A 60,063-nucleotide genomic window follows, 5' to 3' on the forward strand; every position below is an offset into this window, starting at 1 on the left:
GGCAGGGGGGTACATATGTCCCCGGGCGCCGACCGATATAAAAATACATGGGGGGGGGGCGCCAAATTAAAAGTTTTCCCCGGGCGCCGGGAGGGGTCGCTACGCCTCTGACCCCACCTCTCCATTGCACTCGGTTCTGGGCGATTCCTCCAAGCTGGGTCAATCCGGCTGCCTCTGCTTCTTCTACAGCTGACATATTCCAAGTTTTTGGCCTACCTACTTTCATTTTTTCATTGGATATCCCAATCTAGCGCCTGTCTGGTGATGTCGCTAGTTAGTTTTATACAAGGTGTGGCCAATCCATACCATTTGCACTTTTGTATTTCTTTGCAAATAGGGTCTTGCCCAGCTTTTCTCTACAGTTTGGCATTGGTAATTTTTTCAGATCACCCGATATTCAATATGCGACGCAGGCATTCGTTAATGAAAGTCTGGAGTTTGTTGTTATTAGTTTGTGTTACTCTCCATCTCTCAGATACAAAGAGGAGCACGGGTTTCATGTTGCTGTTAAGCAGTCGTGTTTTGTAAAATTTAATAATACCAAATTGTGGGACGTACTCTCGAGGTGGGGGGTGGGGAATCACAAACAATGACAGTATGTCACGCCGTTTGGTATTACAAAAAAAAAACAACTCTTTCCTGTCCTCATGAGAAATGTGAAAGACCAATGCTGAAAAGCATAACATTTCTTCAGGAAACGCATTACCCTCCGTTCCCCTCCCCATCATACACACGGTAAACTTGTAAATTTTGCAGTATAACAAATACATTAGGAGAGACAACTCCGGCAATAATAGAAAGTAATTTGTTATTTGTAAACTGTGTAAAGGTGTTGTTTGGATACCAAGCAGGGCGAAAGTGAATAAAATATTATTTTTTGTTCAAATCTTTGCTGCGTTGTTTTATCATCCTAAAATAAACACCGCAAAGATTACAATGTCGACTAGGATTGGATCACAAGAATCAAAGTATTTTCCTCTCCTCCCATAAACTCTATTTATCTATAGTTCGTTAGTGCGTGCAGTTAGATGAAAAAAAAACGGCTGTCACGCGTTCAAAACATATAAGTGGTCATCCATTTATGACTTCCACAATGGGGGGGGGGGGGGGGGTGTCGAAACTAGACGCGTGTGGACGAGGGGAGGGGGTGCTAAAAAAATTCCAAATTTTTGTGGACGTCATAAATGGATGACCCCTAAATCTCAACACAGCCTGTGACATCATGAGAGACGAACGCCACAAAGATGTAGGCCCTACTTTAGCTTACGCTTGGAAAGAACTGAGACACCTTCACAACCTGTCATCCTGTAATGTCTGGTGACGATGTGTGACGCCACCACCGCCAACTTTACTAACCCCCAGTCAGTCACTAAAGTGAAAGGGATTTAAGCACCCTTCAGTTGGCTCCAAGCCAAACTCATAAGCCATAAGATTAACCAAATTCAGTCGAGAGAACCCCACTCTCTGCAAAGACAGCTCTTAATGCAGAAATTGTAGAGATAACTGGTCTAATATTTTGTAATTTTTTTGCGGCATAAGGGGGTCATCCATAAATGACGTCACGCTTTTTTGACGCTTTCTACCCCCCCCCCCACCTCCACTCCGTTACACATCGTCACAAAAAGCTAGACCCCCCCCCCCCTTAAAAAAACGCCACACCTCAGCATACAACTCCCTCAAAATTGCAGTTGAGTTTTTCTTAATTAAAACATCTATATTTTTCCAAAATCTTGTCTGGACTCTGTCAACATAGAGTATTTTAAACAATTTCCATTGCAATGTATTAAAACAGTTTTCTAAAACTGTTTCTAAATAACGGCTAAAACTCGTTTTCTGATATTGCTTTTAAAGGACACCCACCCCACCTCCACATTAATGTGACGTCATTTATGGAAGAACCCTAATTACTCATTTCAAGCGATGAACCTCTACCAACGACCAAGCTTCTAAAGCAGACCAAATGCCCGCCACATGATATTTAAAAACCGTACGCCGTCAACACGCTAGTCAGGAATTGGGAAAGCTTCATACGCCTGTACAGTACGCAGTGACACCAACGCTCAAGTATCCCCTGATAAAACAAAAATGTTCATAAAATCCCCAACATCAGCTGTGGATACCCTGACGAAGAAAGTGGTAACGAATCCAAGCGAACCGTGTTCACTTCAGGCTGGTATCTCCCTCAGCCAATCAGACATCGCGAAACCCTAAACTGTCAACATCGCTTGACAGTCTGAAAGTTGGCCAGTATAATATTATCTCAGTGGCGTCGCTAGGTAGGGTGTCACCCGGTGCGGCACTTCATGGTGTCACCTCCCCCCCTTGAACGAAACATAATTTATATAGAAAATATATACTTTTACCAGTGTCCGACCCCCCCCCCCCCCCCCCCCCCGAAATTTTAATCCTGTCCCCTCTGAGAAAAAGTCTGGAAGAAACACTGCACTGAATTAGCCTTATTTGCGAAAATTAATTCAATTGAATGTATGACTGCAAGGAGAACTAATAATTTCATAAATAAAATCAAAGGCACAAGGCCACTTGTGTTGGGTACTGTTTCAATTTTTTCAATTTTTCTCTCCCACCCCCTCCGCCCATGATAACTTTTTTAAAGTGGCCCTTATTAGAAGAGCCCACTAAGAAGCTAAACCGCTGCCCAAACATACACATTGAGTGATAGACGAACAAAATTTGTGAAAGATTTAATTTTTATTTGAAACAACAAAAATTAACATCACTATCAGTACATTACAATTATACATAACAAAAATCAATGGTAGTAAGTAAAATAATACTTATCGGATTCAATAAAAATTACCTATTGAATTTTTGCAATCAATCAAGCCAGTTTAGATATTTCATTTTGCCTGCATATATTCTGCTATAACTTGCAGTAAAAAAGGTTCACATTTATATAGCATTTTAATAATTTTTTTCACCAACTTGGTCAGTAACCTACTAGTTACTTTGTGACTAATTATTTTATAAGCATCATATTAGACCAGAACTAACACATGAAATATTTTCTAAGAAACAACTATTGTAAATTGGTAATATTTAAAACAAACTACAATTAGTCGTAAAATGACATCAGGTACATGAATCCTATTTCTGTTTATAGGTGTCACTTCTCTACTGCAGGTATGTAGACTATGATAATAAAAAAGATAGAGTAAGCGATTTTTTTTAAAAAAATACGAGCATTGCCATTTAAACTAAAAAAATCTAAATCCACAGCCAACAGAATCAAATCCTAATTATCTTTCTTTTTTAAACCATAAAATCAACCAGGTATCAAGACTTATGAGTGTGAAATCTTGGGCGGATGGCGCTGACAAAATCTGCGATGCAGTCTACCACCAGGCTCTGGTCTATGGAAGTTTGGTCAGCACCAGGGGTTCTCAGAAGATAAGCTCCCATCCCCACATCCTGAGCACCAATAAAATCTTTTTTCAAACTGTCCCCAAAGTGTACAGACTCCTCAGGCAAACAATTTGCAGCCTGTTGAAAAAAAAACACATTAAAAAACTTTCAACTTTACTCCCAAATATAATCTATATTCACACTTAATCCTGCCTATCTATGAAATGTGTTAAAATTTAACTTGCTGTAGTAAAAAATTGTTAAAAGGTAAACTCTGACCTTTAACGCTTGTTGGAAAATGTAGCTGTCCGGTTTCTCAACACCAACAACATACGATGGTAAAACAAAGTCAAAGTAATGCCGCATGTTCATGGTCAATAGCACTTTATAAAGTCGATGATCCCAGTTGGAAATCACACCAAGTTTTACTTTATATTGCCGAAGATCCTGATGATGAGACGGAAAAATATTAATGTGACTTTAAATAAAAATAGATATAATACCTCCATTAATTTTAACTATTGTAAAATAATGTATACATTTTACAGAGTTTAAAAAAAAAATATAGGCCTATTTACTTTAGACTTTAAAAATTATTCAGTTCTTTAACTATTTCTAATTGTCAATTCCACATTTCTTTACTTTGATTGCTTCAAGAGCACCTGGCAAAAATTCCCATGCTTTAGGAGTAGTAAAATGATAGTATAAATCATTGGCCACTTTGTCTAATATGTCATCTGTTAGCCTGCTGTCAACACTTTGAAAACAATCTTTAACAAGCAAGGCCCACCAAACTTTTGACGGCATCGCATTTTGTGCCCCAAAGTTTGGATACTTGCTTGAGTAATGCTTGTAGTATTTCAAAAAGAGACCTACAAAGCAAATTATTTGAAATATTATCAAAACTTTTTTTAACATTCAATGAAAAATAATAATGGCAAAAAAATGCAAACATTTGTTTTGTAATTTTTCAAGTTCATTTTGAAATACTTCATTCATGTCAACTAAAAACCCAATCTTAAATAATATACATATTAAAATTAATTTATGGCGAACAGTAACAGGGTATAAAAATAGGTTTTTATGAATACATATCTATGTATTGAGTGATGTCTACAGTCAAGTCAGAAATGCTAAAAAAAATAAGAGTGAATGATTAGGTTAGGGGTAGGATTATTGTAAAGATATTATAACAACAATATATGACTTTAATAGAAATGAATGAGTTTTTAAAAGTACATAGAATTACCTGTTAGTACGTCCTCCTCTATGTGTATTCCATGCTTGCGACCAATACTTGCATAATGAAGCCCAGGAGAGCCAGCCACTTTGATTAGAGTATTTGTAACATCTAAAGTCACTAGTTTCAGTAGCGCTGTTCCAATGTTTCTGGTCATATTTTCTTCAAATAATTATTAATTAAAGAATTATTTTTCTAATTGAACACATCTGATGAATAATAAATAGTTTTAGTTTTAAGAAATTAATAGAAATTGCTAGATCGGGTGTCACACCCCGCCCTCCCCCTCAACAAAAAAGTATCAGTTTATTTATATGGAGGGGGCGACACAATTGCAACAATATGTGTGCACACACATTAATCTGCCTATTAATTCAAGTTGAATCAAGCATCGTTTTCTTGTAAATTATTAGATATGTCACCCCCACCTCAGTAGTTGATTGCTATATCAGTATTGAAAATTCTCTAGTCTGTTACAGTGTTACTACTAATACAGCTGTATGACTATTATGCGCAACATTGTTTTCACTAATAGTAATAGTAGGCCTAATTATTAGTAGCCTAAAATAATGGACACCAGCGAGAAAAGTCTCAAAGGTATTTGAGAGGTGTATAAATTCATTTAAAAATCATGCACAGCGTAGTTACAATTAATATGGTTATAAAATCCTGCCTGTCTGGTTTTTTTCGGACTTTACTAAAGATTGGATGTATTTGATGTTTATAATATTTTCGGTAACTAAATAAAAATTAAAAAAAAAGCAAAAACAATTTGGTTTTCACGTGTAATGGCGACATAAACAATGGCATCCTGGATAGGCCGTCATAGATTTATTGTACACATTGTAAGCTAAAAATAGAAAACTAGGTCATGGGGTTTTAAATTTGCATTGTTATTTAAAAACTTGATCTGCAAAGTTTTGTAAACAAATAGTTATCGATCACTAAGTTACTGTACAGCCAATCAATATTTGTCTTACGAAAGTGAAACATCCGGTTATAACTTAGGCTTGATGAAAATAAATAGAAATGTAGCCTTAAACTCAACAAATTATTTTCAAGTTCTCTAGATTTGTAACTTTTATAGCATTAATTCTAAGAATATAGGCCTAAAATTTCTAAATTAATTTTAGGCTTAAGTTTTTATTTTTTATTTTTTTTTACGTTCTAAATCTAAAAAGCACGTTTTTATTCCATGTCAACAATATTATGGATTATGGAAGGAATCTCGTCAACGTCAACTCGCTCGCCTCCATTTAGCAGATTTATGTCCAAAATGGTGTCACCCGGTGCGGTCCACACCTCCGCCTCGCGACGTCTATGCTTTGCATAATTCAACAAAATTTAAATAAGTTTACTTTCTTTACTTATACTTATAATACTAGGCATCGACTCCTTAGGCCTTAAAGTCTTAAAGGCGCCACAAGACACACTTACCCTACCTACTCTCTAGCAGCATCCCCAGGACCAAAAATTCATTAAAAATGGCTAGGCCTAGAATCTAGCAGTAAAAAAACAAACATTTTGCTGGTTTCCCCAAGAAGAAGATTTAATACTGTAGAACTAAACAGCTGATAGAAATAAGTGCAAATAACAATATTATTATTAGATTAGATTTAGATCTAATCTAGATCTAGTATATAAGTATAAGGATTACACAGCATTTTCAGCCAAACAAATCAGGGCCCAAATGATGCGTATTTTAGTTAGAATATAGATCTAGTTATAAACGAAAATTCATCGAGTTTTCAAATATTTCCTGAATGGCAAAAGAAAGTACTGATTACAGAATTTTTGGATCATACACACGGTAAAATTACTAGATCTAGATCTAGATTTAAATTAGTTAGGCCTAGTAGTTACTATAGATTTATAGATCTACTATTAGACTAAATTCAAGTAGGCTAAACACACACAATCATGAGACAATGCCAACACTTAAACTACAGTGATTTTCAGGCCTACTACTAGAAATCTAGTAACTAGTTCATATGTGTTATGTGTACTAGATTCTAGTAACAGTATGAGTATGTATTAATGTAACTATTCAACAGTTGACAGATAAACAAAACATACTTTATAAAATTAAATAGATACTATATACATATACGTATAGGCTACATATATTTTAAGTACCAATTAGGCCTAAGTACTAAATTAAAACAACTAGGCCTACCTCTATTCTATTTTTTTTCTCGAAATCTTTAAGACTTTAAATAGCACATTTTTAAAAGATTGTTGTTGTTTCCTCTTATAGGCAGCTCTACAATATTTTCAAAAAATATGATGACAATGACAGAATACAGAAATGCAACTTACGAAAGGCTTTTAATGATTTGCAGCTGTATCCCTCTCACTCTCAAAGTAAGTCTTTATATAATACTAACAATTCACTATAGCTCAAATTACTGTGTGGAGTGGCCTAGCGGTAGAGAACTGGACTGCTAACCTGTAAGTCTTGAATATGAATCCGGGTTCAAGTCAGTAGAATGTCCCTGTGTCCACGCAGCTCTGATGGGTACCTAACTCACTTTAGGGTAAGTAAATGTTGATGGGCATAGTGCTGACCACATTCTCCTTTCATATGCCGAGGTCACAGAAACAAGTCAACTCTACTTCACTTGCCCTGTAGACTGTCAGGTTTGAAAGGGAACTTTTACAAATCACTGTGCTCCTAACAGTTATATTGTTAAAATTGACAGTACTTTGAGAGTAACTGACAAACATTTCAACATTTCATCAGACCCATATGGAAATGATGTATCATCATCTAGACAAGATATATGATTGTGAGGATATCAGAACAATACTAAAATTCCAAATCATACATAAAATAATACTCAAGAGCTTAAAGATAAGAAAAAAAATCAATCTGTTTCATGTTCAAAACTTAACTGGACATTCAGAAGAACTCTTCAAAATCTTTTACTTGGGTGTACTATTGTATAGCTTCTAAAAAGTTAAGATTTTGTTTCTCTCTTTCCTGGGCCAATAGTTGATGAAATGGTGCACTGGGCTGAAGAGTTTGGAAGTGCTTGCAGCTCAGGTTATCTTTCATTATTGACCAGTTTTGCTTCGGCTGCTAATATAGTTTAACATTCTCAACATCAGTTGTACTAATCTTGTTACTTTTATGTCATTAGTTTTTCCACAGTTGTTACTGATGTTTTCAACTTGATAATGTGGCTTGGTTTTATTTCACTAGCAATTGTTTTTTAATGAAAGGGAATGTTTATCACACTGTCAGAAAAGTGTCTCCTGTGTGCATTAAAAATTGCTTGAAAAATAACAAAAAATTTATTTAGAACAGTATTTTGTTTAAGAACTTCATTACAATTTCACAAAGACAGGATTTATTATAAGGATAGGGAGACACATTCCTCACAGTACTAATAACATTTGGCAGATGTCAATGTAAAAAAAACCAACCTAACAAATATTTTTTAATTGTTTTTAATTTTATTAGAAATCTTACACCAAACTTTGAAACTCATAGATTTGATTTCTCATGGAAACTGTATCATACTATCGGTTTCAGGGATTTCTATTTTGGATTTTTATTTATAATTGAAATGCTGACACAACAAGCTTTTGTTATAAAAAAAACTAATTGTATTACATAGCTGCAAATAATTTATGCATTAAGTGTTTTCAAATATGTATTCATAAATAATACATTTATGTAATCAATTGCTTTATTAATGTTGCAGTTAAAGATGAAGCCATTTTGTCCTTCCATATCCATTCATGTCAATTCAAAATGCAATTTATGTTTGCCAAATAGAATATGCTTTTAAGCTCTAATTAATAACATTTTAAAGTAAAATAAACATCCTTTTTGGACATTAAAATATTTAAACTTAGTACATTCATAAATATTTTTTAAACATGGACACCTGATCAAAGCAGGCCAATTATTTACAATTAACCTCTTTAACAAACTATATATCTATATAATTTAGAAATATTTTGTAATTTAGAGATTTGTCATATTTGGCGCAAGCTGTTACTATTTGTGAGTTAGAATGTTATTCCTGATCAACTATTGATAATGTAGCCTACAGGAGCCTTTTTTTCAACACCACCATCTTAAGATCCCTAGGATATTTACCTTAAAAAATTCCTGCAAACACTAACAATAAAATACATTAAGGAACATAATAACATATGCCTAAAATATAGTTAACACATATGTATTTCCTTCAAGTAAAAAAAACAAACTTGGATCTATGAGTTATTTTATGCATGAAATACAAGATTAATTTTGTGTTTGGCAGTTCAAGAAATGGTGCATTGTGCTGTAGAATACGGGAGTCCCTGTGATGCTGATTTTGTAACTTTTGGTGAATTTTGTGTTTTGGTGGATGAGCTTCAGCATCATTATGAGATAGGGTATGTATTCCAGCCTCAGATAATAAAGTATTTATTCAAGTTAAGATTATGTAGTTTTCCAACCCTAACTATACTCATTTTGTTTATGTATGTCTATATAACATATAGCATTACTAAAAAAATATTAGCGTTTTCTTGTGCATTTGTTATGTTGAAGGTTTACTCTCTATTGATAAGGTTGTTTGGGGAGAATTAAATCACCAACTTAAAAGTGGACAACTGTCTAACTTTACTATTAATAAATAGAATTGTATATACTGGATAAACATTGTTAAATGATGTAGAGGTAATTGGAAACAGTTTTTAGCATCTAATGTATAATTTGACTATTGTTTTATTACAGGGCTCCAGTGACCCTACCCAAGTCTCTAATACGCAATAAGAGTGGTGGCTTTTCTGTGCGTCGAGCAAGGAAAGGTTAGTGATAAAAGTTCATGAATTTTTATTACTGAATTATTGGTCTTTTTAGCTTGCAATTAAATACACTCATGAAATTATTTAAAATTATTTTTTATTCATTATGTAATAAGTAATAAAGTTTTATTTGCAAATAAAAAAATATTATAGATAAGTTGTCAAATCTTTGATAAAATCTAGAGAGTTTGGCCAATTTCCAAGTGTTTCTTGGTGGATCATGTGGATGTACCCACAACCCCACAACATGGCGTCATGATATAGCCATCCCATTCCTGAAGAAAGAGAACATCACATTCTATAACCCTGTAAGCATCTCTAAAACCAAGAATTTTCTCTCATCTGTTAATTTTTAGAATTGTTTAAAATATTTCCTAAAACTAGCAGTAATGTAATTTTATAAAATTTTGTCGTAAAAAGTATCTTGTAAAATATAAACTGCTCTTTTTGAAAATGTAAATGACTGTTTTTTAATGAAGTAAACACAAGTTTAAAAAAAAATACACTATGCACTATTTCCTAATTTGTTTATGGTTGAAACTTCTGTTCACAGCAAGTCAATACATGGAGACCTGAACTAGTGGAGTTGGAAGACAGAGCAAAAAATGTAAGTGGCATTTTATTTATGTTGCACCTTTTGAGGGAAATAAAATCAAAACAAATAATTATGTTTGATTGTTACATTCCATGTTATTTTTGCTTTGAAAGTAATTTCCATCTTCAAATAAAAGCTTTTTTTAAAAAATATATTTTGGAAACGTAGTATTTAATGAGTCTTTATTATTTTAAAGCTGTTGTTACAATTTTTCTGGGATTTTTTTCTGTTCCCTGATTTTGTCACTCAAAAAAGTTCTTAAAATTAATCTTAATTCATTTTTCTGTGAAACAGGTTGCAGAGTTACTTTTCTTTGTAATAGATAACAAAACAAGATCAGTCGTGTCCCTTTGTGAAATTGCTTATTTAGTAGGTCAGTAATTTATAGATTTGTACTACCTTTACCATAGTTTGAAGAGAATTTTATGTATTAAACGAGAATTTTATGTATTAAAACTGCTTACAGTTTAAACATCATTCTACTAGCATCATATTAATCTACTTTTAAATGTCTTTAAAATACTTATTCATTTAATACTTGTGCTACTTTAAAAATTTTGACTCCAAAAAAAAAACATGTTTACAGGATGTGGCCGACAAATTATTGTTGTGTTCAGTGCATTCAATTCAGAAGTGAAGGAAGTCTCACTAGAGAAGACAACTGAGCGGTAAAAATTTGTGAATCTATATTTTCACCATTCCATACGAACTAATGCCGTCTGACATAACCTTTCAAATTTCCCATATTTATCATTTGTGCATCTGACACAAGTTATTTTACATTGTGACAATATATATGTTGCGTAGCAATGTATCATTGTTTTGAATCCCTAGTATTATTTAAATTCTAAAACACCTTATTAGTCATTAACTAAAGCTAAGGAAGATGGATGGACATTATACCATAGCTAAGGCTAAATACTATGATTAATCTTTCTTTTTTTGCACCATTGATATCAGGTTAAAATAAGCAACTTGAGATGCTAAATGAGAAGAATATAGCTCTCTGTGAAACTATTTTTAAAAAATTCAGTTAACTCAATGTTTACACATAGTTACAGTATATGCTTTAAATAACGTATATGTAACTGTAATTATTTAGAACAACTTAATTAAATTTAAAATTATCAAACATTCTTGTAAAAAGAATCTTACAAAGATAATTTTACATTGACTTTCTATTTAATCTTAACAGTGAACGTGAAGATATCACTCGAGCCCGCAATGTTTTGATGGACATCATTGAACGCAATAGTATTCCAGTCTTCTCTGATATTGAACTGGCCTTGAAGTGTGCAGCACTTCACCTGAAGCAGGTAGGGCTTGTTTAGTTAAGGTGTTACAGATAGGTAGAACTTTAATGACTTGTTTTGCTATGGTATTACAAGCAGGTAAGGCTTTGGTGACTTGTTTATTCATGTTATTACAAACAGCTGACTAGAAATTAGGTAGGGCTATGTTGATTTATTTAACTATGGTTTTACAAACAGGTAAGGCTTTGGCGACTTGTTTATTCATGCTATTACAAACAGCTGACTAAAATTTATGTAGGGCTATGTTGATTTGTTTAATTATGGCTTTACAAAAAGTCAAAGTGGAGTAAATTTGTCAGGTAAATACTATAGGTCTTTTCATAATGAAGCAATATCTAAATATTGTATTTAATGATCTAGTATTTTAATGTCAGTAATTACTATAGTGTAGAGCCTCTTCAAAATGTTCTATTTGGTAATGTTTTCCCTTGTGACAGCCTGATTTTAATTGTCTCCCTTCCTTTACAGGGCATCAAAGTTCAGGACTTGACATTGCAGCATGGTGCCATGCCAGCCAAATATGGACACATCCTTGTTGGGGAAGCTTTACTGTAAGTCTTTAAACATTTAACTAGCATCATGTTTAACCATTTTCCTTCTATATTTCTGTTTTTTCTAAATATAACATCGCAGATATAATCTTTTTCAACATTATATACGAATTGTAAAAATAACCTCACCATTCATTTATTTTATTCATAATCTCATCCATGTTTTAGAAAACTTAGAGAATCTTTCAACTCTATTACTGGAACTAAAGAAGGAAATATGAATAAAGAAGATGTAAGTATACATATATTTTTTTTAAATTAACTTCACAATATAAGTAGATTGAACTATTTAACAGATAAATTGAGTGATGTAATGTTCTAAAAATTGAGAAAAAAATTATTCCTCTGAATTCCTGTTGCATTTGAAACAAAATTATAAAAGTTTAAAAATAAGCCAATTTCATAAAATACTAGGGAATTTAAGTTATTTCTGTTGCTATTAATTTTGACAAATTACCTTGAGTTAGTATTTAAAATAGAATAACCTGAGCTAATGCTTATTGTTTTCAGTTGCGTCTTGGCTACCGGTGTTACACAGGTGAGGATTTGAGTGTTTCCTGGTTGCAGAACCAACGTCCAGCCCAACATACTTTCACATTTGAGGAATTCTGTGCCATAGTCACAGAGTACAAGAGAAAGGTAAGAAATTTACTCCTTGATTTTAAACTGGGGCTTGTAACATGCAGAGCTTAAATATAAAGAATTTTGTCAAATTTTAAAAGATCTGTTTGTATTTGACAGAGGCCATCTGTGGCCACAGTCTTAGCCCACAAATTTGTGGCTCCGATATCTTGGCTCATGGGTAAGGAAATCAACATACTTTGTAATGTTTAAATAACAAGTAAACTCAATTAGTGTGTCAAATATATAATTAATATTAATCAATAATTGTAAATAGGGTAATGTTTTAATGATGAATTTTTATATTAATGGTTTTCTTATAAATTTTAGAGACTGGTTCTAGTTCTAGGTTGAATTAATAATTATTTTTTAAAATTAGCATTGTAAGAGTATAAAATTGTGTAAACACTCCTTGTCTAATGTAATGCTAAGTTTGCGTTTCATGTTTTGTATTGAAACTGCGACTAATCGTTTATTAATTTAGCAAAGTCGATAGTAATATACCACCTATTCTGCAGCTAAATTTAAGGGCAACAATGAGCCATGTGAAAACACAGAGGAAGTTTATGATGTCTATTTAGGTGGAAGTTGTGGTGAGGCCAACTGGCGTGAGGACCTGGCCATCCCATTACTTAAGTAAATATGAAGGCTTTTTTTCATCACATTGGATGTTTTTAAAAATATCTAATGAATAACTTATTTGTCTGTAAATTGATCTGGCCTATTACTATCCTATTACTAAGAAATTTAAATATAAAAGCTGTTATTTAAAAAAATATGATACATTGTATGATTACTTTTTTTTTTTTTAAATATTCTTTAAATTTAAAAAAATTTGTATTTCCAGGAGGGAGGGTATATCATATCTGAATCCTCTGGTGACAAAATGGAGTGACTATCTGATCCCCATGCAAGCTGCAGAGAGGGAAAAGTGTCGTCTGCTCTTGTTTATCATAGCAGACTGCACTAGGGCTATTGGCGCTATGGTGGAGGTTAGTTTGTAAACATTTTAATTTTATAATGTGTATAGAAATATAGGGTACAGAAATATCAGGGTAGTCATACTTTATCAAGGGCTTTTAGGTAGGTTAAAATACTGTCCTTGCTATTGAATGCTCTATGTCCTTGGTGTTATGGCATTCTATATATTTTGTGATTTTCCTATATTTCTGTTTAGCAATCTGTCCACAGTACTGGATAGGATTACCACAACAGGCTACATTTCTATTTATATTAAATAAATTTTTAAATACATAAAATATGTAAATTAATGGTCAGATAACTCCCTAGGCTGGCTACTATATTGGAAGAGGCTGTCGTGTGATATTATGCTTGGAAAAACTCAAGCCCTACACAACTATTGCTGGTGAAGAGGTTTGAAAGATTTTATTTCATTTTTTATTTATTTTAGACAACCTGTAAAAGCTTTATTTGATCCATAAATTATATTTGAATTTTTTTTACTGTTTTAGATAACAGAAAAAGCTCTCCAAGATTACAGTCGTGGGCGTATTTACCTAAGTGACATGGCCAGCCGAGAAGGGGCACCTGTGTTTGAAAACATCAGCGATAGTTTAGAATCGGCTGTTAAAACAATAAGAAAACTGAACCATGCGAGCTGTTAGGTATTAGTAGACCAGTTTTGTGGTTGCGACCCACTGACCTATTTTTTATGCACATTTGCTATTCAGCTTTACTGAATGTTTTTATCAGGTTATTTAGATTAATTAATATTATTATCTCATATCAATCAATTCCATATTTAAAGTGTGTATTAATTGTACTGTTGCATGTATTTGATAGTAAATTCAATAGCTATAACTAGTATAACTGTTTAATTCATTTTTAAAGTAATTTGGAAAAATAAATATGCTGCCAATAGTATTTTTAAAATTTAGCATTCATAATTATTATTAAAGAAAATAACTGTTATTAAGAAATATTAAGCTTTTAGTTTATTTTGGATAAACATTAAAGGTGAGCTTAGCATGTAGTTTCTATATCATTTTCTTGTTTCTATATCCTTTGAATTCCCTTAACCCCTTTTAGTTGATTTTTTTGTTTTACACTATTGCTATTTAGACACTTAAAAATAGATATATTCAAATGCTTGCACTATCCATATCATTGTGCACATTTACTGTTTAATGTTTTATATTTTGTTAGGATAAAATTGTATTATTGCTGTAGAATTGCTAAGAGGCTCAGCTTTAAATAGGCCAAATATACCTCGTTTTTAACTCGAAAACTGCACTAACAAGTGAGATGTATATTTTTGTTAATTCACTGTGCTTCAAATTGTACGTTTTCTTTTTCATAATTCACAACCTTTTGGATTTTTTAATGGCACATTTTATTGTAAATTATGCAGTACAAAATCTGGCTTATATTATTGATCACATTTTCCTCTATTTAACCCACTATGGTTTTATTTTGTTTTCTTCTTTATGGGAATTATTTCTACTGTTATAAAGTGGACATTTTTTTTTGTCAATTTATTTCCTTGATGCTCATTTTTTTTTCATTATTTTCTCACCCAAATAAATATGGGAGGTAACTTTGAAAGATTCGTTTGCTAACTTTATTATCATTGGATATTTTTAAATTATACTTTTGTTTGAAATGTGTTCTGGTGTTACTAGGCTCAGGTAGATGTTGCTTGTACATATCACATTATTGTTTAACAGATAAACCCAATATTCTGTGATCACTTTGTTTCTTTAAGATTTTGTACCAGAATTTTTTTATATTTTTATTTCTGACTATTGTACAATATGAAATTGTTTACATTTTAAGTAAGACATACTTAAGAGCATTGATTAAATATTTCTGTGTCTCTTAGTATAATGTATTTACCTCTAGTTTTTTTTACTAGTTTGTCAAATGCAAGCTTTAAAAAAAATACATTTTTTGAAAATATTTTTAAAATTGTTCCTTTTTATTTTTAAGAACTTTTATGTCAGTACACACTTGTCTAATTATGGTGGTGTTTGAACTTTGACCCATGTCTACAGATGGCAGTTATTGAAATCTGGCCACATGACATCACAATAATAAAGATACTAACAAAAAAATTAGCAAAGAACTGTACAACTTTTGGTTACACATTTTCACTATGTATTACATGTATCCATAAAATTTTTTGAAAACAAAAACTAATAATGAACACATGAGCACAGATCAGTGTAAACAAGTGTATTCAACTGGGTACAATGTCAGAATATTCAGCAAGCATAACATTCACAAATAGACATGATATGACAGAAACAAAAATATTCATTAAGTACGATGGGTGCTGTCATTTTAATTTATTTTAAATCAAGAGAATCTTCAGAAGGGTTTTACAGACATACCAAAACAAATGGCCACATCATAAGTGACCCAAAATATTCATATTTAAAATCTATCAGTCAAATCTTCCTTTGATTTTAATCACTAAATCACATGTAAACCAAATCACCTCAACATCTCAAGTCAGGTGTTCAATCACCATAGCAACTATAACATAAACTAAATTAATCTAAACTGCAAAATAAAATCATTAAATAAATGTAAAAAATAATCTTATCTACACCAGCTAATTACTGTTTGACTTTTCTGTCATGTTATAGATAATATGATATGTCAGTACTGTTTTCTGTTAAGAATGCCCAAATTATTTTATTTCACCAGATGTAACTTCATCTAGCCATCATATCAAGCCATCTTTTTTATGTCCTACTATGTAAACCTTGTAGAAGAGGCATAAATACTGATACATCATAATGTCAAAACCAGCCTAGCTTGTCAATCCTACAGTATAGTAGCAGAACAAAATAACAAAAATTTAAAACAAATGTTATCTCCCTGTAACCATTCACAAGTTCAACTGTTGAAACTTTGTATTCAGCACAAAGTTCAATTTTGATTTTAATCATTTTATTTATAATTTGCATAAGAAAATAATAAATGCTCATTGGTGCTTGTTATCGTAAGTTAAGACAACCTTGTTAAGAATAGCTTTCATTGCATTTTACTAATTAACATATTAAAAATAATAAAATCACTACACATTATCACATGGAGTCAACAAAATTTAGCCACACTATAACTATGAGGAATCCTTTCTCATTGTTCCTTTGAAGATTAGATGAATATAAATTATATGAAATTTTTTTTCTTAACACCTGGCAAGAGGGGTATCGGAATGTTCATAATCATTATACTTCAATGGTGCGAGGTCACATGTAAACTGATGAGTTGATATATATTTTACGCATTAAGCTGACGCCTCCAATAATAATTTTATATCAGGTTTCGCATCCCTGGCAATGTCCATGACAGTGTTTCCATCTGCATCTTTGAGAGATGTGTCTATTCCGTATTTGATAAGTAGCTTGATGATGTCTGGGTGTTCACAGGAGACAGCTAAAACAGAGATTTTAATATCTTTTTACAGTGTGCGTGACGGCTAAAAAATAAATTCTATATTTCTTATAGCAAATATACAGTCTTTATTAATGTGTTTCTATATTGTATTTGAATCAGCAATATCACAAATTACAATATATAAATTGGATTACACCTTTGATAAAAATCTTAATAATTTATCCAAATTTTACCATGTATCCAGATTGTATTTTTTTTAATTTGGAAGAATTAGAAATAACTTACCGTAATGTAATGCAGTCTGTTTGTCCACATCCTGAAAATTTAGTTTAAAGCATTAGTATTTTTAAAAACGTTTATCTTAAATAAAGAACATTCTTTTCTAGCAATTGTAGATAGTACCAGGCAAAAAATATACCTGAATATTTATGTCAGCGTGTAGATTCAGTAATAATTCAACCATTTGAGTATAACCTCTATCACTAGCCCAGTGCAGTAGAGCCAGCCCCTACGGATGATAAGTTATAATAAGTGAGGCTATGTGAAGTGTAATTGGGCCAAAATAATGTGTAGATATGTCATTTCATAGAGTGGTTTTCATAACAAACAAACCTCTTCGTCTAAACCATCAACAATGGAAGAATTTGAACCAAGAATTTCTCTGACTTTTTCAACGTTTCCTTCCTTGCACCAGTCAAAAACTGTTTTTTCCCCGTCACTCATATCGCTCTCAGTGCGAGCCATCACACTGACTGTCACACCCATACCACTTGTGGCAGCTTTTTTCTTCCCAGAATCATCACCTGATGCAGACTGAAAAAGTAAACCTGCTTTAGAGGTTAGTATAGTAATTCAACTAGGTACCAAAGTTCCAAACTTTCAGGATAATTTAATAGCTGCAGGGGTCAGCAACCTGCGGCTCGCGAGCCGCTCTTTTGATGTCAATGTGCGGCTCTCGAGTTCCATGCAAAAATATTAATAGTTATATTATTTTATGTGCAAATCTCATAAAAAAATATACTATAAAGAAAGACAACTTTAATCAGGGTAAATACACTCATCAGAGAACAGTAAGAATAGGTAAGGTAGAAAGTATACGGACAGCTTGCAGCCGCTTGGGCACCAGCCCCACAGCCGTGCTGTAGCCAGCACCGTGGCGACTATTCCATGTTTGCCACTGTCAGTGTCAAAGTGCCACCTTTTTCGAATATCGTTAAATGGGGAATGTTATTTTTATACAGAATGCATTCCTCTACCTGTCGGTATGCCTTAATTTGACCTGAGTGACGCTGTATTTTAGTTATTAGCTTTCTACGGTTGAGCTATAAGGTACTGGACTTGTTGTATGGTGGTAGATAAGCCATGTCAGAACCAAAAAGAAAGAAGCGACCGATACAGTAATCAAACTGATATCCAAGCCAGTTAGTCGGAGTTTGCCATGTTGAGGCCTGCCTGGCTATAAAAGACACCTAATGAACCAGTGGTGTCCGTAAAGAAAGAAACAAAAAAGTTATTGGCTTCTAAAGTGGATTGGGATAGTCCTATAGATAGTCCTATATGTGTGATTATTTATTTTATCATAGCAGATTTAGCTAAAACAGTTTTTGAGAGAAACATTGGTTTGTTTTCATATGAAACAATAAGTTCATATTTAACGCTATTTATCTCAAATCAAAAATCAAATTTATTTACCTAATCCTTATCAAAAAAAATGTTAGTCTCAAAAGAATGCAGACCCCTGGCTTAGTGTGAAAGTGAAATAGTAAATTTCATGGGGATTTTAAAAGCTTCATTGGGAGAAATAAGCTTAGTTACTAGTATCACAGTTAGGAAAATAACCCACCAGCTTATTCCTCCAGTCATGGTCTATGTTGGTTAGTTGTGTCACGTACTGCTTCATTGCTTCTAATTTATCCATAGATCCAAGCTTGTTCCAAGCATCCCTAGATAATTTTAAATTCATATTTTTTTTGTACTTTATAGCAACAATAAACAATAAATAACATTTTCAAAAATCTATTTGTTTAGCATTTAAAATTAGCTTTACAAACTATGTCTTACCATTTAGCTTTGCCTTGAAAATCAAAAAAACCTGGCTTGGGTGTATTACACTTCCCTTCAGTGGCCTGTAATAAATATGTAAATCCCATTAGGTCACACTAGTGTATTTTATTTTTAAACTCAAACTACACACAGAAAAACTATGCAACCCATGTTCAAATGGTAGCATCTTCTCTTCCTGCTTTATGTTTATTTTGCTGGTTTACAGAGGAATGCCATTCACTCAGTAACTAGCCTATGTCATTCTGGGATGTGTAATAGTTAGTCTACAGTGTGTTACAGCTATATATAAAAACATTATTAATTGAAAGAGTGATCAGGCATAAACACTGTGTACCTCTCGATTTTACCCACTTTTTTTCATAATTTCATAAAGCTAGTCAGAAGTTGAATGCAGTCCTGAAAAAAAAAATTATTGGAGAGGCAGGTGGGGCTGTAGACTAAGCTTTTTGATGCCTATTGTTGTGAGGCTGTCTAGCTATTAATAATGATATGGGTTGGAGTAAAATTTGTCTTGTTAATATGACGTCATTTATGTACGACTGCTAGGTTGTGCCTTGTATATAAATTTACTAATGTGGTTTTTTTAAAGGATTATCTCCAGCAAAGATATAGCTTTTCTGTTTTTACGGAAATCTGCTTTTTCCTTTAAAAAAACCCGCAGAAAGCTTATCTCTGTAGACTTACCGATCATGGTTTTTTTTTGTGAAAATGTTTAAAAATTAAATGTTGTGTGTGTTACCAGTGGCGTAGCCAGGATCGTCTCAAGGGGGGGTTCCAATTTTTACCCAGGGACAAACTTTCGATTTGCACCCCCCCTCAAACTTTCAATTTGCACCGCCCCCCCCCCCTCAAACTTTTGATTTGCACCCCCCCTCAAACTTTCGATTTGCATCCCCCCCCCCCCCTCAAACTTTTGATTTCTACCCCCCTATTAGGCTAAGTGTCATTCGTGATTTTAAATTAAAAAAACAACAGATTTTTTCATAATTAAACGTAATATTAGTCTACAGTACAGTCTACTTCTAGCTAGGACCTAGCTAGCGTGAATAATTAAATATTAAATATCTAGACATAATTCTAGGTAATCCCTTAGTTTAGCGTCGGTTATTATTCCGGAATCGTATAGCAGTAAAAAACAGTAAAACAATCCCAAAGTCAGTCACACACTTCCGGAATTCACCGGAAGTACTGTAAACCATACTTTATTTGATGTCATCTTTTATTTTTATACAGAATGTTTAAAATTTAGATAGATTTATTTTTGTAATCATTTTTACATTTTGTAATCATTTTTACTATTTTCGTAATCTAGATTTTTTTACTTGGCCTAGCAGCTAGATATCTAGCTAGATCTAGATCTAATTAATTAATGGTAGCAAATCCGCTGCAAGCAAAAAACATTAAATTATATTAGCCTACATTTGACTTCATTATTTATATTTATATTTATATTAATAGGGTAAAGGAGGGCGTTAAGAGCCACACTTTTTAGCACCTGTACATTTTTAAAGATTTCTACTAATCTAAGAATGTTTTAGTATTGAAAATATGGCAAAATTATTCTAACATATCTTACACAATATAAAAATAATAACAAAGTCTATTAAATATACTTTAAATGGGTTTAATTGAACATTTATTGTCATACCCCCGAAATCAGCATTTGGGGTGAAAGGAGCCGGGCAATGGGGCAATAAGTATTATCTCCTAGTTTAGACTAACTCCGCAATAAAAATAATTATTTTCTAACCCCAAAATTGTTAATGCTGTGTACACACACTTTAACTGATACTAGCTATCACTAGGCCCCAATGGGCCCAGTCTACAATTGATACAATTGCAGGTGTACATACTACATAGGGCCTACAGTCTAGAAGTTTACAGTAGGCACATTAGTATGCCTAGTGTGTAGCTAGTATACTAGTGTGTAGCTGTCCAGAGTTAACATTCTTGTATGTAAAAAGGGGTGGTACTAACTAATCTGCCTTAATGCTTTCCCCTGATAAGCCATGTGTGCTATACATTACATAACATGACATGGAGGTGAGAAATGTTGAGGGAAGAGCAGTTGTACTGGTTTCCCCTTTGTTCTCCTTGCTGGACCGGGTGGACCCTGAGGGCCATAAATTACATAATGAGATGCTATCTCTTGTTGGCTGAGATCTAAGAACTTAGTCCATGTTACCTACAAAGAGATGAAGTTTTATGGTGGGTTAGATACAGGTGGGGTCTGGGTATCATGGGGGTGAGAAATTGTGAGGGGAGAGCAGTGGTACTGGTTTCCCCTTTTTTCTCCTTGCTGGACCCTGAGGGCCATACATTACATAAGGATATGCTACCTCTTGTTGGCTGAGATCTAAGAACTTAGTCCATGTTACCTACAAAGAGATGAAGTTTTATGGTGGGTTTAGATACAGGTGGGGTCTGGCTATCATGGAGGTGAGAAATTGTGAGGGGAGAGCAGTGGTACTGATTCCTCTTTGGTCTCCACCCTGCTAGACCATGAAGGTCATATAATACATAACATGCCACCCCAGATTGTCTGAGATCTGTTACCTACAAAGAGATGAAGTTTTATGGTGGGCCAGAAACTGGTGGGGGCTGGGTAGCATGGGGGTAAGAAATTGTAAGGGGGGAGCAGTGGTATTAATGTGTCTGTTTACTTCCCTGCTGGACCATGAGGGTCATAAATTACATAACATACCACCCCAGATTGGCTGAGACCTAAGAACATTTATTCCTGTTACCTAGGAAGAGATTAGAAGTTTTATGGTTGGTTAGAAACAGGTGGGGGCTGAGTCGGCTGTATTGCCCCTTAGGGGTAATAAGTACAAGTACCATTTTAAAAATTACCTTGCTAACATCAGATGGCTGAATTTTTACTTTTTAGCAGGTTAGAATTGTATTTCTATCATTTAGACACAAGTCTGTTTAACAATTAATACATTTTGTGTTAACTATTTCTATACCAGTGTCATATTCAGTGGTCTAATAAATGAGAAACTTGCACATAGGGTTTCAAGAGCCACATAACAGTATCTGTTATAACTTTTCTAAACAGGCAAGCTAGTGAACAAAATTAATGTATTCATGTAGATTTAGTTATTATCTAACAAATAAAACCATTATGGTAATGATCAGTCAATTTTTACTGTGATAATGATAAAAACTTTATAGCATGGTAAAATGGGACAAATGTCGGCCATTTTGTTTTGGCACCAATAATCACTGTGCAAAAAAAATTCACCAAAATAAAACTATTCTAGCCATAGCTATAAAAATAGTGTTAAAATGTACAACAACCAATGCTCTAATACAGGAACAAAGAATGGGCTTGAAAAACTCATTTGGTTTATTACAAAGTGAAGTTTCCCAAGTTATGTCTATTTGGAAAAAAAGTTCACAAAATGGTTTTATGGTAGGTACTAGGATAAATTTTGAAAATTGGTTTAATAGGGAAACAACCACTACAGTTAAAAGGAGCAAAAAATTACAATAGCAGAACAGTTTTCCTTTTTGATGTAGCTCAAACGGTTAAATAGTTATGATTTTTTTTCGTATTAAAAAAGGTGATTTTTTTAACATAGGTTTTTTTCCAATTTCTGTGATAGAGTTTTTTTAAGCGTTTACTAAAATTGTCCTAGCTTGTAAACCATATGGTCAAATTGGTTATAACTTTGCAATATCTTTATCTATCATATATGTAAGGATAATAAACAATAAAATTAGAAATTTATGGGCAGAGTTAAACAAAAACAGAAGTAGAACAGGGTACCCCCCCTATTTTTTCATATACAGTGCATTCATAAAATCTCAGTTAAAATTTTAACACTTTGAAAAATTAAGCTCAAACTTGCTGAGAATGATGAGCTATGGATGTGTCAGTTATTACAATCAAAATAATATTCATAACTGAAAAGATTTTTGTTTTAACTGCTACAAAGCTGATAAATTATACAATTTCGCAAAACCGAACTCTTGTTGATGTGAAATGCAACATGATGGCAAATTTGAGTTATTAAGCACTTAAGTCTCAAAATTTGCCTGGCTCTAGATGACTCTATTCTCAAAAAGAAACAATCAAAAAATGTGTTTAAATCTATCTGTTTGACAAAAAATAAGGGGTGGAACAGGGTACACCCCCTATTTTTAAATACGAAATTTGTTCATACACTATTTGTTTAGGCTCAATCTATTTGAATCTAAAGCTAACAACTAACTAGAGTGAAGCTCTAAAATAAGTGTGTGTGATGGTTCTATCTAAATAGTTGACAAATAGGTAAAGGATGGTAAAAATGTAAAATGCTGAGTCATCGACACACCTGACATCATTGAAAAACTGAGAGCATATATTTAAATTTTAAAAAAAAAAGGCAAATTATATCTATTAGAAATGTAAGGTGTTTTATTCGTATAAATGTAATAAACTTGTTTGTATACTTATATATATAGTTTAATTTAAAAAGATGTGTTTCTGCTTATTCGTTAATATATTACATTTCAGGAGAAGTTCAACATTGGTTGGTTTTTAAAGGAAATAGTTCATATCACAAATTAATTAGTTTGCCTAAATAAAAGATAAACACATTATTTATTTTAATAGTTTTAATTTCTCGTTTACATAGTGTTCCATCATTAGACCATATAACTGACATTAGGCCATATAACTGCTTATCATATTGTAGAGATGTGCTGGTTTAAGAAGTGTAGGTTCTACCTGGAAAAGTAAACAGTACAAGTACATTATTTGCCTTCCCATTAAAATAAAAAGGTTTTCTGAATACACCAAATATTTAATGTGTGTTGTTAATACCAGACCTTCCTTTCTTCCCCCCCCCCCCCCCCCCCCACTACCGTCAATATCAAAACAACGCTCGCCACTATCGCCGGCGTCAAAACAACGATCGCCGGCATCAAAACAACGCTCGTCGGCGTCAAAACAACGGTCGCCACTATCGCCGGCGTCAAAACAACGTTCGCCACTATCGCCGGCGTCAAAACAACGTTCGCCACTATCGCGTGCGTCAAAACAAAGCTCGACATAATCGCCAGCATCAACACAGCGCTCGCCAATATCGCCTGCGTAAAACAGCGTTTCCCACTATCGCCAGAGTCAAAACAACGATCGCCATTGTCAAAACATCGCCCGCCACCAACGCCCGAGTAAAAAATGCCTTCGGTACTATCACCAGTGTCAAAACAGCGTTCGCCATAAGCGCCAGAGTCAAAACAGTATTCGCCACTAACGCCCGAATAAAAAAGGCGTTCGCTACTTTTGCCGGCGTCAAAACAGCGTTCGCCATTATCGCCCGAGTCAAAACAGCGTTTGCCACTATTGCCCGAATCAAAACAGCATTCGCCACTATCGCCCGAATCAAAACAGCATTCGCCACTATCGCCCGAATCAAAACAGCATTCGCCACTATCGCCCGAATCAAAACAGCGTTCGCCACTATCGCCCGAGTCAAAACAACGATCGCCACAATCGTAATTACAGTAATACAAGCATATCAGCTAGACTAAGTCACACAAGTGTTAGTAGCGAGACCCGACAACTTCCGGTTCACTTTCACTTCCAGTCTGTAAACAGTTAAAGTCCCAAACAGTACACCAAACTGTGAAGCGTTTTGCAGCTAAGAGACACATCCAATCATTACGATTTTTTACAGTAATAGAGAAAAATGGATAAGAATGGAGATTATGCAATAAAATTTCAAGTAGAGCCCATAGAGAAGTTTAGGGAATAAGTCAAACTTACCTTATTTTCAATGAAACACTCCATAAAAAATAGTCCATGAAAATATTTTTAAAAAATATATAATACGCTAAGTCCATTTTTCTTCAAAATAATACTCCTCGCAATAAAATTGACCAGGCAAAATAGGAGAATAATAAAAATTACGAAACACTCGCACTCGCGCGTCCGCCAACTCTCGGTATTTGGGTAACGGGAGGAAAATCTCGCCGCGCATCGCAAAACGGGAGCCAAATCCTAGTACCTATTTTATGGAGATGAGAAATTTTAGGGAAAGAGCAGTGGGATTAAATCATGTCTCATCCTCTCCCTATTGGACCAAGTGGGTCATAAATTACATAAAATGAATCCTCTGCTTCTCTGTTATCAAAGAACAGCAGTGGTTGTTACCTCAGAAGTAGATTAGCAGTGTTATTGGGGGTTTTGTGGGGGTGGGGTGTTGATTGGGGCTTAATACCACACAGCTCTTAACGCCCTCCTTTACCCTATATGTTTTTTTTATTATTTTTAGATCTACTAATTTAAATCTACTATTATATTTATTCTTGTTTCCTTTTGTCGATTAAACTTAAAAAATTAAAGCATTAATTTACTACAATCGACTTTCAATTTATTTATATTTCAATGGTCAAATAAACCATGGTTTACCGTAACTCTAGTTACCGAGACTCAACAAACATTACCCGATAATTTCCGACGCTAAACTAAGGGATTACCTAATTCTAAATTTTAAAATATTGCACAGCTCTTCTACCTGCTTATATCTACCATAGAAATAAAGAAGATGATCGCTCGCCATGCTATTTGCGCAACGCCGCACGTAATTTGTTGCGCTGAGAAAGGTTTCATCCAAATCCAGATCGAAATCTTCTTCGTCCGCCATGATGTAAACATAAAGCTGGAAATTATAAAATTCAGGAATAAGAAAATCCGACACAAAATTAGAGTGAGGGGGTGGGGGGCATCTTTCCATGTGTTATGGATCGTTGAGCGATTGGCTTTTTAATGTCACAAATCGTCTATTTTATTTTTAAAATCAACAAGATCTAGAGATCTAGATCTATATGTTTTTTTATGTGTATGTATCATATTCTTAAACAGCTTATTTTTAAGATTATAATTATTATTGTTGCAAGTCACTAAGTAAGTATATTTTTAGTATATGTCGATCTAGATCTATAACTTCACTCTTCTCATTACACAATATCAAAGGGAAAATGCTGGAGTGTAAACAGTCTAAAAAGAGACTAGATTCGTGATACAGAAAAAAAAAAAGTAAAACTAGGCCTAGTCTTAAATTTAATTATAATTTATATAAGTTATTAATGCGAAGCAAGTTAAGCATGTATGATAAAAACTAAAAACGAAGTTGGGAAAGAGACGAACCGAAGTTTTTAAGGAAGCTAGTAAATCTAGTTTTAAAAAAACTCATTGTAGTTGAGTGTAGACTGAGTTTTATAAATGGTATTTTCATTTATCAAATCAGCGGTCTAGGCTTGTCAGTAGTTCATTAGTTGTAGGTCCAACACCAGCAGATATTGTCATATTGAGACAAGCAGATACAAATCGCAACCCTCCGGCCTCCCCTCCACCTCCCATTCAATGATTCATGATGACATTCGACATTCATATTCATTCATTTCAATCATTCAGACAAAATTAAAACTTAATACTAGATCTATTTACTATAGGCCTAATTGAAATTGGCCTAATTTATTAAATTTATATAATTATAATACACTAAATTTGGATACGGGGATGTAGTGGACTAGCAGTAAAGAGCTGGACTGCTAACCTGTAAGTCTCGAGTTTGAATCCGGGTTCAAGTCAGTAGACTAGACCGTCCCTGAGTCCACCTAACTCTGATGGGTACCTAACTTACGTTAGGGAAAGTAAAGGCGGCTGGGCATAGTCACAATAGTGCTGACCACAATATCTCTTCATATGCCGAGGTCACAGAAATAAGTTAACTCTACTTCACTTTCCCTATAGACCGTCAGATTTGAAAGGGAACTTTTAGAGCTGGATACATCAATAATCAAGTGTTGTCTGGGATAGCTTTCTTTAGTCTGGATCTATACATTAGCCAATGATATTTAGAATCTATATAGGTAGGCCAATAGTCTATTTTGTTTTTCAGAATGGAAGTGTTAAGGCCTGATAGAAAAGAAAATTCTTGTGTTGAAGCTAGATCTAATAACCAAAAGCACAGTATGGCTATAAGTAATCAGCAACAACAATCTGTGGACTACAGAGAACAGGCTTGTTTGATTTTTTATATTATTTTTAATAGGCCTAAACTTTTTTGTAAGTTAAATGTGACTGTCTCTGACTGCCCATTATGATTATGTCAATAACTAAAAATTAAAAAGAACCATCATTTCTGCTTCTGACTTAACATTACATTACAATCAATTAGAGTCTACTCAAAAAATAACTCTAATGCATTTTAAAAATTGTTTATGTCACCACCACTTATTAACCCATAAAATAATAACAATTGTTTTTTTGTGCTGATTAACCTTTTTAGGGTGATGGGGCTCCAGTGTTAGTGAGACAAGATGAAGCTCCACACACGGCTGACACGACCAAGCCATTTGTTATCAAAACAGAGATAGACCTCATGCAGCTGTTTCTGACTGTTATAGCTTTGTTTTCTAGAACCTGGAGACTAGGGGTCCCTAGAGCTGTTGTGTAAGTCATCTATTTGTCCATAGCTAAAAATACAATAGTAAATTAACACAAATTTGAAAGATATCTGTACGAAAAATTATTTATGGTGTAATTTTTTTCTTGAGTCTACTAAAATTTTCAGTATATGTCTTGTAGTTGTAACAGTATATTTATTTTATTGCTTTATTTGAGAATGATTTTAATCATATACATTGATGGGTTTAGGTTTTAAAAGCTCGATGCTGATGATCTAATGGTTCTAAAATCCAAAATAGTTTTGGTATTTTAACTATAAATGTTTGTTTCATTTTGTTAAAGATTTGATGAACTACACTTTGCAAAGTTTGTTTCCTTGTATTTGAAAAACACATTTTTCTTCGATGTTCATCCCCCCCTTGGGAAGCTACTTCTGGCCTTAGCAGGTGACTTGCATATTTATTGAGTATAGTTTAGGACATAATTAGGAAACACTATATCAGCCTATGCACTTTTGTTTTTATTGCAACTAACATACCATTATAAAATGTATTTCAAAATTCATTTGCTTATTTAATAACTCACCCTTTTTAACTAGCTTTAACCACCTATGTATAATTTGAAGCTTACCTTTTAAATCTAATGCATTCTTACCATTTCAGGAAGATATGCAGGCTTTGAGGGTGAGATAAACTTTGAAAGAATTGGTGCAGGTAAAATATACTTTGTTAATAGCACTAGCATTACAACCATAATGGCTTATAACATTAGCTACTACCATTTTTAGTAGTTCATAAAACTATTCTCATCAATCACAGTATCATGTTTAAGTACTTCACAGTACTTCAGAACTTGAATGTATGAAATAGTTAGCTTTTGTTGCTTTGTTTTTCTTTAGAGTTTCCAGCTACAGTTCCAGTGGAGATGCTGAGGTTAATTCCAGCAGTCCTTGGTAGCCTGGTAGTCCCTGTTGTCTATCAGATCTGTGTAGAAATAGGCATGAGCAGATATGCTGCAACTGTTGCTGGTGTTCTTATACTGCTTGGTATGTAGATTCTTATACTCCTTGGTATTTGTATTCTAATACTCCTCTGTATTTGTATTCTTTCTATACCCCTTGGTGTGTGTATTCTGTCTTATATTCTTTGTTGTGTGTATTTTACACTCCTTGGTATGTGTATTGTGCTACATTCTTTTGCTTTAAAATTTAAGTAATTCTCTAAACAGATCAAAGCTTGTCATAGTAATGATTTGTTAAGAAACAGTTTTTTTTACTCCAGTGTAAAATAAAAGGGTTGAATAGGTGTGATTTTTCAGAAGTTATTTTTTTAATAATAATTTTTTAAATAATTTAGACAATGCGCTGCTGGTACAGTCTAGGTTCATGTTGATGGAGGGAATGCTGATCTTTTTTTCAACTCTGTCAATTCTTGCTTATCTGAAGTTTAGGAATAATAGCAGGTGAGAACAAATAATAAATTATCAACATATTTTTTTTGCCCAATTAATGGATACATCATTAAGAGGTCAGAGTGGTTGCGTGGGTAAGCACATGGTTGCTAACCTGTAAATGTCCTGAATTTCAAGTTCAGGACAGATGAGGGTTGTCAGCTGAGGACAGCAACCCATCTAGGAGATGTAGTACTAGAATGTGTCAGTTGCTAGCAAACAGAAAAGAGTATCTACCTATAATCAACTATTTTAAGTAGGGAGAAGTGACAGTGAATAGTTCAATAGTGTAAAAAAAAATGTAATATCTATTTTTTATTTTGAATAATATTTTGTTGTTGCTGTTAAATAAATGAGCGATGTGTTTATGCAAGTTAAAATTATAACCAAAAGATGCTGGAAGAGTAATTGTTTATGATTTGTTTCAGAGAGTTTAGTTTGATGTGGTGGTTCTGGCTGTCCTTGTGTGGTGTGGCAGCTACCTGTTCTCTCAGGTAAGATCACAGTCAACACAAGGGGAGGTCACTCACTCACCTGCACTATATTGTCATTTTGCACACATAAGCATTTGTTTACATATTTTCTTCTTCTTCTTCGTTCTTAATTATTAGTGTTGAAGGGGATCGAGAATTATCTGCCAGTGCGTTTGAACTCAAGACTTTGTTCAAATTTATCAACCATGAGCTTTTTGCCGACTCGACCACGCCTCCAACACAATTAAGCGTTACGTGTCAACTGGTTATGCGCCATTGAGGCCATTGACTCCAATTTCAGCCTGCTTTTCTTTTTGGATTTGCTTCCATAGCCTTTGTCCAACCAAGAACAAACTACAAGGCAGCAGTTGTTTAATTTTGGAGTTGCCTCATCTGCCCGGGGGTTCGAACTCGAGACTTTTCGGTTTAGCAACCATGAGCTTTACCGACTAGACCACGCCGACCCCTTTACATACTTAAATGTGTTTATTATTTATGTCACCATATCTGAATAACAAAAAAGACAGATTTTTCAAACAATTTTTTTTTATTCTTCAGCATCAAGTATGTGGGAGTTTTTACATTGATATTAGTTCTCATTAGAATAAGCAAAGACTACTGGAGCATGCTGGATGATATCTCCAAATCTGATGTAAGTTGTTTTCATAAATCTTAATATCTCTTTTGTCTCCTGCTGTTTCTTTACAGATAAATAATTTTGTGGAAATTTATATTTTAAGGCAGACTGATCTCACAGTTACTTCCCTTACAGAGTTTGTCTCTGCCTGTAGCCTATGATGTCATGGTTTGTTAAATGTTGACATTTATATTCATGTTATTTTATTTTCAGATAACTTTGGTTAAACATTTGTTTGGTCGTCTGGTTGCCATGGTTACCCTACCTGTATTTTTCTACCTCTGCATCTTCTACGTCCACCTGAGTATATTAAGCAAGGCTGGGCCCCATGATAGTATAATGACAAGTGCCTTTCAGGCCAGTTTAGAGGTTAGTAACTCTTTGCCTGCGTTAACTTAGCTAAAACTGGCATCAGTTATCAATTCAATTCACATCAGCATAAGATTTCAAAAGAAAATTTGACTGTAAAATACTATGTAAATCATATTTGAATCGTGCTGCTTAAAATAATCACTCAAAATTATTTATTTGGTTGTTGCAGTGATTTTTTTTTATCATACCAGAAGAAAAAGAAAAGATTTTCTTTTGATTTCATGTCTGGTTAGCTGATGAGTAGATGTCCAGGAGAATAGAGGCGACTAGACCTCAATCATACGTATTTCATGCCACAGAAATAAATAATTTACACATTGTCTAACCTTTCACTAGCAATATCCAACTTTTATTTTTCCATCTTTAAGATTTATTTTAATAAAGAACAGTAAGCATAATAAACAAAACTTAAGTATATCTTGTTGAAAAGCTACATTGAAAACATATTTTTAATCTTACTTTAGTATAAGATAAACTTGTTTTATTAGTGATAATAGTTTTTTTAAGTATTAATTTGAATTATTTAGAATATTTCTTAACTTTTATAGTGTGGTCAAATCTCTGTATTTGTCCTTAGGGTGGACTGGCAACACTGACCAAGGGCCAGCCACTGAATGTTGCATACGGGTCACAGATCACCTTGCGCCACACAGAGAATGTTGCGGTTGGTCAACCGTGCTGGCTACACTCCCACGCCCACATGTATCCGGTCAAGTACCCCGACAAGAGAGGCAGCTCACACCAACAGCAGGTCACGTGCTACATTTTTAAGGACATCAACAATTGGTGGATCATCAAACACCCTGACAGGTAGATATTACCTTTGGCTCTCTAACAGGTAAATTATACTCATACATCAACCACTCTAATAGGTAATTCATACCTTTACTTTTGGCTCATACATCAACCACTCAAACATGTAAATCATACCTTTACTTTTGGCTTTATATCAACCACTCTAACAGGTAAACCATACCTTTATATCTGGCTTATACATCAAGTCATGGTAATAGTTTTTACAACAGTTGTCAGTTCCAGAACCAAACTGACCAGAGCAAACATATATATAGTGTCAACATGACCATTTTCAGACAAGACCTGATGGTGGAAGACCCACCAAAACCAGTCAAGCATGGAGACATCATACAACTTGTACATGGCATCACTAGCAGAGCTTTGAATACGTATGTACATTTACCTACACCACATGCTATGTGCAATAACATAGTCTGTTATTTTATGTCACTCCTCAAAATAAATATTTAAAAAGTTTGTTTCAATAAAACACAATTTTCCTCATATATTCTCAATAGAAATTAGTTTTTAATATTCTGTTTTAGCCATGATGTTGCGGCTCCTGTGACCCCTAACAACCAGGAAGTTTCTTGCTATGTCAACTACAATGTGTCTATGCCAGCCCAGAACTTATGGAAGTTGGTCAGTCCTGAGTTGTTTTTTATTTTATCCAAAGTGCCTTATGTATCGGATGGTAACATGCAATAAATGTTTCAGTAGTACTATCTTTCATGCATAATCTGCCATAATAATAATATCCTTAATCACAGTGTATCCATAACCTTATCCCGTAGGATATAGTGAACAGAGAAAGTGATGATGAAATCTGGCAAACCATTAAAAGTCAGATTCGTCTTATTCATGTGAATACCTCAACTGCAATGAAGGTAAGATCAGAAAGTGAAATTGACTGTAGTTATGTTTGTTGTGTGTATGTGCATCAGTAGCCTTTGCTGAGGGTTGTGTTCAAGCTCAGCAGCCCAATTTTAGCAAACACTTACTTAAACTGAATTTTTTTAAATACACATTTTTCATGATATTTATACCTGACCTGCCTAAGATTCAAATGCTGACTTGTGCTTGTTTTTATCTTTAAGCATTCCAAATTTTTAAAATTTCAACTTGTGTAACTGATATGTTGTTTTTAGAACATTTTTCTGTTGCTTACACACCAATGTGGCAAATGAAAATAAAATTTTGGTTGATCTTGTGTTTAAGACAACTGGCAAACAGTTACCAGAGTGGGGCTTCCACCAGCTTGAGGTCACTGCTGACAGAATGATCCAGCAGAAGTCAACCATTTGGAATGTTGAGGAACATCGCTACACCACAAGTATGTGTACTGTTGAGACTGTCATACATAAGTGTTAAACTATTATAAACAATACCATTTGGAATGTTGAGGAACATCGCTACACCACAAGTATGTGTACTGTTGAGACTCTCATATATAAAAGTTAAACTATAATAAACAATACCATTTGGAATGTTGAGGAACATCGCTACACCACAAGTATGTGTACTGTTGAGACTGTCATACATAAGTGTTAAACTATAATAAACTATACCATTTGGAATGTTGAGGAATATCTTTGTGTGCAGATGTTTTGTGTATAGTCTATCCCATCATAAAACATTTAGGAACAGCATTTCACAGAACAAAGCTTTAACTTAACTGTTTTATTGTAAAGGTTCTGAGAAGGAAAAACAGGCAGCAGAACTGCAGCAAGCAGAGTTGATTCCATTGAAACCAACTTACCTGTCCTTCTGGGCCAAGTTGTATGAACTGCAGGTGTTTTAAAGTTCTTACTCTTACACACATTAGTTAAAATATGTGCTTCTTCACATTTTAGGCTGTTTTATTGAAAATCAAGGTTTGTTTTCTGACATTCGACTAAATTATTTTTTTGTTCTTAGATTAAAATGATTTTTAGTAATCAAGATGCCAAGTTGGAGCACAAGTACAGTTCAGGACCCAAAGAATGGCCTTTTATGTCAAGAAACATTGCATATTGGATGAGTTCTAGCGATAATGTAAGTCTTGCATGCAGGCAGCTTTATGCTATGTAGATTTAAATCAAAGCTGGTAATAATTAATTGTTTTAAAATAGTTTGTTTAGACATTATTAGGAAAAAACCCATTGCATATTTGGTAAGTTCTAGTGAGAATGTATGTGGTACTTACACTACAGCTTGTTCTTTGTTTAAAAAAAAGGATTTATAGTTATTAACTTAAAACATCGTTTGGATATAAAAAGATATAGTGATATATAATGAGTTCATATTTTGTTCTAGCCAATCAAACTAATACAGCTGTAGTGTGTACATACTGGTGTTATAAAAAATTCAGAGTAATAGGCCTTTTTTTTCAGCTGCATGATTTCATTTTGTGTGTTAGACATCATATCTATCTAAAATATGCTTTATTTTTAAGGGGAAAATACATGTAAAATAATACCAAAGGATATGGTTAATTAACAAACAATACAAAAACAGTTTAAGAATAATTCAGTTTGTAAGTGCAATATTTGAACATACTACTGTAATTGATTAGTAAATGTTTTTACTTTCCAGTCTCAGATTCACCTAATTGGAAATATTGTTGTGTGGCATTCAGCAACCATCTCTGTGTTGTTATACATCGCTGTCTGGATATTTTACCTCTTGCGCAGACAAAGGGCCTTCTTTGATATATCAGAAGGTATTCCATAAAGTTCAATAGTTTCTGCCAAAAAGTATTATATTGATTTTATTTTTTCAATTCTAAACTATTATTTCAATGCAGCCCTTTTTACCTCTAGGAGTGAAAGCTTGATTTTTAAAATGTTTTAATTTTTTTTATTTACTTGCCTAATTATACACAAGCTAAGTCACATGATTATATCAACATTTTTTTTACATTTTTATTAGCGTCTAGCATTTAAGAAAAAAGAAAAAATGTGTTGAACAAAGTATACTGGAATATGAAAAGAATTTTTTTTTTTTTTTTTAAAGCTCAGTGGCAGCACTTCCTCTTCACTGGAGAGCTTTGTGTTGGTGGATACTTGTTGCATTACCTCCCCTACTACCTAGAAGATAGAACACTATTCCTGCATCACTATTTACCATCTGTTGTCTTCAAGGTCCTCACACTAGCAGCCTTAGGTGATCATCTGTATTCTGTTTTACCAAAGTAAGTATCATAACTTTATCCCTTTTAGAGCTAAGCTAATTTTTATAATTTAAAACATCATTGCAGCAATACATCAGTTATTATTATATATTATTTATTTATGTCTTTATCAACTGTTATCAGATTTGTTGAATCTGTTTCAAATTCAAAAAGGTTTAAGGCTTTAATAACATAATATAAGAAAATAAAACCATAGTATTGGTTAGTATTTTGATGGTAGAGTTTTAAAGCAGCTGTATCAAAATAGCTGAACAAGATTTAGTAAGAAATTTCAGCCATATACTGTGGAGGTGTGTGTGGCAGGGGTTAAAATTTTTAGCCAGCCTTATAGAAACAGATTGCATGTATATTGCAAGGTTGAAAAAATATAATTATATCTGTATTTCATTGCAATATTTGCATCTTGTGGCTGTGATTGACACCACCCCTCATGACACCAAGAAAAACTTCCCTCCCCGCTCTCTAATCACCTCAACTAATTTAAACAACTCATCTAACAAAAAAAAACTTTCTCCACAGAAGCTCCATGTTCACCTCACTGATCAAGTATGGCTCAGTTGTTTTAGTCGCAGCAACTCTTCAAGCTTTCATCAAAATGTCTGTGTTCACCTATGGTGGTGAGGCCCTGACACCGCAACAAATCAAATCCTTGACCTGGATTGAGACCTGGGACTTCCTCTCACACTAAGCACAATTAATGCAACTACATTTGTACATAAACTAGGAATATATTTAATTTTACTAATATCTTCTTATTTGAGATAATTTTTACTGCCTTTGCTAATTTTGTTGAAATTAACTTATATTTTAATATCTAACTTATACACTACTATTTACTTAACTAGATGAATCCTGTGATTGTAATTTTATTTCATTCAGCAATATTGTTGTTAAGTAACTTAAGGACCTGTGCTAATATATAGCACTTGCATTTATTATCCACAAATCCTTTTTTTTTTTCATATGATTCTCAAGCTCATAAAATAGTTTATACATGTCATAATAATTTTAAAAATCTCAATTCACACATTCCATTTTTTAGTCCCTAATGGCATTTCCTTTACATAGATCTTAATCCATAATAATATTCATGTTTTAAAATGTTTAGCAACATAATAAATTTTGTTTGCAATTATAAAACAATGATATTGCATTTTAGTTGTAATATCCACTGATTTAAAATAAGTCAATTCTTTGTTTTATTTTTTTTATTCAGTCAGCTTTAAATTATGACACATACTGTTGTTGTTTTCTTGTATATCACACACCTCATTTATTTATTCAATGTAAAATTGTATACATTACTTTATGTTAACAAATAAAGTCAATTATGTGTATGCTAAGGGAATGATTCAATTTTGTTTCCCTGTTTTTTCAAGACTGTCATTTTATAAGTTTTTTACTTTAACAATAACAGGCAAAACAAAAAAAAGAGATAAGAAACAAAGTGATGATGCTAATATTAGACTTAAATCAGAGAGAAAAATGTACTGAAAATTGTATAAAATAGGCACATGTTAAACATACATTTACATTCATCAACTTTCTACAAACTTCAAGTTGTGCAAGACTAAATGGCAGTTAACTACAATATTGTTTTTAAATACAAAAAGGTAATAATGAAAAGTAATTAAACTTAAGCTGGGCAGTTATATTTTAAACACATGAGCTAAAAGCAAGCTTTAAAACTAGGATTTTTAGGAATTAACTTTTAGCACCATAAATGTACAATTTTACTCGAAAGTAAGAAATATACAGCAAAAAAATAATAATAATTTGTTCATAGATTGTCATAATTTCATTTGAAACACTGGTCAAATAAAGCAAACATATTTAAAAATATATTAACTATGTTATATATATAAAAAAAACTAAATCACAAAAAAAAAAAAAAAAACAAGATATGATCCACTGGTATTGATGATACAAATAAAACTTTAAAATGAATCAGGGGCTAACTGTGTTTAAAACAGCTTTGAGATGAGCCAGCTCCTCCTGTAGTGTCTTTATCTCATTCATATACAGGGACTCTTCTTCAATAACACACAGCTCTCTGATATCCTGAAAGACAATAGTTAGGCTAGCAAATGGAATCTCAAAGTCTTGTTTGTTTAACCTACACACAGAAAAGTGATGGTAATCATTTGGTGGAATACAGGTTTGCTATAGAATGTCCAAGTCTTATCCAGCCTGAGCTAAAGGAAAATAAAGCAGCTGGACATAGTGTAGATGGCATTCTGAGGACACAGAAACATGAGCTCTAGTTTATGTCCTAGAGACGTTCAAACCTGAAACAGTATGACTGTCAAAAACATAGACTTGATCTTATTATCTCGTCTATATAGTTTTACTAAGCTGTTCACATTTCTTTAAACCAATCAGTCTGATGTAAATGCCCACCTGGTGACAAAAAATGGATGTGGTGGCTCCGAGCCTGTAGTAACATTCTTCAGCATTGCAGCTGTAGATGACATTAGGAACTGGCTTGCAGCCCATCACTAGGAAGATAAGTTTCAATCTCATCAGTCAAAATCATAAAAAGATATTTTAATGCATTACAACTAACAAAAATTGTGGTGAAGAGTTACAAAAATGAATGGGATAATTATGTCAATAAGTAGAGCCCATTATTACTAAACCAAGAGTCATAAGACATCCCATTTCCTACAGTTGAGGAAAATAAAGGTGGCTAAGCAATGTGCTAACAATGAAATCCCTTCACAAACAGAAGAAGAAGCAAAAGAACTCTACTTCATTTGCACAATGGACAATAAAAAAAGTAAAGGTACCTACTTCAATTAATTACTTGACAAAGAATAACAAATAAGAATTTAATTACTGGTTATTAAATGTGAAAAGCAGCAAAGCAGTCATCTATTTTCATAGCATCTACAAAACATATAATGAAATAAAAAATAAAATACTGCTATATTATGCAAAAAAAAATGTAAAATCCTGTTTACCAACAACAAAGAGATCAGTGGCAGGACTCTGAGCTGATGCTAGCACTGGGATAAACTTGATGTCGAACTGATTATGGAGGATAGCTGGGGTGATTTTTGTCATGACTTGATCCAAGCCCAGCCTCAGTTCATCTCTGATGTTCTGGTTGAGTGTTTCACCATGCACAACACTTTCTTCATCAATGCCTATATAGACTTTACCACCCAAACCTGCAAAAATTTAAAAAAATTACTCCTAAAACTAAGGAAATAAAAAATGTCTTGCCTGTGGTTAGCACTGTGGTTTTGGAAATGAAAAGCCAAATTTACAGCTATCCATATAATATATAGTAGTGCTAATTCATTACAAAGTGTGCCTGGACAAAATATTTTTAATTTGCATGCACATATAGACAGTACAAAAAATACATTTGATCAATTAAACTTATAACAAAACAAATACAAGACAGGTGTCTGCTGTCTGGTTTACCAGAGTTTAACATGCCACAAAATGTTTTAGCCAAGGTTTCTGCACTCAAGTTCCAAGACAGATGTATTTCATGCTCTGAGTCACAGGTAAATTTTACCTTCTCACCTGGAAGAGAAATAAGGTAAGATAAAAAATATTTTGTTTGAATCAACAGTAGTTCTAAGATGTTTAAGGTTAGATTATAGTATGTATCTTACATATTATAGTTTAAGCTTGCACATTGTAATATAGTACAGATCTAGAACATTAACTACAACTATTAACTACAACACCTTGTCTACTGGTCAAAAGCAAACACATTTTTAAAAGAGAATTTGAGAGAACGTTTTATTTTAAAACGGAGTTCAGGTGTACCTAATAAATAGTAGGTTTTCTCATCTTCATTTTTTTTCTCTGGTTTTCGTTGCCAAAAATCATCAGAAGAATCTGAAGAAAAGTGCAGGATATAAATAAAATATAAATTAAACTACAGTTTAACACTCAATCTGGCACTAAATTTACCATGAAAACTTTTATTATTTTTAAATACGTTACCTGAATGCTTTGACTCACTGCATTCCTCATCACTATCCAGCTGTTAAATAAAACACAAAGAAAATATATACATCAGTCTAGCATTTTATTTGCTATTTCAGATTTACAGCCTTGATTTTGCAGGATATACTTCCATATGAATGGGATAGGCAAAAAATTAAAGGAAGACAACTAACTACCTCAATAAAATTACCTCATAACCAATGCCCTTAAATGCACCGTTAGATGTATACTTTTGTTTGTTATAAAAATCCTTTCTGTCAAACTGGCCAGCTTCATATTTCCTAAAATTGAATTTTATTCTAAAATCAGTACAAACAGAAATGTGAACCAATCCCCCTCCCATAATACAGAAATATGGAGTAATTATCCATATTAAAAAATACTTTTGTTGTTAATGCAACAATAAAATAGCTTTTTAGTAGTAAAAACAAACATCTTAGCAGATAATGTGCTGTTTATAAATAGCCTATGCTAAATGGTAAGTCAGATCTTGTTTCTGGTGACATGGCAACAATGGATGCTATTACAGTACATTTCTTTGATAAATTGCAGGTTTTTACAAGTCAGGTCCAATACTTTTGAATTATTATGCAACATACCTGGGTGGTTGTGAAGATGCAGGCCTCTGTGGGAAAGACTGAGCAGTTGCATGAACAAAGTTGGCTAGAACTTGGACAACACTCTTGTGGATCAAAAAATGTTTCTGGAAGATTACTCTGGTGCGCAGAACTATTTGAAGGCCTGTAAAAATAATTAAAAAGTCTCAAACACACTACGATTCTCATAAAATATACACTGATGAACATTTACTGAACCAATGGTGCTAAGCTATTTGCTTGGAAAAAGTTATAAATACCTTTCATAGTGTAAAAAAAATTCTTTGCTTCGGGACACATGAAGATCCTGTTCATTACCAGCAACAGACACGAGTTAATTAAAATATTGTAGCCAGCTGTCTCGGCATTAGTTAATGCTTTTTTCAGAGTTTCTGGAGCCAAGAAGAAAATACATTTTCTTTAGTGAAAACAACACTGAAACGTTATTTCAAAATCAGTTCATTAAAATATCAGTCTTAATATTCACTTTCGCTCACTTACAGTTTGTATACTTTCCAGTTGGTATTATGCTGAATAGAGGGATTGTTTGACTTACACTTGGGTTGGGTTTGGTATTATGAGGTTTCATTTTTATATCATTCATGCTCTTGCTATAGGAGATTAGGAATAAAAATAAAATGATAGGACAACTTACCTAATGTGACAAATAAGATGCGTTGCCACTTTTCACAAAAGGAAGTTTTTTTCTTAAGTAAAAGGTTGGCACCCAGGCGCATTGACTGAGTAGCGACTTCCAGATCAGGACTTGTCATCAAGTCTGGCAGAATGTCTAGAATTCCCTTATCCATAACTTCATCAATTGCTGATAAATTAAACCTATTTTTTTGTTGTTGAAAGTTTAAAAAATCAATTTTAGACATAATGAACTTTAAAAACCTGGCAAGATACTTAAAGTAACAAGAAATTTTAATGGAAAAGTAGGATTAATGGTAATGACTATTAATATAAGTGGCTTTTTAAAAAAAAACAAGCCTATAATTTAATAAAAACTGTTTCAAAAATGTTTGTTTTAAAACTATATATCATAAACATAAAAGAACAGTGCTATTATTTCAAAATAAAACACGCTTTTTTAAAATATATAATTAATAGAATTTAAAAAAGCACATAGATTTTTCAGGCAAATGGTAGTATGTTAGTTAAAACTCAATAATATTCAAAAACCAATTTAAAAGTGATTACAAATTCACAACTGTACCTTACAATAGAAGAAATAACACTGGTTGCAAATGCTACAATGGATGCATCTAGAGGTAGAGGCATGACACCTGAGGAAGGGTTAATGATTGAGAAAATACTATCTTTTTAAAATCTATGTAGCAACAAACTTTGTTTAGACAAGGAAGTGGATCAATACAGAAAAGTAGAGTAGGTTAGCATGTCTTCAGAAAAATATTTGAGTACATTTTTAGTTTGGATTATGAGAATGGAATTTGGAATATATGTGGGTGTTTTGTGAGTAGTAATGCTATATTAGAGTTTATTATTAGTGTTGAGATTAGTTAAAAAAAACTTATTAGTAGTTTACAACTAGCAACACTAGTTATTTATTAAGTCCATTATCAGAGACCAGCTATAAAATATATTCTTTTTCTAGTCAACCCAAAACACCATCAATAAGGATATTAAAAGCTTTTAATAAATGGTAACATTTCAATCACTTCAAAGGCATTATAATATTTTTGTATTTTGCAAGCTGAATGTTGAAACAGAATGAAGTAATCATGAAAAGAACAATTTAAATATAAGGATTAAGTTAACTAAAATGAAAACAATGCTCAATAAATACTTCAAACCACATACATCTAGACAATTAAGAAAAAACAAAAGGTTACTCACCTTCCAAATATCCTAAATTAGCTAGAGCTGGGATATTTGTAAGTGACAAATCAGGTGGAAGAAAATAAACATCACGAGTTTGATGCACTTTTCCAGAGTCGACATTAAAAACTGTATATTGCCCACATGTCTCAGAAATGACATAACCACGAAAAAACTTGCACCCTGACTCAATCTCAGCAACCACAATTTCATCAGGTTTTGCTTGAATTTTAATTAATTCTAGTTTCGGTGAGCTCAGGGAACCATAAATGTTGTCTGCTGTCTTGATGCATTCCTCACCACACAACATCCAGAAGAAATTACCTTTGAGGACATGTGTAATACGGGCCTTCTTCCACATTTCCTGGGGCTGCTTCTTGTCTTCCTCTTTTAGGCCTTCAAAATTTGATGCTGACTTCCATACAAGACTCTGATTTACAAGGTAATCAGACACAATTTCTCCTTTAGGTGGAACTCTTAAGGAACAGATATAAACAGAATCTGATAGGTTTGCCATTTCAGCTTCATAAAAAGGCAATTCCTCTGTAAAGATATTTTGACTGGCTTTACAATGTAAAATAATTTCAAGATCACTACTGGCATTTTCAATTAGCTCCTTTAAACTTGAGTTGTATTTTTGGGTAAACTGGTAGAAATGATTACTGGTGTAAGGCTTGAGATAGTTTAGCAAAACTTCTACCACAGCAGAATCCAAGCTGGAAGGATTTATTTTGGATGAATAAAAGCACATTATGCATTTCATTGCAAGATGACATATAAGTAGAAAAGGTGGCTTATTTTGTTCAATATCTACAAGTTCCTGATGTCCCTTGAGAAAAGTCAGCAAATTTTCACATATACCAGACTGAGTTAATGTTTCTCTGAAGCTGTTATCAGCATGATTTGCATCCAACAATTCTGACAACACTATTAGCATTGTCACTTTTTCAATATCACTATGATCTTGAAGTAAAGTATTGTTAATTGACTCCAGTAGTTTATCCATTTTGATTTTTGCAAGACCCTTAAGAAAGAAAATGTATTTATAAAATATGCTTGATTTTAAAATATAAATTAAAACCACAATATATGCTATAGAACTAGATTAAAGATTTCAAAATAAAATTAAAGGTCTTATTAAAAATAGTAGCCTACCTAAATTAATTATAATAAATTCATTTCTATGACTATGGCCTAATACTAAATAAATAATCTACTTTTCAACAGGTAATAAGTTTTTCTAAAGGCCTACATATTAACATAATTTAAATCTAGGGTCTAAGTCTACTAAGTAACTGAGTCAAAGGCATTGAGTCTATAACTATAATCAAACTATTACAATTGGGTTTAGCAATCTAGACTATTAGTATTACAGTATTAGTCATAGTAGCATCATATTTGTATTATTAAGTATAGACTATAGACCTATTAGTATTAGTTAATAACAATCAAATCTGCAAACAAGCTAACTGCAAATCTATCACCATGCCATCATCTATAGTATAACTCACTGTAACACTTTCACTAACAATACAACAGTATAGGCAGGCCTATAACTATATATAATATATTATATATATTTATTGGTGACTAAGGAGCAGGCTATATACTATATACTAATATAGGGACATAGGCCCCACTATAGTGTGACCATAGGAGATAGGCCTACAACAGTACTTATACTTAAGTACTAGAATAGTTAAGAATAGTCTACCTGTACTAGAATTTAGACTTTAGACTACTAAGTATATACTACTCAGTGTGGTGTACTATGTTAAATGTTAATTTGTTTAGTATGTATGTTACATGTAGATCTAGGTAGGTAGTAAAATAGTATGTGATGTGAGTATGTACTTGACTAGATGTAAGTATTATGTAATTATGTAAAAAAAAGTAGATCTAGTATAGTATAGGCTACTTCACTTGACACTATTTTATTACTTAACTACTTGTACTTGATGTCCCTCCCTGTCCCAGATTTCTAAAATAACCAGAAGAATTCTGGACTGGATGGATCTAAAAATTTCAAAAATCTAAAGAAAAACCAATGTCCTAAGTCTAAAGACATGGTCAGTCGATTTTTTTTATCAAGATCTAGATTTAGATTATATAGTATATGGAGTTCAGGGGTAGCCTGCTACCCCGAAAAAAATCGATTTTGAGATCCAGAAATTTAAAGTTACTCAATGTGGGCGGAAAGGGGGGGAGGAGTGGGGTTTTTTGGACGGCTTACAATAAATATTATAATTACAAACTATGTTCTTGTTTATATCTTGCTAATTGATCTGGTTATTGATTGATATAGATCTAGATTCTAGATCTACCTAGCTCAAGGTATTACAATAAGAATCATTAAATAAAACGGATCTAGATCTACCTTTTTTTTAAAATCAACAAGGTGTGAGTTAAATTTCAGTGACGTAACTTCAAATGTCTGTATACATACCTATGTTAATTGTTGATTGCCAGATTTTCAAAACATTCAGGCCCTAAATATATGCTAATACGGTGGGTCTATAATGTTATAAGTTATGCATATTATTTACTACACCTCCTCAAAAGCTTAATTATCAGTCGAAAATGTAAGAAACCAGAAGCGGGCATTATTATTAAAACTATTTAAAAGGCACATGTTGGTCATTAATAGTATATTAATAGTATATAGACTTAGAGCCTAAAGCCTACTTGTTTTTATTAATTCATCGTTCTCCTAGAAATATTAAAACAATATTCAGAATTAGATTTATAGCCGATGGAGGAGATGAAATACAACCTATATTCACGTGTTTTAATCAATATATGACCTATAATAATAACCTAAGCCGAAGCCTAGCCTAAACTAAGCAACCTCTAACAGTTTTATTGGTGACTCGCGTATCCCTTCATTCATACTTCCAACTGTAAAATCTCTCTAATATTGTCTTTGATAGGCCTACTTGTGAATAATAGAGAAAGAAACTATTTCCTAACACTATTCAAACTAATTAGTAAAAAATACTTAATAGGCCTACATTGGTTGAGTGATGTTGCGCACCTGGCTACATGCCTAATTGTTGGATAAGAAGATTCTAATTTTTTAGAGTGAATTTTAACATTTATCCAACACATTCATTAATCACGTGATCTTTTCTTTTGGTAACCAGGGCACATAAGGATGCTGAAGAATGTTCTTTCCACTCTGCCGGTCCCTGGCAACTTCCTTCGCAATTCTTCAAAATACTTCGACTCTTGTCTTCCTTGGCCATATCTTCTCTTCCATTGCGGTGCCTAATTCAGCACCATTTCTTTAATTTCATCACGTCTCTGGGATATGTATGTCGGGGTATCGACTTCTATTTTGCAATTTTCAGCGGCATCCGTAATTTTTCCATTCCGGAGAACTGCTCCTATTTAATCGGCTTAATGTTTGAACTTGATGATTAGGTTTCTGTCGCGTTTGAAAAAAAAAAAATGAAATAAGTTGCTCCACTAGTCTGGAGGACCGGGGTATAGTAATAGTGTCCCTACCCACGCAGATGTTGAACCTGCTGATATAGTATAGGCCAGCTCCTGTTGTTGTCAGGGCTCACTCGCTGCCAATCTAAGGTTAGGATCCAACGGACAACAAAACCATAATATTTTCGTGACATGCGCAGATGCAGGTGGGGGGGGGGGGCATCAAGCAGTGTTTCTTTCAGACTTTTTTTTCCGGGCGTGAGGAACGACACTGGTAAGTATATATATATTTGTTTGGGAGCTCCCACCCCCAAAAGATGCCATTAAGTCAGTTTAATGTGCCCTTGTAAAACCTAGTCCAACTTCCCGAATATTGGGATATCTCGGTCCAGTTGTGATCAAATTGCATAACCCCGTATACCTATTTAAAACTAGTAGATATTTCCTATCTTATAAACAGTTCAATCGTAGACGTACGACACTGTAACAAGGGTCTTAATATTGGGTAGGACCGTGTCAATCTCTCAAGGATAACTATACATACACTATACACCTACGCTGCCCAGAGTTGTCCGCCCCCCCCCCCCCCCCCCCCCTGGAAATTTTAGTCCGGCAACACTGCCTTTCATTTGACACATCTGATCAGCTATGTCAAATCTAGATTTTTTTTAAAGCTAGTTAATTTATTTTATATGATAGGCCTATAATATGGGGGGGGGGGAGGTGAGCTGTAAATTGATTACCAGTTTTAAGTTTTAATAAAGCTCGGGCTTTGATTACGAACGTTTCACTGAAAGAACCGTACGTGGGAAATTATCTTATAGATCTAGTAAAGTTCGTTGACAGATGTCTTTAAGAGAGTAAGCCCTATTTGGTTTCAATAAAATTTAGTAAGTTAGAAAGAGATGTTTCCTTATAAACATTAGGTCAAAGGTAATTTTTTTTAAATAATTAAAATATAAACAAGCCGAAAAATAAATTTTGGGATAGTTAAAAAAAAAGATCCGAAAAAGTATCCGAAATGCGAAAAAAAAAATTAAGTAACGCAAATTTGTTATAATAAATGTTAATTCCAAAATCCTTAGGCCTATTTTTAATTAATGTAATAATGTATCTTAATATATTTTAAAGCTATCTATTAGAATTATATCTAGATCTAGATCTATCTGTTAAAATACACGACCTGTTTTTTTTTTAATTTATATTTAGTCCTTCCTCACCTGTTGTTGAGGGTGGAGATAAGAACAACTCATGAATGAATGAATCAGTTTATTACCGGAATTGAATGAGTCATTTCTTTATGTTTTTTTTTTTTTTTTTAAAATAATGGGTTGGTCTGTTTGTAATAAGTTTGTAGTTTTGCTTTCTTTTTTTTAAGCTTATTAGCTAGGCCAAGTTATTATTAGGCCTAGATTCTACTTCTAGGCCTAGGCCTATTTAAAATTTATTTAATGTTCTGTGTAATTAATTAATTAGTTAGTAATAAATACAATAAATATTAAATAGTAGATCTAGTACAAGGTAGATAACTACTTACTTTAACTGTTAACTAGTAGAGTCTACTTTAGCGTGTATTGCGGCTTCGTAATTTCTAAGGGCAACCATTTTGGAAATGGCGCTGACTTCCCCTTTCGCTTTTTGTCCCAGGCTTCCGTCACCGCCGCGCGTGAGTCTAAAAATAGACTAACGGCTTGTTCCAACCGGCATTTTGTTGACGCTCTCTTCCCTTCGGGTTTACTTGACATATTGGAAAATATTTTGGCGGACGATATTTATTAATTTAGTTTTTCTTTCTTCGGATTATTGGAGTCAAAAATAGAGGTAATTTCAGCATTTTTTTTCTATTTGAATTAGATTCTTGTTCTTGTTAAAAGTTTGGTTGTTCGACAGAGTTTTGCAAATTTTTTTTAAATTAAGTCTGAAAACAGCTAATTTCCCACCAACAAGTCGTTTAAATGTCCCTGCAAAGTCTGAATCGATAGCTTTGTAGCCGCCATTATTTTAAAAAGATTTTTAAAATATTGTATATTTATTAAGTTTTTTAAAAATAACATTATTAAAAAAAACTATTTTACGAAAAAAAGTAATTAGGTTTAATAGTGTCATTAGGTAGATCAGATTTAGTTAGATCTAGATCTAGAATCTAGACTAGATTCTAGAGTCTAACTAAACTAGACCTAGAATATCTAGAATCTAGATTCTAGATCTAGATTCTAGTAGATCAGATCAATTCTAGATCTATAATCTATAAAATCTAGATACTCTATAATTTATTAGTATAATCTATATCATCTAGAAATCTAAATCCAAGTCTAGATCTTGTAAAATAGATCTAGAATCTAGTCTAGTCTAGATTCTTAGATCTAGATAGTAGATTTTCTTAGTAAATTTGAAATGTACTCAATTTTCAACTTAAACATGACAACTAAATAAAAAACGTCCATACTTTATCCACTAGGCACTAATTTTGGGAGTTGTTGCAAGTTTTAGACTAAATTATTGAATTTTAAATTTTTTGGTCACTCACAGCTATGGTATGAGGGATCCATCCATGACAACCTGCTTAAAAGCTGAAGGGTTTAACTTTTTAATTGACCGTGAAATAGATCTAATTTTTTTTTACAAGAGAGTTCCTAAAAGTAGAATTGGCCCGTCTATCGTCGGGATATATTTATAGAGGGAAAAAATTTAAGAGAATGTCATCAGAAAAGAATTTTAAAAAAGACAAGACAGAAGTGATGTTTGAATTCTTTTATTTCTTTAATTTTATAACATTTTTTATTGAACAAAAGAGCAAAATAAAAAACCATGCCAGGTAAACGTATCCATTCAAATAGCGGTCACGTGGTCAAAAAAAATAAAAAAATTTGGTTGTCATTTTTTGGACACATCTTATAAAAAAAAGTGTTGAAGATATTTGATTTATTTTTTCATAGAATGATAAAACTAATAATGCTTTACTTTGGAAATCAATTTTGTGAGAGGGAGATCTATATTTAAAAAGTTAAATTATTTTGAATGACACCGACTTTAAATTTAGCCTACATTCCCCAAAGCAATTTCTGAAAATGCTTTTCTGGCATATTTAGCCTTGCCACCTATAGCATGTTTTTATAACGTGAAAACCCGCCATTTTACTCGTGATAAACATTTTTAAAAGTAATTCTAAGAAGGTCTCTGGAACTAAGTCGAAAAACTCGCCGGAAGTCATGGTCCGATCCTTACGCCATGTTCTGGTTAGCAACCAAGGACGCTTTTAAGTTAGTGAGCCTCCCTACTAGATAGATTAGATCCAGATGATCGTCAAGCTAGACTAGATGTAGATTCTATACAACGAGCCGGCCCGCGGCATAACATACGCCGCTATTTAGTTGTTTCTAATTTTCAATAATTCATAATTTGTGAATTCGACAGTACCAACGCTGACACTGAAAATATTTCTTTAAAACACTATAAGTAGCTCGTTAAGGACCATAACCCCCCCCCCCCTTCCTTCCCTCCCCCCCCTCCCCCCCCCCTCCCCCCCCCCCCTACGTTTAAAATCGTTGGCTCTGCTTGTAAACATTTAGAGTGAACACAGCTCACTAAAACCATGTAGGGGTGGGGAGGTAGGGAGAGCGTTTGCAGCTTGTTTTCTAACGGCTCGAAGAGGAGAATTATATATATAGATACATTCTATAGTATAGTATACTATAAGCCTAATCTAGATTATTTTAAAAGATCTAGATCTCTATTAACTAGATTCTATCTAATTTTCTAGATATAGACTCTAGATTCTAGAATCTCTAATCTACTTTTTTTTTTCAGTCTGTGGTCTTGCAGCTCTTTGATTGAAATCTGAGTGAGAAATCATTCAGCCATCGGAATCACATTTAGATCTAGACATTTCTGATAAGTGACAGTACTTTAAGTGATCATAATTATTTACCTAATTATTAATTATAGACTACTTTTAATTATACCTATTTAGTGTTAAGTAGCCTAATTAAATCTAGATCTAATCTAGTTCTAACTTACCTCTACTCTAAACAATAGTAACTTTTTTTTTTTACTAGACTCACAATTTTAAAAACAAATGGTTTTTTTTTTTTGTGTAAAATAAACCTAGTAGGCGTAGTCTATTTATTTTAAAATAAACCTTATGCCTAGATATCTATATCTAAATTTTCCAAATGTATTTTCAGAAGTTCGAATGAGGAGATGGAGATGGCTGGGCCATGTCCTTCGCATGAGCAAAAGATGACTCCCCAACATGGCACTGGAAAACGAAAGAGAGGAAGACCACTGGGAACATGGAGGAGATAGATGGAAGAAGAAGTGCAAGCTGCTGGCAAGACCTGGCATGAACTAAAGTGGCTCGCCCAAGACAGAGTGGAATGGCAGGGATTTGTTGCTGCCCTATACTCCACAGGGAGTGATGAGGATTAAGTAAGTAATTTGTAATAGACTACTAATGTAACAGACTTTTTTCTAACACTAATTGTTTATTTTAGTATACTAAGTCATGACTTGATTCATCAACTTACAGCTATAAAATACAGTTGCACAGAACTTCCTTTATAATTCATATTTTTCTACAATAAGTAAACTAAGAAAAGATACTAAATCATTGCAGAGAAAGCAGACACAGATCCAGTGTTGGAAGAGGAAGTATTTTACATAAAAGAAAAAAAAAACAACAGATGTCAAAGCAGGTATTGGCTGGTGCAGAAACAGCATGAAAGGGTAAGTTATTGATGATTTCAAACATAAAATATGCTAAATTGCAGGTTAGGTTTCAAAGAACAACTGGACATCTTCAGCAAGAGAATTGAGAACCAAGATTGATAGTGTTAAATGGGAGATGGATTTGCTGACAATGACAGAGTATTGAAGGAGATAGATGATGCTTTAAGAGGAGAAAGGGTCAAGATCTCAGTAAAGAATGACATTGTTCAGGCAGAGAATCTCAAACTGATTGAGGAGTTTGACAGGGTCATCGACACAAATCAGTTACAGCACAAAATAGACACAGACATTCAATCTCAAATGAAGCAAATGAAGAAAAAGTTGGAAGCTATGGAACGCAGAGATACTGAAAATTCCATCTATGATGTGTTGTCTGGATCGAATGTCTCAGTAAACCATCCCCTATTTCGTGGTGTTGACAGAAGCTGAAACCCTCTTTGTCAAGAATTGTGGGTGGTAAAGACCTGGTTGGTGTCCAGCTGACTGACAAGTGGGAGCTAGATGATCAGAAAGTGCATCGCTATTATGTGAGGATTATTAACAGAGTACTAGCTAAAAAGAACAAGTCTGTTGTCTACACTGTAGGCTACTGGGCACTGGATGAGGATGAAGCTGAGGACTTTTGCCTACCTGCTGAGTCACTAATAGCTGACTTGATTAGTAGTGATTGATTTTTTATAGAATACATAAAAATTATATTGGCTATTACATTTACGCAGCAAAGCAAGTTAATTGAGTAGGTTAAAAAATAAAGGTTGGTATGTAATGACATGGTATTATTTTTTTTAATCTCTTTTTTTATATTTTACTTATGGTATTCTAATTTGATACACAGTATAGTGTAAACAAATCAAATAACTTTTTTTTTTCTTTGCAGATTTTTGTATCTTTCCTGGACTGATGACTTTCATTCAACCTGATCATTTTTTTATTTGCATCAACTAAAACTTGTTATATAAATCACTTTGTTGTACTCACACCTTAAACTTAAACCCATTATTACTTTTGTACTTTTCATTGATAATTGAAATTTATATAATTGCATCTAAATCTAATAAATAAATATTTTTGGAAAGCAAACCATTTTGATTCTTTTTATCTTTTGTTTGAATTTGAAACCAGGTCTTGTATAAGAAATTATACTGGTGGGTCTGTGAGTAACACCATGTTTGCACTTACCACATGAATACTATACATGTCTAGAAAAAAACAACAATCTCCAATGAGTAAGCCTTCATATACATGTTCTGATAAAATAAGCTTATGCTGAAGTTTTTTCTCTAGACTTGCGCAATTCACAGTGCAACAACAATTATTGGAAGTAAGCAGTCCATTAATAAATAAATATATATTTATTAGACACCAAATTACATATTGAATATTTAGAATGAATAAATAATCATAGTGGTGAGAGATAATGGTTCCATTAATTAGTATCACTAGCTTAACAGATGAATTTTTATAACTTACTATAATGTGTTCAAGCAAGGTTAATATTGATAATCAATAGGCCTTACTATAAGAAGCAGCTGAACACCTTTGTAGAGGGTCTATATAAACTATATTATAACATTTTCACTATTTTAGACGATGGTATTGGTATGAAATTGTTGGTCATGTAGGGCCCTACACAAATGTTAAAACCTAATAATAGAAAAAAAAAATATTTTGCTACTACTAGGCCTACATGGTGGTTGTAATTCAAGTTTTCAGTAGGCCTATGCCTAATAATTTATTCAATTATTAATAGGCCTAGTTGTGTATAGTAAATAAAATTTTGATTAGTCAAACTCATAATAAAATACTACATTAACAATTTATAGTAAAATGACGAAAAGTCCGAAAATATAATTTGACGCGTATGACGTCATCAAGTTGTGTACTACCAATATCGGAGACACTTTTTTTTTTAATGTAAGAGGAAAAATAATGGTGGCAGGTTAATCCAAATTTTTTATAAACACAAAAATTTTAAAATCGAAATAGGCTAAATAAACTTTTCCTAGACACACACAGAGTATAAAAAGTAGTTTCAGTAAAAAATTACGCGTCAATCGGTATCTTTTCCTCCCGAAACTAACGAATTTTCAATTTTCGAAATACACGCTACAATCAATAATTTAGTAAGAGACCCTATTACATTAAATAGGCATAGGCCTGTTTATTTGTCATTTGAAAAATCAGAAGTTTATTTTGGTCACTCCTGTTTTGTTTTACAGATTTACTTGTGTTTCGGACAGTAGCCATCATGGCAAAGTTTGATGGCCTGAGCTTATCAATCACTGTTTTCACTGGGGCTAAATCATCACATTTCCTCACCATAAAACAGGAATCAAATTTTAATAATGGTAAGTGTAAGCCATGGAATATTATTTACACTGGTGCAGAGGCGTAGCGACCTTTCCTGGCGCCCGGGGACAAACTTTTCAATTTGCACCCCCCTCAAGATTTCGATTTGCACCCCCCCCCCCTCGAGATTTTGATTTGCACCCCCACCCTCAAACTTTCGATTTGCACCCCCCCTCGAGATTTCGATTTGCCCCCCCCCCTCAAACTTTCGATTTGCACCCCCCTCAACCTTTCAATTTTTCCAACCCATTTTGGCGCCCCCTAAGGTCGGCGCCCGGGGACATATGTCCCCCCCCACCCCCCCCCCCCTCGCTACGCTACTGCACTGGTGTCCGACAATGGAATAATACAATAAATGTTATAACTATAAGTCATGTTAAATTGTTTTAACATTGTTTTATTTGTTACAGAATAATGGCAAAGTCAATGGATAGTTACAGTAGAATAGCCAGTGTCTTTGACATGAGCCAGGCGTTTCATGAAAAAAGTAAACAAGAATTGTCAAGATTGAAAACTAAAGTTGCTGAGAGTTTGAAAGATGACATACAAAGGTATGTGCCTGTCTTTTTCTTTTCTAGTACAGTTAAGGTCGGACATTTATGTCAAGGATAGATCACTCAGTTACTTACTTGATCACAAGGGTCTCTAGGACATTTCTGAGTATGCTCTGCACCAAAGGTACCTGACTCAGTTCAGTGAAAGCAAAGATAGCTCAACACTAATGCTGAAGTAATTGAAATTAATGAACTGTACTTCATTTGCCCCATGTACCTTTTTTTCTGGAAGGGAATTTGACCTATACCATAGTTTTTTTTTAATTCCATAAAGTTTTTGTTAGAGAATTCTCTTCAAAGTTTGTCACTTTGCATGCCTAGCAATTTTTAACAAATACAGTAGTTTTCAGATATTTGAATCAAATTCTTTGTCAGTATTTATACAGATTGACACTTCTGTACTTTCTCCTTATGGCAGTTAATTTGGTTTGTTTGTACACAATAGTGTACCACACAATGTGGTAAAAACTCCTAATTTTACTGGTGACAGGGGGTCGGCGTGGTCGAGTCGGTAAAGCTCATGGTCGCTAAACCGAAAAGTCTCGAGTTCGAACCCTCGGGCAGATGAGGCTCGTTAGCTGGGGACAGCCACTCTTCTAGGAGAGACAACTCCAAAATTAAACAACTGCTGCCTTGTAGTTTGTTCTTGGTTGGACAAAGGCTATGGAAGCAAATCCAAAAAGAAAAGCAGGCTGAAATCGGAGTCAATGGCCTCAATGGCGCATAACCAGTTGACACGTAACGCTTAATTGTGTTGGAGGCGTGGTCGAGTCGGCAAAAAGCTCATGGTTGATAAATTCGAACAGTCTCGAGTTCAAACCCACTGGCAGATAAATCTGGATCCCCTTCAACACTAATAATTAAGAACGAAGAAGAAGAAAGAAGAAGACTGGTGACAGAATATTTTTTATGGAAATCAGATGAAAATTCTTTACTTATTTCATCAACTTTTATTTTTCCCATATCAAAATAAAGACTGCTGTCTGATGATATGCATTCAGACCTGGAGATAACCAATGGCACTGATGTTATATATACACATAAGTGTATACTAAAAACCAGGTAGGTTTATGTTTCTGATACTTCTTAATACAATATTATAGATATGCTAGACCTACCCCAAACCAAAATCTTCTCTCTAGCTCTGATCTTAATTTATAAAGACAGAAAAAAAACCTCAATATTGTATTTTTAATTCCTCTAGCACTGTCTTCTCTATTGATTTAGGTGTTGAGCAAATTTGACTTTTATTGATGATACAAAATGTTTGACAGTTGAAGTAATAGCCAATAATTTGTGATTTTTTGCATATCAGATCCAAACACCTTTGGAAGGATTCATGGGTCACCCAGTCAGTAAAAGAGGATGGCAGAGAAGTGAGTTGTATACAGGTGTTTGGCCTCAATAAAAAGCAGATGTCCGACTTTGTCAGGTAAACTATCACCTTGATAGGGTTGGGTTTGACAGATTTGATAAGATAAACCACCTTGTTAGGTATTGTGTGTGACCACCTTGTTAAGGATTGGGTGTGACAGATTAAATGAGATAAACACCTTTTAGGGGTGTGGTTGTGACAGATTAGGTAAACCACCTTGTTAGGGGCGGGGCATAATATATTCGATAAGATAAACCATCATTTAGGGTTGGGTTTGACAGATTCGATAATATAAACCACCTTGTTGTTAGGTATTGTGTGTGACAGATTAAATTAGATAAACCACCTTGTTAGGTATTATGTGTGACAGATTAAATTATATAAACCACCTTGTTAGGTATTATGTGTGACAGATTAAATTAGATAAACCACCTTTTTAGGTATTATGTGTGACAGATTAAATTAGATAAACCACCTTTTTAGGTATTGTGTGTGACAGATTAAATTAGATAAACCACCTAGTTAGAGGTGTGGGTTGTTATAGATTTGATAAGTTAAACCATCATTTTAGAGGTGGAGCATGACAGATTTCATCTAGTACACCCTCACATGCATTAGTTGAGGGTGCAGTATTTCTTTATTCTATTACTAAACAGTGTGAATATAAATCTTTTTTTTAATGTAAATAATTTTTTGTGTGTGTTTCAGACAAATGTACACAGTGAATGATTCCATCTGGGTTCTTCAGGAGCATCTTCATCATTTTCCTGGTCAGGTCCAGGCTGGAGCTAAAGTAAACAGAAATGTCCCAGTCACAGATGTACAGGATGGACAGGTCATAGCTAGGCCAGAGGGGGAGGTTATGGTTAAACAAGCTATTGAGGTCATGGCCACACAAGCTAATGAGGTCATGGCCACACATACTAATGAGGTCATGGTCACAGATGCTAATGAGGTCATGGTCACAGATGCTAATGAGGTCATGGCCACACAAGCTAAGGAGGTCATAGCGGCACAAGCTAATGAGGTCACAGCCACACATGCTAAGGGGGCCATTCTTACACAAGATAGTCAGGCCATGGCCAAACAAGAAAGTCAGGTCATGGCCACCCATGCTACTGAGGTTACGGCCACACAAGGAAGTCAGGTCATGGCCACACATCCTAACGTTACAGCTACACCCAACTGTTGTGTCATAGATCCGCAACCCATCCAGGTCAGCCCAGAACAGCCTGTATTAAACACTGGCTCACAGTTATGTGGCAGTGCACAAATCTCAAACTGTAGCCAGATAAATGTTTCATCAGTTATGGAAGTGGACACATGTAATGATGGTGTACAAAAAGTTGAACAAGTAGCAGAACAAGGTAAGGTAGGAACAAAAGTTGCAGAACAAAAAGATATGCAAGTAGTAGATAAAGTGGCTGAGGAAATAGCTCAAGTAGTGAGTAAAGTTGTCACTGGAGAGGAAAATTTAAACTTCATGTCACAAAATGGGGAGTTGTCTCTTGATCATTCTTGTGGACACTTGACCAGAGCATTAGAAGGACAGTCTGTTGAAGTTTCTGAATGTTTTCTGAATCAGATGGTGAAGACTGAAATTGTGAATGGAAAATCTTCAGACAATTTTGGCACTGTGATAGAAGATGGAGCTGGTAATGTTGGTTCTGAAATGTTTTCTTCAGTGAAAGAATGTGAGGTTGACAGTGAGATTTCAGAAAAAATGCCCATTGTGATGAACATGGGATCTGAAAATTTGCCCAGCATGGTAGACAGGGTTTCAGAAAATATGCCCTGTGTGGCAGATATGGGATTAGGAAATGTGCCCAGTGGGGCAGATTTAGCTCTAGAAAATAAGCCCAGTGTGAAAAACATGGCATCAGAAAATATGCCCAGTGTGGCAGATATGGCATTAGGAAATGTGCCCATTGTGGCAGATATGGCACCAGAAAATATGCCCAGTGTGGCAGATATGGCACCAGAAAATATGCCCAGTGTGGCAGATATGGCACCAGAAAATATGCCCAGTGTGACCAACAAGGCACCAGAAACTGCACCCAGTGTATCAGACAATGCATGTGAGACAACCCCAGAGACCTTGCCCTATGAAACATGCAGCCCTCTAGGGGAGGACCTCCTCCAGCTCTACCTGCAGGAACTCAACTGTGACTGCTGCCTGGCCGTGGATGGCATCAGGTTCCTGGTCCACAAGGCCATCCTGTCAGCTCGCAGTGAGTACTTCGACGCCATGCTGGGCGGCCAGTGGTGTGAGAGCAGCATGGAGGTCATCAACCTGGAGGGCGTGACAGCTGAAGCCGTGGAACAGCTGCTGCTGTTCCTGTATGGTGGCGTCACCGAGCTGGTCACCCCGTGTGACCTCATGGACCTGTACGTGGTGGCTGACATGTACAACATAGACAGTTTGAAAAGTGTTCTAGCTTTTTACCTCAGAAAAGATCTCTGCCATTTTTTCCATAAGCCTTGCCACCTGTGTATGAATAAAGCCGCCGAAGCTTTGAATTTATGCTACAGTTTTAATTTAGAAGATCTACAACCCTGGGTCATTAAATGGATCGGGAAACATTTCAACAAAATCTGGCCGACGAAATCGTTCGCGCTGATGCCGGATAAAATTCACCAGCTGAGTCTTGAAGGCATCAAGGAGCAGATGACAGTGAAGAATGTGCTGGACATTATCATGGAGTGTAACAAGCTGAGCACCAGCCTGCCTAGGATCAAGTGGACGGAGAGCGTCCTGTACCTGCTGACCCAGTTAATGGACACCGCCATTGAGTTCACCTCCACTCATTTTGTCCAGGTCATTGCGACCCAAGAATTTTTACAGTGGGCAAAAGTGGCGTCGTGGAAGGCCAGTGTTCTAGAAGAAATTTTCAGCTCTGTGATCGACTCCCTCCCCGTTGACGCAGCCTGCCACATTTTTCAGAGCCTGCTGAACTTGGAACAGTTCCACTCAGATTCTGACAACAAAGACAGCGATGTGGTAGGCCTGCTGCAGGCTATGATAAAGCAATGTGAAACTTTCTTCAGGACCCACATACATCAGGTCATGAGACGTAAAGAATGGGCTGAGCTACCCAAGCCTGTCCAGGCCAGGATCCTGGAGCACTCTGCTTACTTCTGTCTGGGGGAGGTAACCCAGGCAAAGTCTAAAGTTCAAGCTAAACAGCGGCCCCTGTCGTCTGCCCCTGGTAAGACACAGACTAAAAGCCCTGGTAGCATCAAGCGGGCTGCCACACTACCACGATGCCAGAAGGTCACTAAAGCTGGGTCGGAAGAAAAACAAACCAAAAAATCACAGACTTCAAGCGGTCAGGCATCCAAAAATTTGTTGAAATTTGTCAGCGGTAAAAAAAATAGTTCACAAAATGACACAAGAAGTTTGAAACAAGAGCTAAGAAGTTCACAAAATGATGCAAGGAGTTCACAAAATGATGCAATGAGTTCACAAAATGATGCAAGGAGTTCACAAAATGATGCAAAAAGTTCACAAAATGATGCAAGGAGTTCACAAAATGATGCAATGAGTTCACAAAATGATGCAAGGAGTTCACAAAATGATGCAAGGAGTTCACAAAATGAGGCGGGAAGTGCAATAGAAACTGTAACATTACCTGTCAACATTGGCAGTCAGTCATCACTTGACGACTCCACAGCCACTGGGTCCTGTACTCTGTCGACCAGTGAGGACACCAAGCCAGAGTATCAGCCTACACCGGATGAGCCTGACGACCCTGCAAGTCTCGGAGCTACCGGTGGGGCTAACTCACACATCATGGTACGGCTATCCTCGTCCCCTGGGTCACACAAGCAAAGGCTGTCCACATCACCTGGACAACGAGAGTCCAGGATACCTCTGCCCACAAGGTCTCCAAAAGTAAAGAGATACAGCTCTTTGATTACTGAATCTAGAGAACTCAGATGCTCTGTGGAACCTGACAATGCCAGTCTTACACTGGACAATGCCCAGTCTGGTGATGGATCCAACAGACTGGACAGACAAAACAACGTTGATGGTCAGTTTTTGTCCCAGAGGTCACTCAGTATGGACCACAGCCATCATGTTCCAGTGTATTCCACGCAGAGATCAGAACCAGCTGAGTACAACTACCCACTGGTCACCAACTCTCTAACAGATGGCGCTGCAACTCCTGATTTCTCAGACGTTCTGGTTCAGCAGCTGGTCAAGATGGTGAAAATGAGCAAGCCATTTACTGTTGGCTTTTATGTTCCACCTGAATAATTTCATAATGCTATACTTTTTTTAAAAACATGTTGGTGTGCAGCAATATTTTTGTTAATAGTTTTACATTTTTTAAATTTGAAGGTTACAATTATTGGACAATAATCACAGTGTAAATTATTTACTTGTATAATGGAATCCATGACAGTTTATTTTGTACAGAGTACTGTAGGACAATACTTTGGGCTCTTGTGGTATCAGAGTATGGTCACTTGAGTAGACTTGGTCATTTTGAGCTTTTGACTGGGAACTGTTGACTTGGTCATTTTGAACTTTTGGATCACTTCAGCTAATATATGAACTACATGCTGTGGAATTATTTCTATCTAGATAACATGGTTGTGGATATACTCCACTTAGAGAACAGGGTTTTGTTGGTACATTTACATCTAAACAAGGTCTGTGGATACACTGCTGTTAAATGCTCTCTAAATAAGGGATTTGGGTACACTCTTTTTCTAACAGGTCTTAGAGACATGGTTTCCACTTTAACAGCTGGCATGAGTATATTGTATAGTAATGCATTGTGGATACACATCCAAACAATTCATTCACCTTAAAACAGCAGTCATAATTATGACTCTTATCTTCCATTGGCTCACTGTTTTGTTCTTTCATTTGTTAGTTTTTCTAAACTTTTAAAATCATGTGATAAATTTATTTCCCATCAATTTTTAAATAGTTATATGTATTATATGTATGTTGAACTAACATTCCCAAGATATGTGAGCCAAAAAAACAGAGCATCTAATCTATAAGCTTTGTTTGTCACAAATTAGATAAGGTTTTTGTTTTGGAACAAAAATTTTGTTACTTTGAAGACTAAAATAATTTTACAAAACAATTGTATTAATAATTTTAGAGTAATTTTATAATTTAAAAATGCACAAGTATGTTGCATGGTTATCAAGTGCAAATTCTATTTATCCTACGAATGAATTAAATGTCCTTTTTTAAAAAGGATTTTTTTGTATTGTGTATTGGTTGTGTGAGCCTGCAGCTAATACATAAGACAGCTATCATCCATTTGGGAAAAATTCACTGGCAAACCAGCATAATCTCCCTTAGTTTTGTCTGTTGAACTCTTTTATCCAGATTGTTAATTTTATTATAATTGACTGGTTTTTAACTGAGTAAATTTTATTCAGACAATCATACAGTTTGTTGTAATTTATTTATCCATTCAGTGATATTTAGCAATTAAACATGGTGATATGTTTTTAATGCAATACAATATGAACTGAAGTATATTTCTAAAAATGAATTTTGTCAATGTGATAATTTTAAACTTAAACTTCTAGTCATATAGAATACTTTGATGTTAAATGTATCATTAGCTGGTTGTTCTATGTATACGTTCTCATATAAATGTCTGATTAAATCTTAAAGTCAGTGTTTTTATACTCCTCAGTGTATGATTGAAGTCAATTTAGTTTATATTCATGTGACTAAATGTGTAATAAAAACTTCATCTGTATATTGATATGGCTTAGTTTAGATTTTGTTCAAGCAAATAATATGCAAATACTTAAAAGCTTTGTCTTTTGTCATTCAATGTAACAACTGACTTTTAATCTAATTACAGTTTAAAATTAAGAGGTTGTATAAAGTAGTTTGTTCTATTGCGTGTGTTGTTTTATTTATTATGCATAGTTTCTGTAGATACTAGCAAATCACATGTTTAGCCGCACAGTTATTTTATACTAATGATATTTAACTCTAGCTTTAAACATGTTCTTACATCAATTTTGTTTTGTTATAATTTAAAAAACTAGAATTTTTGTTGTTGACCCACATCTTTGCTCAAGAGAATATTTCTCTCTCTCATTTATTTGCAGTTGTGTTTTACATTTGATGTTTATTTTAGTAGTCATAGACTGACTTTGTATTTGTTTAGTTATAATTATTATTTACTAATAGGGGAGAGAATTCATGTATATCAATCACAGTGTACACAAATCTTGGTTGCTGTCTTTCATTACAGAGACATATGAAGCCCTGAGTGATGCCACATGGGTACTCATTTGATCAATGTAAAATTTCTTTTACTTTCACAAGAAAGCATTTTCAGCTTGCAACACATTTACCATAAGTGTTCATGAGATTATAATATATTTATCACTCTGTATTGTAAGGTTTTGGGGAACCTTATCATTCATTTAGTGGGCCTAAGTGGTAGCTAACCTCAAAGTTTCAAATCCAGGTCCAAGTCAGTAGAATGTCTTTGAGTCCCCCCAGCTCTAATGGGTACCTAACTCATTTTAGGGAAAGTAAAGTTGGCTTGGCAAAGTGCTGTCTGCACCTTCCTTTCATATGCCAAGGTCAAGAAACATTAACTCTACTTCATCTGCCCAATGGATAGCTAGGTCTACAGAGGATTGTTTCTTTTACTTTTTACTATCATTCATTTATTTCTTAGAGTTTCAGAATTAAAGTAACCCCACAATAAGATTGCTAGGATATAGATTTGGGTTTTTAAGTTATGCACAGATTTGTGATAGAGTGAAGCTCTAAAAATTGTTCACAATGTATCATCCTAAAATGTTTACTTGATTGGTATTAAGATATAAGTTCAATTGAACATTCTCAGCATTGCATTTTGGGCAGATTTTATGTCAAATTTGAAAAATAAATCACTTTTAGTATCAACAAGAGTTTGTTGCTAAATTGCTCAATGGGTTGAGTTACATATGTTGCATAGTAGATCCCTACTTATGTTTTTTTACTCTAT

General features: G+C 34.1%; 6 protein-coding genes across 11 annotated transcripts; 3 read left to right on the plus strand and 3 right to left on the minus strand.

Annotated features, from left to right (window-relative positions):
* Positions 1 to 2,716: 2,716 nt before the first annotated feature.
* Positions 2,717 to 6,103, minus strand: LOC131937471 (haloacid dehalogenase-like hydrolase domain-containing protein 3). 2 transcript variants are annotated; one of them, XM_059294942.1, is made up of 5 exons: positions 6,046 to 6,103; positions 4,613 to 4,765; positions 4,006 to 4,235; positions 3,643 to 3,810; positions 2,717 to 3,501 (listed from the first exon to the last, which is right to left on the minus strand). In XM_059294942.1, the coding sequence occupies exons 2-5, from the start codon at positions 4,758 to 4,760 to the stop codon at positions 3,295 to 3,297; spliced, it is 753 nt and encodes a 250-aa protein (XP_059150925.1). In that variant the 5' UTR covers positions 4,761 to 4,765; positions 6,046 to 6,103; the 3' UTR covers positions 2,717 to 3,294. The 2 variants fall into 2 exon arrangements, with proteins under 2 accessions (XP_059150925.1, XP_059150926.1); XM_059294943.1 differs by having other exon boundaries at positions 6,041 to 6,102.
* A 63-nt stretch (positions 6,104 to 6,166) lies between these two features.
* On the plus strand, positions 6,167 to 15,373 carry LOC131937480 (uncharacterized). 2 transcript variants are annotated; one of them, XM_059294959.1, is made up of 18 exons: positions 6,167 to 6,413; positions 6,861 to 6,967; positions 7,599 to 7,649; positions 8,881 to 8,995; positions 9,339 to 9,412; positions 9,593 to 9,717; positions 9,963 to 10,016; positions 10,299 to 10,377; positions 10,591 to 10,672; positions 11,200 to 11,320; positions 11,786 to 11,868; positions 12,037 to 12,100; positions 12,379 to 12,507; positions 12,610 to 12,670; positions 13,008 to 13,125; positions 13,337 to 13,481; positions 13,780 to 13,863; positions 13,962 to 15,373. In XM_059294959.1, the coding sequence occupies exons 1-18, from the start codon at positions 6,367 to 6,369 to the stop codon at positions 14,112 to 14,114; spliced, it is 1,692 nt and encodes a 563-aa protein (XP_059150942.1). In that variant the 5' UTR covers positions 6,167 to 6,366; the 3' UTR covers positions 14,115 to 15,373. The 2 variants fall into 2 exon arrangements, with proteins under 2 accessions (XP_059150942.1, XP_059150943.1); XM_059294960.1 differs by lacking the exon at positions 7,599 to 7,649.
* Positions 15,374 to 15,671: 298 nt separating this feature from the next.
* LOC131937481 (acyl-CoA-binding domain-containing protein 6-like) lies at positions 15,672 to 25,574 on the minus strand. Its single transcript, XM_059294961.1, has 7 exons — positions 25,431 to 25,574; positions 18,919 to 18,983; positions 18,701 to 18,800; positions 17,470 to 17,670; positions 17,276 to 17,365; positions 17,143 to 17,173; positions 15,672 to 16,896 (listed from the first exon to the last, which is right to left on the minus strand). Exons 1-7 carry the CDS (start codon positions 25,557 to 25,559, stop codon positions 16,748 to 16,750), a joined length of 765 nt encoding a protein of 254 aa, XP_059150944.1. The 5' UTR covers positions 25,560 to 25,574; the 3' UTR covers positions 15,672 to 16,747.
* A 472-nt stretch (positions 25,575 to 26,046) lies between these two features.
* Positions 26,047 to 35,481, plus strand: LOC131937476 (protein O-mannosyl-transferase 1). Its single transcript, XM_059294950.1, has 20 exons — positions 26,047 to 26,140; positions 26,817 to 26,937; positions 27,207 to 27,370; positions 27,668 to 27,771; positions 27,988 to 28,038; positions 28,224 to 28,370; positions 28,681 to 28,786; positions 29,203 to 29,268; positions 29,806 to 29,899; positions 30,098 to 30,253; positions 30,834 to 31,066; positions 31,348 to 31,440; positions 31,597 to 31,693; positions 31,846 to 31,938; positions 32,270 to 32,384; positions 32,743 to 32,843; positions 32,969 to 33,085; positions 33,626 to 33,752; positions 34,046 to 34,223; positions 34,743 to 35,481. Exons 2-20 carry the CDS (start codon positions 26,818 to 26,820, stop codon positions 34,909 to 34,911), a joined length of 2,331 nt encoding a protein of 776 aa, XP_059150933.1. The 5' UTR covers positions 26,047 to 26,140; position 26,817; the 3' UTR covers positions 34,912 to 35,481.
* A 631-nt stretch (positions 35,482 to 36,112) lies between these two features.
* LOC131937477 (uncharacterized) lies at positions 36,113 to 45,945 on the minus strand. Of its 4 annotated transcripts, none has more exons than XM_059294951.1 (13): positions 45,603 to 45,945; positions 40,649 to 41,654; positions 40,008 to 40,077; positions 39,444 to 39,625; positions 39,049 to 39,180; positions 38,792 to 38,933; positions 38,383 to 38,473; positions 38,190 to 38,229; positions 38,010 to 38,081; positions 37,656 to 37,760; positions 37,187 to 37,396; positions 36,624 to 36,721; positions 36,113 to 36,284 (listed from the first exon to the last, which is right to left on the minus strand). In XM_059294951.1, the coding sequence occupies exons 2-13, from the start codon at positions 41,634 to 41,636 to the stop codon at positions 36,171 to 36,173; spliced, it is 2,244 nt and encodes a 747-aa protein (XP_059150934.1). In that variant the 5' UTR covers positions 41,637 to 41,654; positions 45,603 to 45,945; the 3' UTR covers positions 36,113 to 36,170. The 4 variants fall into 4 exon arrangements, with proteins under 4 accessions (XP_059150934.1, XP_059150937.1, XP_059150935.1 ...); XM_059294954.1 differs by lacking the exon at positions 45,603 to 45,945 and adding an exon at positions 43,077 to 43,155; XM_059294952.1 differs by lacking the exon at positions 45,603 to 45,945 and adding an exon at positions 43,008 to 43,067.
* On the plus strand, positions 45,131 to 57,790 carry LOC131937489 (uncharacterized). Its single transcript, XM_059294972.1, has 6 exons — positions 45,131 to 45,167; positions 51,013 to 51,141; positions 51,553 to 51,693; positions 52,672 to 52,758; positions 53,012 to 53,128; positions 53,780 to 57,790. Exons 3-6 carry the CDS (start codon positions 51,557 to 51,559, stop codon positions 57,330 to 57,332), a joined length of 3,894 nt encoding a protein of 1,297 aa, XP_059150955.1. The 5' UTR covers positions 45,131 to 45,167; positions 51,013 to 51,141; positions 51,553 to 51,556; the 3' UTR covers positions 57,333 to 57,790.
* Positions 57,791 to 60,063: the final 2,273 nt, after the last annotated feature.

This window comes from Physella acuta, unplaced genomic scaffold, assembly GCF_028476545.2.
Source record: "Physella acuta isolate Inbredline_101_S28 unplaced genomic scaffold, ASM2847654v3 ptg000211l, whole genome shotgun sequence".
NCBI lineage: Eukaryota > Metazoa > Mollusca > Gastropoda > Physidae > Physella > Physella acuta.

Bases quoted from the DNA above. Each gene is read 5' to 3' on its own strand.
- LOC131937476 (XM_059294950.1), top strand. From the start codon at position 26,818: ATGGAAGTGTTAAGGCCTGATAGAAAAGAAAATTCTTGTGTTGAAGCT. The intron at 28,039-28,223 runs GTAAAATATACT...GTTTTTCTTTAG, and splicing joins CTTTGAAAGAATTGGTGCAG to AGTTTCCAGCTACAGTTCCA. The intron at 31,441-31,596 runs GTATGTACATTT...ATTCTGTTTTAG, and splicing joins ACTAGCAGAGCTTTGAATAC to CCATGATGTTGCGGCTCCTG.
- LOC131937481 (XM_059294961.1), bottom strand. From the start codon at position 25,559: ATGGCGGACGAAGAAGATTTCGATCTGGATTTGGATGAAACCTTTCTC. The intron at 17,671-18,700 runs GTGGGTTATTTT...TTACTTTTTCAG, and splicing joins ATGACTGGAGGAATAAGCTG to TCTGCATCAGGTGATGATTC. The intron at 16,897-17,142 runs GTAAGTTATTTC...TCTCTGTTTTAG, and splicing joins ACAGACTGCATTACATTACG to CTGTCTCCTGTGAACACCCA.
- LOC131937477 (XM_059294951.1), bottom strand. From the start codon at position 41,636: ATGGATAAACTACTGGAGTCAATTAACAATACTTTACTTCAAGATCAT. The intron at 38,230-38,382 runs GTAATTTTATTG...TTTATTTAACAG, and splicing joins TTAAGGGCATTGGTTATGAG to CTGGATAGTGATGAGGAATG. The intron at 36,285-36,623 runs GTGGGCATTTAC...ATTGTCTTTCAG, and splicing joins CATCCATTTTTTGTCACCAG to GATATCAGAGAGCTGTGTGT.
- LOC131937471 (XM_059294942.1), bottom strand. From the start codon at position 4,760: ATGACCAGAAACATTGGAACAGCGCTACTGAAACTAGTGACTTTAGAT. The intron at 4,236-4,612 runs GTAATTCTATGT...TTTGCTTTGTAG, and splicing joins AGAGGAGGACGTACTAACAG to GTCTCTTTTTGAAATACTAC. The intron at 3,502-3,642 runs GTCAGAGTTTAC...TTTTTTCAACAG, and splicing joins TTTTCCAACAAGCGTTAAAG to GCTGCAAATTGTTTGCCTGA.
- LOC131937480 (XM_059294959.1), top strand. From the start codon at position 6,367: ATGGCAAAAGAAAGTACTGATTACAGAATTTTTGGATCATACACACG. The intron at 7,650-8,880 runs GTTATCTTTCAT...TGTGTTTGGCAG, and splicing joins TGGAAGTGCTTGCAGCTCAG to TTCAAGAAATGGTGCATTGT. The intron at 13,482-13,779 runs GTTAGTTTGTAA...ATAACTCCCTAG, and splicing joins CTATTGGCGCTATGGTGGAG to GCTGGCTACTATATTGGAAG.
- LOC131937489 (XM_059294972.1), top strand. From the start codon at position 51,557: ATGGCAAAGTCAATGGATAGTTACAGTAGAATAGCCAGTGTCTTTGAC. The intron at 51,694-52,671 runs GTATGTGCCTGT...ATCAAAATAAAG, and splicing joins TTGAAAGATGACATACAAAG to ACTGCTGTCTGATGATATGC. The intron at 53,129-53,779 runs GTAAACTATCAC...TGTGTGTTTCAG, and splicing joins CAGATGTCCGACTTTGTCAG to ACAAATGTACACAGTGAATG.